Here is a 71,512-nt window from a genome sequence, read left to right on the forward strand (position 1 = left end):
GCACTCTATGGCCTTAAACAAGCCCCACGTGCGTGGTATGACCACCTTACTGAATTGTTACAAGATCGTGGATTTGAAGTTGGGCTAATCGACCCCACTCTTTTTACTAAGAAGGTCAAAGGGGAGTTGTTTGTGTGCCAACTATATGTTGATGATATTATCTTTGGTTCCCCTAACAAAGCTTTCAATGAGGAATTTGCCGCTCTCATGACCTCAAAGTTCAAGATGTCTTCCATGGGAGAGTTGAAGTTCTTCCTCGGGTTCGAAGTGAAGCAAAGAAGAGAAGGAACCTTCATCAACCAAGCCAAATACACTCAAGACATGCTTAAGAGATTCAAGCTAAGTGATGTCAAGCCGGCTTCCACTCCAATGCCCACCAAGTGCCAACTTGACATTGATCCCAATGGTAAAGCGGTGGATCAAAAGGTATATCGCTCCATGATTGGCTCCTTGCTTTACCTTTGTGCATCTAGACCGGATATCATGTTGAGTGTGGGGATCTGTGCACGGTTTCAAGCCGCGCCTAAGGAAAGCCACTTTGTGGCGGTCAAGCGAATCTTTCGATATTTGGCTCATACCCCAAAATTTGGCTTATGGTACCCAAGAGGAGCAAACTTCAAGCTTGTAGGATATTCGGACTCCGATTGGGCGGGAGAAAAAGTGGATAGGAAGTCCACTTCCGGAGGGTGCCAATTTCTTGGTTGCTCTTTGGTGAGTTGGTCTTCCAAGAAGCAAAGCTGTGTGTCTCTCTCGTCCACCGAAGCGGAGTATGTGGCGGCCGGTAGTTGTTCTGCACAACTCTTATGGATGAGGCAAACTTTAAAGGATTACGGTGTCATTTGTGACAAAGTGCCTCTTTGGTGTGACAATGAAAGTGCCATCAAGATTTCTCTCAACCCGGTGCAACACTTCAAGATGAAGCATATTGAGATTCGGTATCACTTCATCCGGGGTCATATTAGGCGAGGGGAGATCGAGCTCAACTATGTCAACACTCACGATAACCTTGCAGATATTTTCACGAAGCCTTTGGATGAAGCAAGATTTCGCGAGTTAAGGCATGAGCTAAATATCATTGATTCAAGCAATGTTGCTTGAACCCTTGCACACCCCACCTTACTCAACTTGTTGTCTTGTTTAGGTGTAGGCATGGACATAGGGGGAGTGTTGTTCTCTCAATGAATTCTCCCTCCCCCCATTATGCATAAATTGATCAAGTCTTTCACATTAGCCATTTTTTATGGTACTTGTGCGTCAAAGACAAGTTTTGGTCATGGGCCCAAGGTTAAAATCTTCGCGGCACCATACCTCTTGACTCAAACATAGGTGGCCTCGGCCACCGCCCTCTCTTGAAGAGGTGTGTGTTTCCTGTCCTTGCTGGTGTTCTCGTTGCTGAGTCTTAGTTTCCTCTTCTTGCCGTTTTTTTCTGTTTTTTTGAGCCGAGCCTTTTGGTGTCTAGTCGTTGAGTCTCGCTGGGCGGTACTACCGCTGGTGGTGCGCGGTACTACTGCTTATGTTGACAAGCGGTACTACCGCCCACCCGAGCGGTACTACCGTTGGGGGCGGGACCAGGGGGTTATGTCGGGGCAGGGGGAGGTTTCGTCTCCCCCATACCCATTCGCACCGCCCCCTCGTTCCTCTTCGTCTCTCCAGCGTCGATTCACCGCGGGAGGGCTCCGGCGGGCCGCCGTCTCCGGGCCGTCCCTCTCCATTTCCTTTGGTGGTGTCGATCCCCACCCCGTCCTCTTGCCATGGATGCCGGTATTGCCCCCGTTCCTCCTCTCTTTTTGTCTAGAATTCAGATCTAGTGCCTTGGGGCAATAGTGGTTGCATCTCTCGATTTTTGGCTAAATCTAGGCTTGAGTAGATTGGAGAAGGCGACTAGACTATTTGGATTGAGTTTTGGTAGGAGTATTTTTGAATTTGGCAGTCCGGTAGTGCCGGATTTGACCACAGCAGTAGGGAACCGCCGTTTCCCCGTCTTGAGCGGTACTGCCGCTTATGGATCGCGGTACTACCGCTTTTTGCCCCATTCCATCCTATTCCTGCCATTTTTGATCTCTTTTGCAGTGTTTGGTGGCTTATGCTCGTTCTTTCTGGTTGTTTCTTCTGCTCGTGTGTTTGGTTCCAGTTGATGAACATCCTGAGCAGCAAGTCCGCCGTGTCAACCCCGGACGTGCAACATCAAAGCGCTACCGCACCTCTGAGTCAGCGGGTGCTTCCTCAAGTGCGCCACCTCTGCCTCAACTCCAGAAGAAATCTGCCAACAGGCCGAAGCCGAGGGGCAAGACTGTGACTGAGTTGACTGGCAAGGAGTTCTGGGAAAGGCGTCGCCGCAACCCCTATGCGGAAGACCAAGAACCCAATTTGGTCAACCTCCCATTCTGGAACCGCTTTCAGTTTGCCATCTACTTTGATGTGATCAAGGCTAAGAAGAATCTCTATGTTGATGTACGCTCCATCGACACGGATGCTATGGAGAAGGACCCTGAGTACTTTGGCGAAGCCCTTCAGATGTGTTCTCAGCTGAACATTCTCAGAATCATGCAGTTCAACAAGGATTTTGATGCAGATTTGGTGGCTCAATTCTATGCTACTATCCATCTTGGAACTGATGCAGAAAGGACTCTGACTTGGATGACAAATGGCAAGTTGCTTTTTGTCAAGTGGAAGGCCTTCATGGAGTTACTTGGGGTGGAAGATCACGGGCTTGAGACTCCAGTCGGCTTCCGCCCTCACCGCAATGCTTCCTCCACTCACAAGCAAGCCCTCTGGCCCTACTGTTCTGTGAAGGTTCACCCTGTGACTAAGAAGGAAACCTATGAGCTGTCTACCTTTCTGGACATCCTTCATCGTGTCTTCCGAGAGACTCTCTTCCCTCGCATCGGGAATCTGGATATGGTCCACTCCTATCTCGTGGACATGCTTCTCTTCTGCCAGCATGAGAAGGAAGCAAACACTGGGGAGTCCCTGGACATTTCTCATGTTATGTGGTCTGAACTTCTTTCTGCCGTTTCTGAGCGCAAGTGCCCGATCTATGGTCCGTTCATCATGTTGCTCATTGAGAAGGCCTTGGCACGTGTCTATCCCAAGGTTATGCTGGAAACTGGAGAATTGGTTTCTCATGAGATCAAGCGTCTGAGGAAGAAGGACAATTGGGGCACCCCGGCTCCTAAATCCGGGGGTCCATCTACTACTGCTGACATGGAGATCGAGGGCGAGGCTGAGGCTGATGATGACGATGAGGACTATGAGCCTTCTGGAGCAGAGCCCTCTTGGGCAAAGAAGCTCAAGCGCAAGATGAAGAAGCTCTTCTGCATGGAGTCTCATGGTCAGTACATGACTCATGTGGCTGAGAAGCAGGCTAGGGCGCGTCACAAGGAGCTCATGCATCAGTTGGGTGCGACCGGTTGCCAGTGGTTCTGAGGGCCAGATCACTGAGGAGGAGGAGTGGATTAAGCAGCACAGTCCGTGGACCGATTCAGACACCGAGCAGTTTCCGACTGAGAATGGCAGTGTGGATGACCCCGCCAGGATGTGATGAGAAAGCTCCTCAGTTTGCTATCACCTAGAGCCGTAGCAACGCTCTTTGCCCTTTTGGTGTCTCGATGCCAAAGGGGGAGAGAGTTTATGGATTTGTGCTTTGTGGTGTCGTCGTTTCTTTGTGGTGTCCTTGTGTTTTCTCGCCATTTGCTTTGTTTGGTTTTGTGCCAGTGAGACCTAGGTTCCAGACATATGGTGTGAGACATATGCTACCTTATCTTTATCTATGTCTATCTAGTACTTTGGTATCTTATGAGTTGCTTGCTTATCCTGTTATATACCCCACTCTCATGTATCTTATGCTTAGGTTGTTGGACTATAAAATATAGGGGAGTGTTGATCCTAATGTGTGTGTCTTGCATTCCAAAGGCACTACTAACTAGGTGCACACATTCAGGGGGAGCCCGTCTATATTTTGTAGTTCTAAGTATCTTTACTTTCACGTCGTATCCTTGTGCAAATCCCTGGTTGTCATCAATCCACCAAAAAGGGGGAGATTGTTAAGGCATATCTCTCTAGATGTAGTTTTGGTGATTGATGACAACATGTTTGTGGACTAATCGTGTGCTTTGAGCATTTTAGAGATTCATCCTTTGGCACGAGACGATTTCTTTCCCCTCGGAGTGTTATTCAAGACGGTGTAGCTCTTTCTTTCTATTTTGGTGAACTAGTTCCGTAGGAGTCACCGTACTATCGAGAGGGGGTCCGCTTTGGTAAGGCTAGGGTGGAATCAACACGTACACATCCTTTTCACACCCTCTGAGCCTTTTCCGCTTCTATGGAGAGCTCATTCCCCTTCCTATGTGCATCGTTTGGTCCCAGCAGTAGTACCGCGGTGCCCAGCGGTAGTACCGCTCAAGAGCCACAGGCGGCAGTACCGCTCTACAGCGGTAGTACCGCCTGTGGGTCCTCAGCCGTAGTACCGCTGCGGTACCGGGCTCCTACTGCCTCGACTCGAGGGGGTCGCCTCTCGTGTCGGATTGTGCGGCACTAAGCAGCGGCAGTAGTTGTGGTAGTACCGCTCATGAGCGGTAGTACCGCCCTACCACCACGGCAGTACCGCACTGGGTCCGATCTCTGCACATGTTCTTGCCTTCCCAGACTGCACGGCAGTACCGCGTGGGGGAGCGGTAGTAACGCTGGGCCCAGCGGTAGTACCGTTGCCTCCTGCGGTAGTACCGCCCTCTGCGGGGCTGCTTTGGGGGGTATGTTGGGGAATGTAGTAATTTCAAAAAAAATCCTATGCACACGCAAGATCATGGTGATGCATAGCAACGAGAGGGGAGAGTGTTTTCCACGTACCCTCGTAGACCGATAGCGGAAGTGTTAACACAACGCGGTTGATGTAGTCGTACGTCTTCACGATCCGACCGATCAAGTACCGAACGTACGGCACCTCCGAGTTCAGCACACGTTCAGCTCGTTGACGTCCCTCGAACTCTGATCCAGCCGAGTGTTGAGGGAGAGTTTCGTCAGCACGACGGCGTGGTGACGATGATGATGTTCTACCGACGCAGGGCTTCGCCTAAGCCCCGCTACGATATTATCGAGGTGTAATATGGTGGAGGGGGGCACCGCACACGGCTAAGAGATCAATAGATCAATTGTTGTGTCTCTGGGGTGCCCCCCTGCCCCCGTATATAAAGGAGCAAGGGGGAGGCCGACCGGCCCTTGTTGGCGCGCCAGGAGGAGGAGTCCTCCTCCTAGTAGGAGTAGGACTCCCCTCTTTCATACTCCTACTAGGAGGGGGAAAGGAAGGGGGAGATGGAGAAGGAAAGGGGGGTGCCGCCCCCCTCTCCTAGTCCAATTCAGACCAGAGGGGGAGGGGGGCGCGGCCCCTCCTGGCTGCCCCTCTCTCTCTCCACTAAGGCCCATAAGGCCCATTACTTCTCCCGGGGGGTTCCGGTAACCCTCCGGCACTCCGGTTTTCTCTGAAATCACCCGGAACACTTCCGGTGTCCGAATATAGTCGTCCAATATATCAATCTTTATGTCTCGACCATTTCGAGACTCCTCGTCATGTCCGTGATCACATCCGAGACTCCGAACAACCTTCAGTACATCAAAACATATAAACTCATAATATAACTGTCATCGTAACGTTAAGCGTGCGAACCCTACGGGTTCGAGAACTATGTAGACATGACCGAGACACCTCTCCGGTCAATAACCAATAGCGGAACCTGGATGCTCATATTGGTTCCCACATATTCTACGAAGATCTTTATCGGTCAGACCGCATAACAACATACGTTGTTCCCTTTGTCATCGGTATGTTACTTGCCCGAGATTCGATCGTCGGTATCTCGATACCTAGTTCAATCTCGTTACCGGCAAGTCTCTTTACTCGTTTCATAATACATCATTCCGCAACTAACTCATTAGTCACAATGCTTGCAAGGCTTATAGTGATGTGTATTACTGAGTGGGCCCAGAGATACCTCTCCGACAATCGGAGTGACAAATCCTAATCTCGAAATACGCCAACCCAACAAGTACCTTTGGAGACACCTGTAGAGCACCTTTATAATCACCCAGTTACGTTGTGACGTTTGGTAGCACACAAAGTGTTCCTCTGGTAAACGGGAGTTGCATAATCTCATAGTCATAGGAACATGTATAAGTCATGAAGAAAGCAATAGCAGCATACTAAACGATCGAGTGCTAAGCTAACGGAATGGGTCAAGTCAATCACATCATTCTCCTAATGATGTCATCCCGTTAATCAAATGACAACTCATGTCTATGGCTAGGAAACACAACCATCTTTGATCAACGAGCTAGTCAAGTAGAGGCATACTAGTGACACTCTGTTTGTCTATGTATTCACACATGTATTATGTTTCCGGTTAATACAATTCTAGCATGAATAATAAACATTTATCATGATATAAGGAACTAAATAATAACTTTATTACTGCCTCTAGGGCATATTTCCTTCAGGGTAACGGTTGGATTGTTCCCCCCACTATATAAGGGGGTCTTCTTCCCCAAAGTTGACTTACCTCTTCCCCCAAAAGCTCCATTGTTGCTCCAAGCTCCATTTCCGCCCGATCTCTCTCCCTAGCCAATCAAACTTGTTGATTTGCTCGGGATTGGTTGAGAAGGCCCCGATCTACACTTCCACCAAGAGAAATTTGATTCCCCCCACTAATCCCTAGCGGATCTTGTTACTCTTGGGTGTTTGAGCATCCTAGACGGTTGAGGTCACCGCGGAGCCATAGTCCATTGTGGTGAAGCTTCGTGGTGTCGTTGGGAGCCTCCAATTAAGTTGTGGAGATTGCCCCAACCTTGTTTGTAAAGGTTCGGTCGCCGCCTCCAAGGGCACCAATAGTGGAATCACGGCATCTCGCATTGTGTGAGGGCGTGAGGAGAATACGGTGGCCCTAGTGGCTTCTTGGGGAGCATTGTGCCTCCACACCGCTCTAACGGAGACGTACTTCCCCTCAAAAGGAAGGAACTTCGGTAACACATCCTCGTCTCCACCGGCTCCACTCTTGGTTATCTCATCCCTTTACTTGTGCAAGTTTGTTTGTGTTGCATCCTTTGCTTGCTTGTGTGCTTGTGGTTGTTGCATCATATAGGTTGCTCACCTAGTTGCATATCTAGACAACCTACTTTGATGCAAAGTTTAATTTGGTAAAGAAAAGCTAAAAATTGTAGTTGCCTATTCACCCCCCTCCTAGTCAACTATACCGATCCTTTCAGATACCATGCAAAGTTATCCTTTTCATACCCACAACATAGTTTTATATCTCGTTTCTAGTTGAAAGCAAACGTTCGGTGTACGTAGAGTCGTATCAGTGGCAGATAGGACTTGAGAGAATATTGATCTTACCTTTAGCTTCTTGTGGGTTCGACACTCCATACTTATCACTTCCACCTTTGGGAATTGCTACGATGATTCCCTGCACTTGGGGATTATCATCTCTTCACCTTTACCACCTCTAAATATTGTGGTTCATCATAGTTAATTGCTATCTAATCCTGTAATTACTGAATATATTGTACTGACAATTTTATTTATGGATTCGTTGTTGAACCATTGTGCTGAGAATTTGAATTGCACGTTTCATATTTCAAAATTTCCAATTGAATAATAAATTACAGGGAAAAATAAAAATATACAGGAGCAAATATAATAATGTGCACACGGTTAGAAAGAAAACAGCGTGTGCGATGAAAAAAGTGAACAGGCGGTTCTTTGACGTGAAACGTCTGTGATGCCCGACGGACGCACACACGGTTTCGTCTCATATGCGTGTGCCATTCATGCTACGTTTCAAACCAGTGTGCGTGTGTGATAGGAATACCAATCGCACACAGTTATGAAAATGGACACATTGGCGTTAGTAGAGGCACTGCTCACATTTTACATTCTTGAACCGTGTGCGATAATGTACCTATCACAAACATATCGGTAGATTAAATGTTGATGTCCACCTTTTTCACACGACTATAGCGGTGTAATCCTTTGGGATGTCTCTCTGATCAGAAACGTAACGTCGAGATGTAACCTGTGGGACTAGGGCGGCTTCTCATACGTTTATTCTATGGCGATCGTCAGTAGCCGCTCGCCCATCCCCGACGGTTTCTGGGTCATGTGGGAAGGACCCCCCCTATCGCCCACACTCACTTGGCAACGGTTCCAAATGCCATCGCGGAAAGGGGTTAAAAACTGTTTGTATAGTACCTTACGGTACCAGTGCCAATTCCAAGATCCAATATCATTGCATAGCCTATACCATGCTAATGCTTTTCCCTTCAAAGATAAAGGGAAAACCTTCTTATTAGCTTCATCTCCAGGTAAACCTGCAAGCTTAAATAATCCACAAATTTCATTCACATATATCAAGTGCATATCAGGATGTTCGGTTCCATCTCCTGCATAAGGATTAGCTAGCAGTTGTTCTATCATACCCGAAGGAATTTCATAACCAATATTTTCAGTAGGTGCAGTAGGTTGAGGGGTAACCAATTGTGGTTCCAGTCGAGGTGAAGATACCTCGAACAAACCCCTCAAAGGATTGTTCTCCATAGTAACAAGTGACAATAAATTTCAGCACGTAGTAATAATTTTTCCTTACCGATTTCCACTTACCAAGAGCGCTTCACTCCCCGGCAACGGTGCCAGAAAAGAGCCTTGATGACCCACAAGTATATGGGATCAATCATAGTCCTTTCGATAAGTAAGAGTGTCGAACCCAACGAGGAGCAGAAGGAAATGACAAGCGGTTTTCAGCAAGGTAATGTCTGCAAGCACTGAAATTATAAGTGACGAGTAGTTTGATAGCAAGATAATTTGTAACGAGCAAGTAACGGTAATGGTAACAAAAGTGCAGAAAGGTAGCCCAATCCTTTTGAGGCAAAGGACAGGTCAAAACGGTCTCTTATGATAAGCATAGTGTTCTTGAGGGTACACGGGAATTTCATCTAGTCACTTTCATCATGTTGGTTTGATTTGTGTTCGCTACTTTGATAATTTGATATGTGGGTGGACCGGTGCTTAGGTGTTGTTCTTACTTGAACAAACCTCCTACTTATGATTAACCCCCTCGCAAGCATCCACAACTACGAGAAAAGTATTAAGATAAAATCTAACCATAGCATTAAACTTTTGGATCCAAATCAGTCCCTTACGGAATAGCGCATAAACTAGGGTTTAAGCTTCTGTCATTCTCGCAACCCATCATCTAATAACTACTTCACAATGCATTCCCTTAGGCCCAAATATAGTGAAGTGTCATGTAGTCGACGTTCACATGACACCACTAAGGGAATCACAACATACATACCATCAAAATATCAAACACATATCAAGTTCACATGATTACTTGCAACAAGATTTCTCCCGTGACCTCAGGAACAAAAGTAACTACTCACAAATGATAATCATGCTCAAGATCAGAGGGGTATTAAATAGCATAATGGATCTGAACATATAATCTTCCACCAAATAAACCATATAGTAATCAACTACAAGATGTAATCCACACTACTAGTCACCCACAAGCACCAATCTATAGTTCCGGTACAAAGATTGAACACAAGAGATGAAGTAGGGTTTGAGAGGAGATGGTTCTATTGAAGATGTTGATGGAGGTTGCCCTCCCCAAGATGGGAGAGTTGTTGGTGATGATGATGACGATGATTTCCCCCTCTGGGAGGGAAGTTCCCCCGGCGGAATCGCTCCGTCGGAGGGCAAAGCTACTCCTGCCCAAGTTCCGCCTCGAGACGGCGGCGCTTCATCCCGAAAGTCCTACCCTTATTTTTTCTAGGTCAAAATGACTTATATACCAGAAGAGGGGCACTGGAGGTGGTCCGAGGAGGGCACAACCCACCAGGGCGCTGTCGGTGCAACAAACCCTGGGTATGTTGACCAACTGTGCACAGGCATAAGATCAAGATTGAAGCACCAGCTCAAGCCAGAGATTGGAGAATCAAGAGATTTGAAGTACCAACATACAACCCCGAGAGACCAAGGACGAGCCAGGAGAACAAGATATCTACAGGGAAAGGGCCTCCCTCGCCGGGCAGGCGAGCCTGGCAAGGGGCCAGGCCACCACCAGAAGCAAGCAACCAAGACCCCCGGCAGGGTATGCCGGGGCTTGCGGGGGGCTGAACCACCCCGCCAACCGCGCAAGTACCACCCACGCTGTCAATCAGTGCGGTGTCAAGCCGCAAGATGATTAAGTGGCAGCATTTGCCACATGGAAGCTGCCTCCTACAGAAGAAGCCCACAGATGACACGCGTCCAGCGACGTGTCAAGAGCACAGATGCGGAGCTGGCAAGATAAGCCCGATAGGTCTTGCCGGGCAGCTAGCAATGTGACACTGAGCGGTGCATTTAATGCACCCTGTCAGCTCGCAGAGTTAGGTATGATAGCACTATTTGCTATCATATCATGGGTAATGACCATTTTGCCACTGTGGTGACCCCTTAATCTATAAAAGAAGGCCCATGGCGTTGGTAGGAGGGGTTAGAGGGTTGGAAACTTGACAAACCAGAGCCACCATATGCGTGTGTGTCACTATAGCCCTGAGGCAGGCCTTGTCGGGCAAGTGTACCATGCACTACCACATTCGTTTCCACCATCAATCCACCAAAGCAGGAGTAGGGTCTTACGCCTCGCGGTGGCCCGAACCTGGGTAAATTGCTTGTGTGCTCTCTGCCGTGCTGCCGTGTGTTGATCTGCTCTTTGTGTAACACGACGTCCCCCGCCGAACCAGCAAGGGGCCGCCCGGTCCCATAGGTGGTCGCGGATATCCCGCGACATCTTTGGCGCACCAGGTAGGGGGCTCGCTTGTGCGAACCTGAAAGCGTGCGCATCGCGTCATCTTCATCGCCATCTTCGACGACGCCGTCGACCATGGCACCCAAGAAGAGGCCCTTCGGCCCAGCCATCCATCTTGAAGGTTCCGCCGCCCGCGGCCTGAGACGCCGCGGGGGATGCGGGGACGGATGAGGACGTGAGCGCTGCTGGGGGTGGGGCAGGAGTAGGTGGCGCCATCACCACTCCCCCTGCAGTTGACATGGGGGCTGAAGGCGTCGGAGGAGAACAGCTTCAGCAACATTTCAACGGTCAAGCTCCGCAAGGTGCGGACGGGAGGGTGACTTTGCTTGCACCCCGGAGGATAGGCGGCGGGGAGATGCGCGAGTCGTCGTGGGACGGCCTCTTGGCGACCCCCGCCAGACCGACGGGTGCGGTGGCCCCAACGTTGACGAGTCTGCGTTCGGTGTTGGCGGGTGCCTACCTTTCGAGGTCGGCTGCCCTTCCTTTACACACGAGCTGCGGCAAGTCCGTTGGCCGTCTTTTCGCACGTTCAAGCCGGAGATCCCCGAGAAGTACGACGGGAGACTGAACCCGGCAGAGTTCCTGAGCATCTACACCATCATTGTTCAGGCTGCCGGGGGAAGAGACGAGAAGGTGTTCACCAACTACTTCCCGTTAGCTCTCAAGTCCAACGTGAGATCTTGGCTCATGCACCTGCCGGAGAACTCCATTTCGTCATGGGCAGACCTATGCCACGAGTTCATCGGTGCCTTCACCGGTGGCCACCAGGAGCCTGGCAGGCCCAGCGACCTACAACTTCTCCAGCAGAAGGAAGGAGAAACTCTCCGTAAGTATTTACAAAGATTCAGTAAAGTCCATAGGAATATTCCAAATATCCATCCAGCGACTGTTATAACAGCCTTCCAGTCCAATGTGCGCAACCATCGCATTCGTTCTAAGATGAATGTACGGTTGCCTAAGACTGTGAAGGAGCTGTACACCCTAGTGGATAAGTGTGCTCGGATAGAGGAAGGAAGGAAGTTGCCCGGGGAGGAGGATTGCATCAATGTTGATTCAGAGGATGAAGATGAGTCAACCGGTCAGAGAAAGGGCAAGAAGCGTAACAAGAAGACAAGAGATAAGGTAGTGATGACTATGGAAGGTTCTGGCATGCCTAGTACCGGCGAGAAGGCCAAGGCTGAGGCCCCCGGCAAGGAAGTTGCCGCGTGCACTGCCTGCCGGGACGCCACTGCTGAGGAAAAAGCCGGGAAAGGTGATGGGCCGTATTGCAAGATCCACCGGACCAAGCGCCACGACCTCCATGAATGTTATCAAGTTGAGCAGCTTGTCAAGAGATAGAGGGCAAAGTATGATAGGCGTGATAAGGAGAAAGGTCAGAATGCTGCTGGCGGAAAGGGTCGAGGCGGTGAAGCAAACCGCCTCGGCAAACCCTTTCGGAACCAAGGAAAACCCGCCAGGGGCCAAGAGAAGGAAATATGTGATGATTTGAGTAATGGAGGGAATGAAGAGGAAACCAGTGAGCAGGAATTTCAGAGGGCCACTGACGCCCTATGCATTGATGGGGGTGCGTCTTTGCACTCCTCCCATCGCCAGCTCGAGCAATGGGCACGAGAAGTCAATGATGTGGAGCCAGCGCCAGAGGCCCGGAAGCCGCTCAAATGGTCCCGCACGCCCATCATCTTTGATGAGGAGGACCACCCTTGCCGCACCACTGCGGTAGGGTGTTTGCCGTTGTTGGTCTCCCCAACAATTCGCAACCTCAAGGTCACAAAGATGTTAGTGGATGGTGGGGCCGGGTTGAACCTGATTTCCCCAGCAGTCATTAACAAGCTTCAGATAGGAGAGGAAGAGCTGGAGGTTACCGGCACGTTTCAAGGAGTCAATCCCAACAGGAGCCGTCCCAAGGGAAAGATTACGTTGCCGGTGACGTTCGAGGGAGAGCTGAACTATAGGACTAAGAAGATTGTGTTTGATGTGGTTGAGCTCCCCCTGCCATACAATGGGATTCTGGGACGTTCGGCCTTAGCCAAGTTCATGGCAGCATCCCACTACGCTTATAACACTTTGAAGATGCCTGGGCCGTTGGGACTCATCACCATCCCATCGGATGAGAAGGATGCGATTATCTGTGTGGACAGGATGTATCGTGATGTCGTCGCAGCAGAGGTCGCGGCGGCAACGGTCCCCGCCAAGGAAAGCAAAGGAAAGAAGAGGGACTGTAGGACCTCTGGCAAGGAGTCCGGGAAGCGTGCCCCCTCCGAGTGCACGGCACCCGTTGACGACGTGCTGGAGTGTTCCAGCAGCAAGAGATCCAAGGTTGCAACACCCCAAGTGAAGAAGGTCCCGGCAGGGTTGGCTGGTGTTGATGGTACTTTCACCATCAGCGCCACCCTCGATGACAAATAGGAAAGCGCGCCCATTGCCTTCCTACAGGCGAATATCGATGTGTTTGCCTGGCAACCATCCGATATCCCCAGTGTTCCTAGGAAGGTAATCGAGCACCACCTTGCTGTCTGCCCACATGCCCGACCCGTCAAGCAGAAAGTTAGGAAGCAAGCCTTGGAGCGACAGCAGTTCATTGCCGAGGAGATCAAGAAGTTAGAGGCAACTGGATTGGTCAGAGGAGTACTGCACCCTACATGGTTGGCGAACCCAGTGGTAGTTCGGAAGGCGAATGGGAAATGGAGGCTTTGCATTGATTTCACAGGTCTAAATAAGGCTTGCCCAAAGGACTCGTCCCCCTTGCCATGCATTGATCAGATTGTGGATTCCACTTCAGGTTGTGATCTGCTCTCCTTTTTGGATGCTTACTCCGGATATCACCAGATCTTCATGTCCAAAGAGGATGAGGAGAAAACATCATTCATCACTCCGTGTGGTACATACTGTTTTGTCCGCATGCCTTTCGGATTGAAAAGTGCCGGGTTGCTACCTCATGAGCACTGCGTTGGTTTTCCCTTGAAGAGGAAAGGGTGATGCAGTAAAGTAGCGTAAGTATTTCCCTCAGTTTTTGAGAACCAAGGTATCAATCCAGTAGGAGACCATGCACAAGTCCCTCGCACCTACACAAACAAACAAGAACCTCGCAACCAACGCGATAAAGGGGTTGTCAATCCCTCAATGGTCACTTACGAGAGTGAGATCTGATAGATATGATAAGATAATATTTTTGGTATTTTTATGATAAAGATGCAAAGTAAAATAAAAGGCAATAAAAATAGCTAAGTGTTGGAAGATTAATATGATGGAAAATAGACCCCGGGGCCATAGGTTTCACTAGTGGCTTCTCTCAAGGGCATAAGTATTACGGTGGGTGAACAAATTACTATTGAGCAATTGACAGAATTGAGCATAGTTATGAGAATATCTAGGTATGATCATGTATATAGGCATCACGTCCGAGACAAGTAGACCGACTCCTGCCTGCATCTACTACTATTACTCCACACATCGACCGCTATCTAGCATGCATCTAGAGCATTAAGTTCATAAGAACAGAGTAACGCTTTAAGTAAGATGACATGATGTAGAGGGATAAACTCATGCAATATGATATAAACCCCATCTTGTTATCCTCGATGGCAACAATACAATACGTGCCTTGCTGCCCCTACTGTCACTGGGAAAGGACACCGCAAGATTGAACCCAAAGCTAAGCACTTCTCCCATTGCAAGAAAGATCAATCTAGTAGGCCAAACCAAACTAATAATCAAAGAGACTTGCAAAGATAACCAATCATACATAAAAGAATTCAGAGAAGATTCAAATATTGTTCATAGATAAACTTGATCATAAACCCACAATTCATCGGTCTCAACACACACACCGCAAAAGAAGATTACATCGAATAGATCTCCACGAGAATCATGGAGAACTTTGTATTGAGATCCAAAGAGAGAGAAGAAGCCATCTAGCTAATAACTATGACCCGAAGGTCTAAGGTAAACTACTCACACATCATCGGAGAGGCTATGGTGTTGATGTAGAAGCCCTCCGCGATCGATGCCCCCCGGCGGAGCTCCGGAAAAGGCCCCAAGATGGGATCTCACGGGTACAGAAGGTTGCGGCGGTGGAATTAGGTTTTTGGCTCCGTATCTGGTAGTTTGGGGGTACGTAGGTATATATAGGAGGAAGAAGTACGTCGGTGGAGCAACGTGGGGCCCACGAGGGTGGAGGGCGCGCCGTATCTGGTAATTTGGGGGTACGTAGGTATATATAGGAGGAAGAAGTACGTCGGTGGAGCAACATGGGGCCCACGAGGGTGGAGGGCGCGCCCAGGGGGGTAGGCGCGCCCCCCTACCTCGTGCCTTCCTGGTAGCTTTCTTGGCGTAGGGTCCAAGTCCTCTGGATCACGTTCGTTCCGAAAATCACGTTCCCGAAGGTTTCATTCCGCTTGGACTCCGTTTTATATTCTTTTTCTGCGAAACTCTGAAATAGGCAAAAAACAGCAATTCTGGGCTGGGCCTCCGGTTAATAGGTTAGTCCCAAAAATAATATAAAAGTGTATAATAAAGCCCATTAATGTCCAAAACAGAATATAATATAGCATGGAACAATAAAAAATTATAGATATGTTGGAGACGTATCACGGGTCTACTTTTGTAGGAGCAGTCCAGATCGGTTTTGAACCACAGCTACACAGAAACATATAAGCCTATATGGATGACATTGTGGTCAAGACCAAGGATAAGGCCACCCTTAGCCAGGATTTGGAGGAGACATTTTCTAATTTGCACAAGATCAACTTGAAGCTCAACCCGGAGAAGTGCGTCTTCGGTGTTCCCTCCGGCAAGCTACTTGGATTCTTCGTGTCCCACTGGGGGATTGAGGCCAACCCCGACAAGATCAAGGCCATTGAGCAGATCCAAGCGCCAAGGACAGTCAAGGATGTAAGGCGCTTGACGGGATGCATTGCCGCGCTAAGTAGATTCATCTCCAAATCCGCCGAGCGTGCCCTGTCGTTCTTCAAAATTTTGAAGAAGGCAGGGCCAATGAAATGGACCCCGGAAGCAAAAATAGCCTTGCAAGAGTTGAAGGCCTACCTATCGTCTGTGCCCACCTTGGTTGCGCCCAAACCCCGAGAGCCGTTGTTGCTCTACTTGGCGGCAACCAACTAAGTGGTCAGCGCAGCCTTGGTAGCGCAGCAGGAAGCAGAAGATGTGGAAAGTGGCCAGATCATGGCAGAGTCAGCAGAGGAACATGACAGCAGTGAGCACGGCAACAAGGGCAGCCCCAAGGACACGGCAAGGAAGAAAGTGGTGAAGCACCCGGTTTACTTCTTCAGCTCCTTGTTACAAGGAGCTAGGTCGAGGTACTCTGGTGTGCAGAAGTTGATCTTTGGCCTCATCATGGCCTCAAGGAAACTGCGCCACTACTTCCAAGCCCATGAGATCACGGTTCTTACTCGTTTTCCGTTGCAGAGGATACTTCGAAACCCTGGGGCTACTGGCAGAATAGTGGAGTGGGCTTTGGAGTTATCCAGCTTTGGTTTGAAGTTTGAGAGCACTTCAACCATTCAGAGCAGGGCGCTGGCAGAGTTTATTGCAGAATGGACGCCAACCCCTGGTGAGGAGGCAACAGAAACAGCTCTCCCCGGCAAGGAATCATCCCAGGAATGGATTATGTATTTTGATGGTGCTTTTTCCCTACAAGGTGCAGGAGCTGGCATGCTTCTTGTTGCCCCCTCCGGGGAGCACCTGAAGTACGTTGTCCAAATGCACTTTGCCCGGGAAGAAGCCACCAACAATACAGTAGAGTATGAAGGGCTCCTTGCCGGGCTCAGGATTGCAGCAGAATTGGGAATCAAGAAATTGATCATTCGAGGAGATTCACAGTTAGTAGTGAGACAAGTCAACAAGGATTACCAAAGCCCATTGATGGAAGCATATGTTGAGGAAGTAAGGAGGTTAGAGGAGCGCTTTGATGGGTTGCAAACAGAGCACGTACTGCGTGCGGAAAACAACATAGTTGATCACCTGTCAAAGTGTGCTGCGCAGAAGCTTCCTGTGGAACCAGGAACTTTTGTTCTCCACCTCTCTCAACCCTCAGTATCACCAACCACAATGGCCCGGAAAAGGAGAAAGTTGGACTACGGTAAGCCTCTCCCGATCGAGCCATCCGCTCCCGGCAGAGACCCTGCCGGAAACGACTCCTTGCAGCCTGCCGGACCACCCCCTCCAGCCGGGCCTATGGACCCCGCGTACGAGGCTGGTGCTCTCGCAGCCGAGGAGGTGCCGCTAGTCCTTGTTGCCGAGCCTCAGGCTCCAACTTGGGGAAGGCACATCGTCTGCTTCCTCCAAACCGGAGAACTCCCCGGCGACCCGGATGAAGCTGAGAAAGTAGACCGGAGGGCCAGTATGTATTAGTTTGTCGATGACACTCTGTACAGAAGGAGGCCCAACGGTGTGAAATTGAAGTGTGTCTGCCGGGAGGACGGAAAGGAACTGCTGGCTAAGATTCACAGAGGAATGTGCGGCTCACATATTGGATCAAGGGCATTAGTTGGGAAAGCATTCCGGGAAGGATTCTATTGGCCCACAGCCCTCCAAGACGCAGTTGAGCTCGTCACGACATGTGAAGTCTGTCAGTTCCATTCCAAGAGAACACACCTGCCTGCCCAAGCTCTTCAGACAGTCCCTCTGTCATGGCCATTTTCGGTCTGGGGGCTCGATATCCTCGGCCCCTTCCCCCGAGCAATCGGGGGCTTTGAATTCTTGTTCGTCGCCATCGACAAGTTTACAAAGTGGCCGGAAGTGACTGCCGTGAGGAAGGTGACTGCTCAGTCAGCTATCAAGTTCTTGAAAGAATTGGTTTGTCGTTTCGGAGTTCGGCAAGGATCATCACTGACAACGGCACCCAATTCACGAGCCACACCTTCATGCAATATGTTCAAACCCTCGGATGCAAGATCTCATTTGCCTCAGTGGCACACTCCCAGAGCAATGGACAAGCTGAGAGGGCGAACGCTGAAGTGCTTCGTGGACTCAAGAAAAGGACTTTCGATACGCTGCAGAAGCACGGCAGGCGGTGGATTGAGGAGCTGCCGGTAGTTCTCTGGTCCCTCAGAACGACACCTAATCGAGCTACCGGGCAGACTCCCTTCTCCCTGGTCTACGGGGCAGAAGCACCTATCCCCACAGAACTCATTTACGGGTCTCCTCTGGTGCTTGCCTACGATGAAGTAGAGCAGGATCAGCACCGACGTGGCGACGCTGTGCTACACGAGGAGAACCGTCTCCGGGCCGCTATGCGTGCTGCACGCTATCAGCAAGCCCTGCGCCGCTATCACAGCCGCAGGGTTCGTGCCCGGTGTTTTGAGGAAGGTGACCTTGTCCTTAGGCGCGTTCAATCCGCCAAGGGTACACACAAGTTATCAACAAAGTGGGAAGGCCCTTACCGGGTAGTACGAGTCACCAGACCTGGCGCAGTCCGTCTGGAGACCGGAGATGGCACACCGTTGCCAAACTCATGGAACATTGAGCACGGCAGCCACCAATTGTACATGGCCTTGCCGAAGTTGCATGTAACCCCTTGTACAAGCCGGGGCGATGACCCCGTGCAAGAGAAAATAAAGAAGCGCTGTAGGGGGGGCCCAACTAAGATTGCATGCATGCACAAGCACACCCAGATCATAGCATAAGCATTTCATGAGCACTTGCATATGCATATAGATAGGATTGCATCCTGCGTTCATTCTCATCTACATGGAGTTGCAGATTCTTGCCGTGAACCTGGCTTCAACAAAGGATGAGAAGATTGCACGGCACGGCGATCCTCGACAAGCCAAACAGATGAGTTCACCTCTTGTCCATTAGTATTCTGTAAAGCTACAACTTTGCATGAGAAAACCTTGTCACTCTCTCTCTCTTTGAAACTTAGGTGCTCCCATCCATGACTCGAACGTTGCTTCGGTCAGGGTGGTCGCAGTGGCCTTTGGGAAAAAGGAGTTGGCGGGGGCTGGCCCCTCTGTCTGTTCCCCGGCAGACGTAGTTCTCTGGCAGACAAAGAGGGTGCCGGCAGGATATCCTGCCGGAGAAAACTCGTTTATTCTATTAAAGAGGCACTTTGCCTCTGCATGGACATACACATGCACGGGTTCCTGGTAGGATTCATCCTTTTCATTCATATGCAGTTACAAGCACAAGCATTACAGAATACAAAGATGGACTCGAGAAATTACATTATTTGAATTAAAATTTGGCGATTGCCTACAAGTTTAAGATTGAAAAAAGATAAGTGCCCCGTGATCCCCTCTTTTCTTTTTTCCTCCTTCAGGCAGCGCGGCGGAAGGAGGAAAAGATGAGAAAAGAGGCACCCAAGCAGGAGCCCACCCCGGTCTCGTCGAGGCCCATCGGGCATGGCCTGACAAGACAGGGAGTGGCGAGGCTGCGAAGGAGGAGTGCAGGGGGCGGGGCTGCGCCTTCTGTTCGCCACCTCCAGAACCAGCAAGAAGCCCCAGCTCGAGCACCGGTGGAGTCATCCACCAAAGCTCAGCCGAAAGACTGCTGGAGGCAAGGAGAAGGCACCAAGAGAACATCCATCCCCGGCTACCGCCCGAAGAGGCTGGTGATGACGACGCCGGGGAGGGAGGGGAAGAGCGGAAAGACGAGGCGGCAGGGCGATGGTCGGAGGCGAAGGCATCCACGCCATCGTACTCTGACCTGACCCCCAGCCACCCGCCTTCTCCGTCTTCCCTTGCTTTCTCCTCACCACCGCTGCTCCCAGGAAGCGCCAAGACACCGGTCCGACGCCTCCAGCGAAGAAACAACAAACAGTCAAGGCAGCCGAGAGGCTCGAGGAGTGCCGCACCCCACCTTGGCGGGCAGGAAGGCACACCTCTCGTCGACAACGGCCCCAATATCTCCGGGAGTGACAATGCTGGGATTACTAGTGGTCCCCAGCGCTGCCTCCTGGCCAAGCCTCAAGGAGACCAAGAGATTCATCGCACCAAGGACCAAGCTCACTCCCCGAGCGTCAGCACCAACATGGGGCAGCAATTGCGCCAAGCAGAAGCCCAGAGGCTGGCCCCAGGCCCTTCTCTCCAACATCACCAAAAGAAGTAGAGGACCAGAAAAGAGGAGAGGAATGCATAGGTGGATGACACCGCCTTCCTCCGCCCCTCCTTTTATAGGCATGCCGGGGAAGCGGACTGCTCCATCAACGGGCGACCATCACCCTCCTCCGCCAATTCAAGACAGGCGGGCCCTCTTCAAGATGCTCGCCCACGACACAAGCCTCCGTTACCTACCCCCCGCGATGCATGCAGCATACGTGGCCAAGGATAAGAGCGCGCCGTGGGAAGAGTAATTTGGCAGTTTCTACCCCGTGCGTTAAAGTCATTCACGGGCCATCACTGTCGCGGTCCCACCACTATTGGCTTTGCATCTCGCATGAAGAAATTGGAAACCGCCCCGGAATCAAGACTACTGAAGCAGCAATAGAAAACTTCAAGGGGCCAACTCCTTCAGCAGCCTTGCCTGTGCACTTATTAGGCCTTACCCGACGACGCTCCGCAGCACGTTCGGGGCAGGCCCGGGGGCTTCTGTCGGTGCAACAGACCCTGGGTATGTTGACCAACTGTGCACATGCATAAGATCAAGATTGAAGTACCAGCTCAAGCCAGAGATTGGAGAATCAAGAGATTTGAAGTACCAACATACAACCCAGAGAGACCAAGGACAAGCCAGGAGAACAAGATATCTACAGGGAAAGGGCCTCCCTCGCTGTGCAGGCGAGCCCGGCAAGGGGCCAGGCCACCACTAGAAGCATGCAACCAAGACCCCCGGCAGGGCCTGCCGGGGCTTGTGGGGGGCCGAACAACCCCGCCAACCGCGCAAGTATGACCCACGTCGTCAATCAATGCGGTGTCAAGCCGCAAGATGATTAAGTGGCAGCATTTGCCACATGGCAGCCACCTCCTACAGAAGAAGCCCATAGATGACACCCGTCCAGCGACGTGTCAAGAGCATAGATGCGGAGCTGGCAAGATAAGCCCGGCAAGTCTTGCCGGGCAGCTAGCGATGTGACACTGAGCGGTGCATTTAATGCACCCTGTCAGCCCGCAGAGTTAGGTATGATAGCACTATTTGCTATCATATCAGTGGGTAATGACCATTTTGCCACTGTGGTGACCCCTTAATCTATAAAAGGAGGCCCATGGCGTTGGTAGGAGGGGGTTAGAGGGTTGGAAACTTGACAAACCCGAGCCACCATACACGTGTGTGTCACCGTAGCCTTGAGGCAGGCCTTGCCGGGCAAGTGTACCACGCACCACCACATTCGTTTCCACCATCAATCCACCAAAGCAGGAGTAGGGTCTTATGCCTCGCGGCGGCCCGAACCTGGGTAAATTGCTTGTGTGCTCTCTGCCGTGCTGCCGTGCGCTGATCTGCTCTTTGTGCAACGCGATGTCCCCCGCCGAACCAGCAAGGGGCCGCCCGGTCCCATAGTTGGCCGCGGATATCCCACGACAGGCGCACCTGGACTCCCTGGCGCGCCCAGGTGGGTTGTGCTGACCTGGTGGGGCCCCTCTGGTAGTTATTTGCTCCAATAATTTTTATTTATTGCATAAAAATTCCTCGTGAAGTTTCAGCTCATTTGGAGTTGTGCAGAATACGTAGCCTGGTGTAGCTTTTTCAGTTCCAGATTTCTAGCTGCCGGAATTCTCCCTCTTTGTGTGAACCTGGCATATTATGAGAGAAAAGGCATTAGAATTATTCCAAAAGGCATTATTATACATAAAAACATCATAAATAACAGTAGGAAAACATTATGCAAAATGGACGCATCATCTGCGTGTCTCAATCAGGTCCAGATCAAGGTGGATCTCTCCTGTGACACGTTGGGGCAGGTGAAGCAGACTCAGTTCCATGCTGTTCAGATGGGGAAGACGCCTGGTGGGAGCGGGAGTTCGTCACCAACAACGTTTGAGGTGTCAGACGGCATCCTGGGGGCTGGCCCCAGCCGGGCTGCTCCTGCGCCGCCGCCGCGCCCACTTTTGGTGCCGCCCAATCCTTTGGTAATTTCACAGTCTGTGCTACCTGTAGAGGACGAACACACAGAAAAACACCAGTGGTTGCCGAAGATGGATTTTCCCGGGTTTGATGGCTCTGCGGTGCGGATATGGTTGGATAAGTGTGAGGCATTTTTTAAATTGTACCACATACCTGGCAGTTTCAAAGTCACGTCCGCTTCTTTGTATCTGTCAGATAATGGTGCTCACTGGTACCAAGCTTTTAAGCAAACAGGGGTGATACACACTTGGGAGCAGTTTTGTGTTGCTGTTCTGCAGGAATTTGATGTCAACGTGTATAGACAAAAGATGAAGGAGTTGATGTTGTTGAGACAATCGGATACATTAGAAGAGTACAAGCAGCAGTTCTTACAGTTAGTGTACACTGTCAAACTGTATGAACCCACTATCAGTGACACCTTTTTTGTCACTAGATTTATCATGGGACTGAAGGAGGAGCTCCGAGCAGCAGTGGAAATGCAGATCCCTACCTCAGTGCAGTTAGCTGCTCTGTATGCCTCAGTTCAGGAAGGTCTTTTGCTCCAACAAAAAACAAGCAAACCCACTTATGCAAAACCAGCATACACAAAAACTGACAACCGTTCTGGACTGTCCACGGGTGAGCTCTGGAAAGCCAAACAACTCAAGGAATATCGTCGTGCTAATGGATTGTGTTACAAATGTGGAGAGAAATATCTCCCTGACAGTTGTGCAATCCACCGGGAGCACAACTTAAGGCTGCTGAAATGGTAAATCCTCATGAGATCATTTCGGATGCCGTGCTCGATGCTCTGGTACAGGGTGCTCATGAAGAGTGTGCTACTATCTCAGTTACTGCTCTTTCTGGGGCATCTCACCCTAAGACAATTCAGCTGAGAGCTCTAGTGCAGAACAAAGTAGTGCTGATGTTGGTGGACTCAGGAAGCACTCACACATTTGTGGATAAAGCATTATTGGACAGGATTTCTGTCACTGCTGAACCTCTAACTGTTCCTATGCAAGTTAAGGTAGCAAATGGGAATATGATCACTTGTACTGAGGTGGTTCAACATTTAACTTGGTGGATGCAAGGACACAGTTTCACTAATCCCATGCAAGTGTTACCATTGGGAGGTCATGATATTATACTTGGCATGGATTGGTTGGAGCAGTGGGGAGTGATGAAATGACACTGGGCTGACAAGTGGATTGAGTTCTAACATGAAGGCCAAGAGGTCAGATTACAAGGTGTGCTACCTGTCAAGCAAGACCAATTGGAGGAAGTATCTGCTGAAAAATTGCTAAAGTGGGAGAAGGGAAATGATGTGTGGGCTACTGCTCTGCTGAACAGAATAGTAATGACACCTGCAACTGAGATTCCTCAAGAAGTGCAACAAATACTGGACAAAAACAAGCAAGTATTCCAGGAACCTAACACTTTACCTCCTCATAGAGCTTTTGATCACACAATCACTCTCTTGCCAGATGTTGTGCCTGTTAATTGCAAACCTTACAGATATTCTCCTCTGCAAAAAGATGAGATTGAAAGGCAAGTGAAAGAGATGCTGGAGGCAGGTTTAATCACACCTAGCATGAGTCCCTTTGCTACCCCAGTGTTGTTAGTTAAGAAGAAAGATGGGACTTGGAGGTTATGTGTGGACTACAGGAGATTGAATGCAATAACAATGAAAAACAAATTTCCTATGCCAGTAATTGATGAAATACTTTATGAGTTAGGAGGGGCAAAGTGGTTTTCCAATTTAGATTTAATGGTTGGGTACCATCAGATAAGAATGAAAGAAGAAGATGAATTCAAAACTGCATTCGAAACACACCATGGCCAGTTTCAGTTCAGAGTAATGCCTTTTGGTTTGGCCATTGCCCCAGACACATTCCAATGTGTTATGAATTTTGCTTTTGTTGGGCCAAATAGAAAGTTTGTGTTGGTGTTTATGGATGATATCCTGGTTTTTACTTTCACTTTAGAGGACAATATAAATCATTTGCAAGCAGTCTTTGACATATTAAAATAAAATCAACTGTTTTGTGAAGGAGAGCAAATGTGTTTTTGCATAGAAGTCCTTGGAATATCTGGGGCACGTTATCTCAGAAAAAAGGTGTGGCTACTGACCCTGTTAAAACTGAAGTGATGTTGCAGTGGCCGGTTCCAACAACTTTGACAGATTTAAGAGGGTTTTTGGGCCTGACTGGCTATTACAGGAAATTTGTGCAAAATTATGGTATTTTGGCAAAACCTCTTACTGCTCTTCTGAAGAAACAAGCCTTTGAGTGGTCTGAGACAGCTCAGAAAGCATTTCAACTACTTAAGGAGGCTATGATTAACACTCCTGTCTTAGCTCTGCCAAATTTTGACATGACATTCACAGTGGAAACAGATGCTTGTGACACTGGAGTTGGGGCTATCTTATCTCAGGAAGGACATCCTATAGCATATTACAGCAAAGCTCTGGGTGTGATCAGTCAAAAGAAATCTATATATGAGAAAGAATTCCTAGCAATAATGATGGCAATAGACAGATGAAGATCTTATCTAAGTAGAGCACCTTTTGTGATCAAGACAGACCATCAAAGCTTGTGTCACTTGGGAGATCAGAACCTGACATCTGATTTGCAGAGGAAAGCAATGACTAAATTAGTGGGCCTCTAGATTTCAATACAATACAAGAAAGGGGTGGAAAACACAACAGCCGATGCTCTGCCCAGGGTAGCCCATTTGTTCTCTGTTCAAAGTGTCTCTGCTAGCAAGCCATTTTGGATACAAGAAATCCTTAACTCCTACTCAGTTGACCCATAGGCTCTTGCCATGTTGCAACAACTAGCTGTGGATCCAGCTGCTTGTCCTGGTTTTCAGCTACAGGAAGGTCTGATCGAGCAGGATAATAAGGTTTGGGTAGGAGCAAACACTGGACTTCAAACCAAGCTAATACAAGCTTTTCACTCTACTCCCGTAGGGGGTCATTCTGGGATTTTGCCCACTTATTACAGAGTTAAACAACTTTTCAGTTGGAAAGGAATGAAAACTGATGTGGGAAATTTTGTTAAGCAATGTGGTACTTGTCAACAGGGTAAACATGAGCTATGTAAAGTGCATGGACTGCTGCATCCTCTACGTGTTCCTGACAGTCCTTGGCAAGCTATCAGTATGGATTTCATCGAAGGGCTCCCTAAATCATAAGGATATTCAGCTATTCTAGTGGTGGTCGATCGTTTCACCAAAGTGAGTCACTTCCTTCCTTTGAAACATCCTTTCTCTGCAGCTTCAGTGGCCAAAGTGTTCCTCAACAACATTGTGAAACTGCATGGACTACCTCTGATCATCGTGTCAGACAGGGACAAAATTTTCACCAGTTCTTTTTGGAAAGAGTTGTTCAGGATGTGGGGCACAGAACTGCAAATGAGCACATCCTACCATCCTCAAACGGATGGTCAGACAGAACGAGTAAACCAATGTCTGGAGATGTACCTGAGATGTGCAGTACATGAATTTCCAACAAAATGGGCCACCTGGCTTCCTCAAGCAGAGTTTGGGTATAACTCAACTTATCACTCTTCACTGGGGTGTACTCCATACAAGGCACTTTATGGTTATGCTCCTAACATCGGCCAGATGCTTGGGCATCCTACCTCTCTGAACCCTGATGTCGATTCCTGGCTGTCGGCTCACACTCAGCACACAGCAACTCTGAAGGATCATTTGGCACATGCTCAGTGCAAATACAAGCATTTTGCGGATAAGAAACGCTCTGACAGAGTGTTCTCTGCTGGGGAAATGGTGTATCTGAGACTGCAACCATATGTGCAATCGACAGTGGTTAATCGCCCTTGCCGCAAGCTTGCACTCAAGTACTTTGGACCCTACAAGATTCTAGAAAAGATTGGAGGTGCTGCCTATCGTTTGGAGCTACCTAAGGGGAGTCAAGTGCATCCGTTTTTTCACATCTCGCAGCTCAAGAATCATGTGCCTGAGCATATGCCAGTGTTTAACACCTTACCTGTGCCAATAGACCTGTCGGCTCCTGGAGTTTGTCCTGAGGAAATTCTGGATCGTCGACTGGTCAAGAAGGAAATGCAAGCCATCTTCAAATCTTGGTGAAATGGACTAAACTTCTAGCAGCATCGGCGACCTGGGAGGACTATGAGGTGCTCAAAGCACGGTTTCCGTCTGCACCAACATGAGGACACGCTGGTTCTTCAGGGGCGGGTACTGTAAGTGCCTAGGTGAGGCAGTGCGAGGTGATCGCTGGTCGAGTCAAGGCGGGAATGTTTTAAACAAGTCAAGTAGTGTCGAGTGGGCCGTGTAGCAGGCGTGGGCCGGTGGGCCGTGTAATCTCTCGTGGGCTGGCGTGTGTAAGAGGACTGTAGCATTGAATTTGAAATGAAATCACTCTGAGCCTTCATTCCCCTCTTCTTATCCTGTCTCTACCTCACGCTCCTCTCTTCTCCCTTGAGTTGCCCTCACCCTCTCTGATCTCCCCAGCTACCTCACCGCCGGCGACCCCCTGGCTCCGTGGTCGTGACACACTTATACAATAAATTGCCGATCATGTGTGTCCTGATATCTGGCAGGCTCCGCCTAAAATTTGACCTCTGAAATCATCTTTCGTTTTCGTTTGACTCGCCCAAGTTCTGACTTCGCTTTCTAACATTTTTTTGATATCGTTAAAGACACTGACTGGTGGGCCCCAGATCGTGCACGGCGCGTAGGCCTGCCCGCGCGGAGACGGGGGCCGGTCTGAACCACGTGCGAATCGCGAGGCACTCTCCTTTTGTTTTGTTTATATGAAGTCCACCACCGTCGCAAAACCGCAAAACGGCTCGAGACGCACACGCCCCGACCGACGGCGAGACAGATTCTCCGTCTCCATTCCCCCACAGCAGCCAGCCATGGAGAGAAATGGCGGGAAGCAGCAGCAGCAGCAGCAGCTGGAGACGGCGGCGCCGGCGCCGGCGCCGAGGAAGGGTGCGTGGCGGGACGGCGCCGTCACCTACTTCCACCTCCTCTTCTACATCGCCATCTCCGGCGGCCAGATCTTCTTCAACAAGGCAAGCCCCTCTCATCCTCCTCCTCGCCCCGCGTCTCCGGCCCACCGCCCCGCGATCCTGCCAGCCGCGGCAAGTTTCGTCGCTGCGGTTGCTCATTCCTGGTTGCGCGACACGGATGCGGTCTCTCTCGCGTCTGGCCTGGCCGCGTCACGCGACTCCGCGCCGTCCTGGGTTTCTAGGGTTTTAGCGTGCAGTCCACCGCGAATTCGTTGGCTGATCCGATTGCTGCTCTCCCCGTGCGGAGGAGACGAGACGGATGTGTTTCCAGCTTCTGGCGCTGGATTCGAATGCGTGCGAGTCAGGGGGGCTTTTGTGATGGATCGGATCTCTGTCTCGTTGTCTCTGCCGCAGCGTAAGCGTTTTCAGTTTAAAGAGGGTGTGATTGTAAACACCCAGGGAGGCGATTTTGAGCTTCGGCTGTTCTCATACTTGCGATATCAAGCGTTGATCCCATAATTCATCAAAATGAGTTTCATTGGTGACTATCAGTTTTCTAAAGCCGATCACCCACCTGAATAACCAGATTATGTCCAAAATTGGTGGCTGTTTGGGTCCTTTTTTTTTGCCTCTGAGTCCAGTAGCTTGAGATCTGGGAATAGTTCGTTGCTTGCTTGGGCTGTCCACTCAACTTGGACCCCTTTTTCATGCGAAGGGTTGACCCAGGTTCTCTTGTCACAACTCATATCGCTTCCATAACAAGTAACTGGACTCCCTTTTGCTATTATATTGTTAGTTTAGTTTGGTACACCGATACGTAAGGCTCATGGAGGTCTTTTGCACCGAGTTCCATTAGCTTTAAGTGGAGCTGCAAAAAAAAAAAATCCAATCTGCAGGCCATGCCAAGTGCTACATATAAATTAATTCATTGACACTTCTCAAGATGCCTATCTTTTTGGACCGACTGGATAGCATCTGCTTCCACTATGATGATTCATGGAAATTGAGCAATAAGCACTATCTTTTGTTCTATTATCTCTCCTTATTTCTTTGGCCCAACTCAATACTAAAAAGATTAACAACACTCCAAGAGAGATTGTGGTACAAATAGAAATAGTGATGCTGACATTTCTGTATGTACAAATTCAAGTGTAAACATCGATAACCCTTGCTTCAGAAGATTGAAAACCCGCTTTGTAACACACTTCTATTTGGGATGATTAGTTCTGGAGTGCTTTCATAATTTCATTCATGTGCTTAAAAGTACTGATGGATTCTTTTTCTGTGGCAAATATCCATTTCATATTTTTTGTAACATTGTTGAATGCTTTGTTTGTCCTGATTTGCAGTGGGTGCTATCCTCAAAAGAGATCAACTTCCCCTATCCAGTGGCACTAACTTTGCTGCATATGCTCTTCTCATCTGTAGTATGCTTTGCAGCTACAAAGATTTTCAAGGTACCTAGCATCAAATTTTTACATGGTTGCCGTATCTATCTCTAATCTGTGTAATAACTAAGACTTCATACTGTTTGGAATTCAAGTTACTAGAAGTTCAAGAAATCCGTAATCTTACTTTTTTTTTTACTTTGATAATATTTTATAGGTCATAAAGATTGATGAAGGAATGACTACAGATGTGTGAGTCTTGGATAATACAAAATTCATAAGGCTGTATTGTAGTTTCTTACTCTCTCAATTGTTCTCTGTCAGTATATTATGTTCCATGACGTATCACCTCATGATTAAGACATCCATAATGCCTGCCTCTCCATGTATGAACCGATAAGAATAATTTGTGGATTTTCCATAACATTAGCATATTCTAGCATGTCTACGTAAGATGCTGCACAAACACCACCCCTTCATTTTAAATAGCGAGGTTGGTTTTCATCAGGCTATATGTGGATAGCAAGTACAGTAACAGGGGGCTCTGCTCTTTGTTGTGTAAGTACATTAGCCTGCTTTAGCTGTCAGGATTAGTGAGCGAGTTTTACCATATTGTTAAGACTGTGACTTAGGAGGAAACCGATAAGAAAATGCCAAGTCAGAGGCTTAAAAGTCTAGCATGATGGTCATCAGTAGATATTTTCGTTAATTAAATTTGCATCTAGCACACACTAAGAAGCTCTGCACTATTCCTGTCATAAGTCATACTCGATACCACTCTTCGTGAGAAGAAATATGCTGGTCTTTTTCTGAAGCACGGACCTGCAGCCGTTATTGCTTTCCCATCCTGTATTAGATTCTTTGTTCAATTCATAATAAAGTACTGGGATTGTATTATTTTTCCAACTAGCTCACCTGAAATTTCAGATATGTGAGTTCAGTCATTCCAATTGGAGCAATGTTTGCAATGACACTTTGGCTAGGGAACAGTGCATACCTCTACATATCTGTTGCATTTGCACAGATGTTGAAGGCAATAAGTATGTGCACTCTCTGGTTTTAGATTGAGAAGGTAAAGCGTAGGTTGTAATCAGTTTTGGAACTGATGTTAATATACTCTTTGCTTGAGCATTACAGTGCCTGTAGCCGTGTTTCTCCTTGGAACAGCATTTGGCCTTGAAGAAATGAACTGTAAAATGCTTGCTATCATGTCTATCATCAGCGTGGGAGTTATTGTGGCCTCTGTTGGTGAAATTACAATCAGCTGGGTCGGAGTGGTGTATCAGATGGGTGGAGTTGTAGCGGAGGCCCTTAGACTTATCTTTATCGAGATATTTTTGAAGAAGAAGGGTGTTAGACTGAACTTGATATCCATGATGTACTATGTTAGCCCTTGCAGGTATCTTGTCCACCAGCTCCCCAGATTAATTCTTGAAACTACTGTTTGTTCTCATAATTTAATCTGTGACTTTCCTGCAGTGCCTTTTGCCTGTTCATTCCCTGGTTGTTCTTAGAGAAGCCAAAGATGGATGCAAGTATTTCATGGAACTTCCCACCAGTTACATTGTTCTTAAACTGCATGTGCACATTCGTACTTAATCTGTCAGTTTTCCTTGTCATTTCCCGGACAAGTGCACTGACAGCTCGTGTTACTGGAGTTGTGAGAGATTGGAGTGTGGTGCTGCTGTCAGCTGCTATTTTTGCTGATACAAAGCTTACCTTCATAAACATAGTTGGCTATGCCATAGGTATTCTACTGATTAATCTCGTAATCTGACTTATTTAACTTCATAATTTCTGTGACATCTTTGGGCACATTTTTGGCTAAAAAATTACCTGCACCTGATATTTTCTGGGTTATTCTTTTTTTTGTGTGAATACTTTAGGTTTGAGCCATCTTTTTGAATTTTTTTTCAAAGAACTGCATTTAGAAGTGGATTAGATGGTGACTCCATTTTTCTGCAATGTACAGCCATAGTAGGTGTTGTTGCATATAACAATCATAAGCTTAAACCCCAAGTGAACCAGCAGCAGGGTGCTGACAGCAAAGTCAGCCCAGGAAGCCCTCGACATGTCGAGATACCATTGAACTCTACAAAAGAATCTTCATAACATCGAAGGTAGTGGGATCTTGGACAGAATTTTTTGGGGGAAGGTAATATAAGTTCGAAAACTTTCAATTCATGCACCTGTCATGCACGGAACATACTGACGGTTGGTGCATTTACTGTTGATCCAGGAGAATTGAGCTCTTGATTGTGCTAAGAGTTGTCCAGCTCTCCATGGATACATTCTTCCTACAAATCAACAGGAAGACCGGAAATTTTGTACAATGATATGGAAGATACGGTAGCATACTGATTTGTACTATTGTTGCCCGGAACAGGGCGGGCACATCATAAAGGTCAATTAGGTTATGTAGATGTGTTTGTTGTCTTAGAAATCCATCAGGTGCTCCCAAAGATGCAACCTGATTCTGTTGGTATACTTCGTTACTTTGGAGGGTCCTGCCAACAAGATGGACCTTGTATATGAAGTATGTCTGTATGCACATTGTACTTCTTCAAATATGAAAGAATACCATATGTGAACTTTTTTTTTAGCTTGCACGTTTTCCATGTCCATTTATTGTCTCCGGAAGCTATTCCGTTTTAAAAAGTAAAGATCCATATGATATGTGGAATGTTCTTTCTGCGAATGAAGTTGTTAAGATCCTGTTTGGAAGGCGGATATACTTTTTGATTTTTTTTTCGAAAAGGGGACTCCCCGGCCTCTGCATCAGAACAATGCATATGGCCACATTTATAGATAAATAAAGAGGTTCAACAATGCATATGGCCACATTTATAGATAAATAAAGAGGTTCAACAAGGTCTTATAGTATGAAAACAAAATAACGGCAAGCTCACAAAGAGCCACAACGCCAAAAATAATAGGCCCAAAAGCCACAACCGGCTGGCATAACAAAGATAGGTAAACTAATCACCCATCCTATTACATGACCGCCATCCAAACCAGTTGAAGATATCCTGCGCTAACATCTCCCACCGGACAGATCCAGTAACCAAACGCTCCCTGGCCTCCGCCGGAGTGACTAACGACCACGTACGGATCAGCGCAGTAGCCCGGAATAAAACCTGCAAAAAATGAATATTTGTTGTTCTGTTAAAAGCCAAATCATTTCTGCAGTTCCAAATTGCCCACAACAAAGCACATACTCCTACGCGAATGTGTCTAGCTGTTTCGGACTCTATCCCAACAAGCCACGTTCCAAATAACGTACTGACCGAATTCGGAGGAGTAATGTTAAAGGCAATATGCACCGTGTGCCACAAAACTCTCGCCAACGGGCAGTCAAAGAAGAGGTGCTTGATAGTTTCGTCCCGATCACAAAAACTACACCTAGTAGATCCTATCCAGTTGCGCTTAACCAAATTATCCTTTGTTAAAATGACTTGTTTATGTACAAACCACATAAACACTTTAATTTTCAAAGGAACTTTGACTTTTCAAACATCTTTGGAACTAGGAATAGCAATAGAGTTAATGACATCGATATACATCGACTTGACTGTGAACTCTCCAGACCTAGTAAGCATCCAACACAACTGATCGGACTGATGAGATAGCTGAACCTCCATCAGTCTACTCACCAAATGAAGCCATGCTTCCCACCGGTCGCCAACAAGCGCCCTCCTAAACTGAATATTAAGGGGAATGGACTGCATAATCGTTGCAACAAGAGCATCACGTCGTTGAACAATACGATACAGGGACGGATACTGAAGTGCCAACGACGTTTCACCAAGCCAAGTATCCTCCCAGAAGCGAGTGGTGTTGCCATACCCTATAAACTTTGTTCTATTAAAGAAGGCAGCTTTGACTCTCATAAGCCCCTTCCAAAATGGCGAGTCAGTCGGTCTCACTGTCGCCTGGGACAAAGTCTTGGACTGCAGATACTTACTACAGAGAATCTGCGCCCACGTGGCCCCAGTCTCAACTGATAACTTATAAAGCCACTTACTGAGAATACATCTGTTCTTGACTTCAAGATTCTCAACACCAAGGCCCCCCTGGTCCTTTGGTCGACAGATGATATCCCATTTGGCGAGTCGGTATTTTCTCTTTAGTTCATCACTCTGCCAGAAGAATCGGGATCGATAGAAGTCCAACCTTTTCCTAACATCAACTGGGATTTCGAAGAAAGATAAGAGAAACATAGGCATACTCGTGAGCACCGAATTAATAAGAATCAATCGGCCTCCATATGACATGAGTTTGCCCTTCCAGCAACTCAGTTTCTTCTCAAACCGATCCTCGATGCACTTCCATTCTCTGTTTGTCAGCTTACGATGGTGAATGAGTATACCTAAGTACGTGAAAGGTAATGTCCTCAATTCGCATCCGAACAATTGCCTATATGCCTCTTATTCCTCATTGGCTCTACCAAAACAGAACAACTCGCTTTTATTAAAGTTAATCTTCAATCCGGTCAATTGTTCAAATAAGCATAACACCAGCTTCATATTTCTCGCTTTTGCCAAGTCGTGCTCCATAAAGATGATTGTATCATCAGCGTACTCCAGGATGGACACACCACCATCAACTAGATGAGGCACCAAGCCACCCACCTGACCGCCCTCCTTTGCCCTGCCTATCAGAATTGCCAACATGTCAACCACAATGTTGAACATAATAGGAGACATTGGATCACCTTGTCTCAGGCCCTTGTGTGTCTGGAAATAATGACCTATGTCGTCATTCACTTTAATTCCAACACTCCCTTTTTGCGTGAAAGATTCTACCTGGAGTCGCCAAGCTTCATCAAAACCCTTCATGCGTAAGGCCTGTTGAAGGAAAGGCCATTTGACTTTATCGCACGCTTTCTCGAAATCCACCTTGAAAACAACTTCATTTAGTTTTTTCGTGTGAATCTCATGGAGCGTTTCATGAAGGACCACAACCCCTTCGAGGATGTTCCTGTCCGGCATGAAAGTAGTTTGGGTAGGCTGCACCACAGCATGCGCAATCTGTGTGAGCCTATTAGTCCCGACCTTGGTAAATTTTTTGAAACTAACATTAAGAAGACATATGGGCCTGAATTGCTCAATTCTCACAGCCTCTGTTTTCTTAGAAAGCAGGGTTATCGTTCCAAAATTCAGTTGAAAAAGCTGAAGCTGTCCAGAGAATAAATCATGGAACAACGGCAACAGATCCCCTTTAATAATATGCCAGCACTTTTTATAAAACTCAGCCGGGAATCCATTCGGGCCGGGAGCCTTATTATTTTTCATCTGCGATATGGCCTCAAACACCTCTTTCTCAGAAAAAGGAGCAGCTAAAATATCATTCTCAACAGCAGTAAGTTGAGGAACATCCTCAATCCTAGACTCATCTAGAGAAACACAGTTATCCTCTGGAGGCCCAAACAACTGCTTGTAATACTCAGTAATGTATAATTTTAGGTTCTCCTGACCTAGAATCGTTCGTTCATCTTGTTCAAGCTGAAAGATCCTCTTCTTTCTGTGTTTGCCATTAGCGATCATGTGGAAGAACTGAGTGTTCGCGTCCCCTGGACAACTCGTCGGACCTTGGCCCACAGCGCCCACTTTAATTCTTCTTCACGAAGAAGCTCTTTCAGCCTCATCTCCGCGTCAAGCTTGGCATGAAGCTCTGAGGCTGGCAGAACCGTGGTTTTTGCATTTAACCGTGACTTCTTGATTCATGAGGAAATTGAATTGTTCCTTGTAAAATTCCGGCGAAATTCTTGCCTCCAGACAGGGCCTCGGTGTGGTGAGGTTGTTACTTGTGCCGGGAAGTTGATGGAAATGTACTTGCCGCCAGGCATATATGATGTATTCATGCAGAAATTTTGGCCATATGTTTCTTCTCACCTTTGCAGTAATTATTTGCGTTGCCTCTGTTGTGTGCTGCTCAAGATAATTCGAGAAATATCGCGCCTTATTGATCAAGAGACTGCGACATTCGACAAACAAATTACAGAATTACTAGTACTGTACATGACTAAAGCGAACCGACTCTCTGGTTTGGTCGAGTCCAGTGTGCTTTTGCGAGCGTCAGATCTGAAACTTAGGGCCCAGATCAACCAAGTTCCACACCGTGCGTTGCGCCCCGAGTCCAGTCCTCCCGGCGGCGCCGCCTCTGCGCGCTTTGGGCAGGAGGCCGACGCCACCATTGCCGGAGACCTCGCACCCCTTCGGACCCAAGTAGGAGTCCAGTGTCTTTACTCTGGAGAGCGATGGATTCTCCAGAAATTCCGCCCTCTGACCGCAGAGAAGAGCGGCCGCCAGCGTCGCTGCCGCTGCCGGCGGCCTTTCTCGAGTTCCTCGGCGAGAATGGCCTGGACCCCGCGCTCTACTCCAAGGCGGACACCATCCCGCGCTACATCAGGTGAGGCAAGCCTTCACACTCGCCAAGATTGCCATCCACTAGCAATTCGTCACATGAAGGGTACAAAGGAGAGGAGAGTAGCCTGACTTGTTTCTCAAATCCCTAGGTTAAAACCAGGCATGGAGTCCAGTGTGGTGACAGAGATCGAAAGCGAGCTCAAGTGTGATCTCATGAGGGTGTCGTGGCTGCCGGACTTCTATGCGATCCCGCCTGAAATTCAGATTGCTGGATCCAAGGCTTATCAGCAAGGGAAGGTGAGGAGAAACTTTTGTCACGATTGTTTTGAAGCTGACCCATGTTGCTCAGCCTAGTCTAATTGTATGCGGCTATATGATGTTAATGTGCTTGTTATTAGATTTTTGTCAAGTGTTCTCTGAGGCAATTTATCCTCGATAGCAATCGAATAACATTATGTTTTATTGTTTATTAGTATAAGAGACCAAATGCTCGAACCGCTAACAGTTTGGTGATGCCATCATGCTACAAATTAAGCTGAAGCTGTTAAATCTCATGGCACTTTTGTGGTTGCCACCTGATTTGTAACGGATTCTCTCATAAAGCCAAAGTGACACACTTGTTGTTAATTGTAGGAGAAGCTGAAATTTCCCAGTAAAAAATCTACCGTGTTGTCATGTTCTTATCATGCACTCTTCTGTGCGTGACATTTTGCTTCATCTAAACATCTTTAAAAACATTTCAGATCTATGGGATTGATGCAGCTTCTGGAGCTGCCATCTTAGCACTCGATGTTCAATCAGGAGACCATGTTCTTGACCTCTGTGCTGCACCAGGTAACTGTTTTTAATATACTTCAAGTACACACTAGACCAATGTTTTCTTAGAGCCAATGTCTACCCTACAATCATAAACGAGCACCCCTGCCAAATATTTGTGTGGGCGACATGTATCACCAATATGTCAGGACCTAGTTTTCTCAAGGGCATAAAAACATGGAAAGCCTTTCCTGATTGTTGATCTTTAGATATATCATACAAAAATACAGTTTCAAGTATGACAGGTATGTTGCATCTAGGAGAGTGGGGTTTTACATTCCTGTTGTTTGATGGACCGGTTCGGTGTCTAGTTTGGTTCATATGTTGAATTTTATTCTCCAACATGTCCAATATAGTAGTGTTAGTTCAACACATATTTCCCCGTCCTTGTGATGATGTTGTTTGGTTTGTTATAAGGGATTTGTTTGCTATGGATCCTGTAGCTTGTGTTAGACCTCTGCTATCTGTTGGATTTTTATTCAGCGATATACTAACCTTTCATCTATATGACATGCAAGGTGCAAAGCTTTGCATGCTTGCAGATATGCTTGGTAGCTCAGGTTCTTTGACTGGTGTTGATGTTGCAAAGCACCGTCTTGCAGCCTGTCGTACGATGTTGCAGAAGTATTCTCTTGGAGATCGTAGTCGACTCTTTGTTGCTGATGGGACTTCGTTTTCCATATTGCCTGTGAACTCCAACCTGGGGAGCATGGAAGGTATTTTCAGCAGAAGAATCCAGTCCCGCTTTTGTTTTACTTCTTCTGCACGTATGAATGATTTAGCTTGTTTTGAGTTCATGCTCTTTGTCACAGCTTTTGTTGGAATTGAGGATAATGGAAGCATATTCTCAGAATGGACTTCAAAGAGATCATGGAAAGACAGACAGAAGTCTAAAAAGGCAAAAGCAGCCGGTTCACCTCATCTACCATCAACTTCCGAACCTGAACTGATATACTATGGCAAAGATTCAGGATTAGTTGGATTGCAAAAACGTTATGTTCTTCACCCATCAACTGATGCTGCTGCCTGTACATCTGGGTATGATAAGGTATTCCTTTGCTTGTGTTATTTTGTAAACTGCTAGTGTTATCGTTACTGAACTACACAAGTACTCTGTGACTTTGATTAGTAAAAAGAAGTGGAAATATGCATGATCTACGTTGTGCCATTGATTTTTTTAAGCCTTCATAGCCAACTCCACATGTAGTTGCAAATCAGACTGTCAATTAGCTCTAAAAAGTGTACCTTTCACTCATTCTGTTGAGGACGAGGGAACACTTTTCACCTTCTGAAAGAGTACTGAAGCACTTTATAGAACTCTATCAGATGCAGCTTATGTTTGAGGTTGGAATATTCTACTGCAACTTATTCGGCAACTTGTATCATCTCATTTGTCCCTTTGGATGGAATGCATGCAGGTCCTAGTGGATGCAGAATGTACTCATGATGGATCGATAAAACACATTCAGAAGTTTGAGTTCTGGGGATGGAAAACATTAGACCGCCGTGTACTCAACGTAGAAAGAACTGGCAACCTACTTCATCTTCAGGTACTACTTCGTTCTTGATGTTTGCTTGAATGGCTCTTGACCGAGCAATCTGTATCCAACAATTAGCTACTCCCTCCGTCCCAAAATAAGTGTTGCTGATTTAGTACAAAGTTAGTTGTACTAGATCAGCAACACTTATTTACTTAATCAGCGACACATATTTTGGGACACGGGGAGTAGATGAGAAGCTTATGTTTGATATTTACTGAACTTTGATGATCTTATGCAGTTAGGGCTTCTCACAAATGGTTTTAAATTATTGAAAACAGGCGGATCACTTGTCTATAGTACTTGCAGGTGCGTATCTCTTCACATGCAAATCTAGTCCTCAATTGCGTCTCAGTAGTCTAGCCTTTACCGTGCATAGAATTTCGGTACAGTTTATAGTTCATACTGTCGCATGACTAACAGTTTGTCTTCGAATAGCTTGACTGTTGCACAAAACGAGAATGTGGTTCAGCAATTCCTCTCAAAACATCCTTCAGCAGGTACAGACGTCCTGCTACATGCCTTCATCTAATATATATGTTGATTATCACTTCTATAATGGATGTTTCATGTTGGGTTTGCAACCTGCAGAGCTGCTAAAGATCAATCCAGCCGATAGCTGGCCCTGCAGAAGCGGCGGCATCCAGAAAACCTTGCGGTTCGATCCCGCGACGTCACAAACTAGTGGACTTTTCGTTGCCAAGTTCGTCAAGTTGTGATGTTCTTTATGAGATGCTCGCAACTTCGTATAAGTTAATTTCATATGAAACCAGGATGTCGTGAGTAAATTTTGCTAGGTTTTACTCTAGTTCTTTAAACAACAGGTTGTCGAAGTCTGCTTGTTGTTTATTTATTTTACTCTAATTTGAAATAAGCTTCTTGGTAAAATTAGCCTCGTTGGCTTTAGGTGTGTAGAAAGAGTTGTTGGGAAATACTCTCTCTGTTCTCAAAAAGAAAAAGAAAAATCCCTCTGTTTACAAATACAACCTCCGCAAAAACGTCTTGTATTATGGGACGAAGGGAGTATAAAGATGTTCTAACCATTTTGTGAGTCGGATGTATATACATGTTTTAGTGTGTTTTGTTCGCTCATTTCAGCCCGTATGTAGTCTACGTTGAAATATACAAAACATTTTATATTTGTGAACTGAGGGAGTAGTCTTGTTTGTGGCATGCACAAAAATATGTTTGCACTGCCACAGAATACAGCAATTACTACGCGTCCGCAGCTGTAGGCTGCCACCATACAAAAATAGGTGCCTCACGCCGCCACCACAGCCGCTGCACTTCAACTTTCTATAGCCACCGCTTGCTCGTGATTTCTCCTTCTCGCTAGACTGGGAGCTCGTGATCATGGAGCTCTAGTGGTTTGTGCATTTTATGGCGTGTGAGTACATAGCGATCGATGCGAAGCTCGTTAAATGCCATTTGTACTTGTGTGCCAAGTGTTAGACTATTTTTTGGATCACAAGTTTCCTAGTCCAAATTGGTTTGTAATACCTACTTTTATTCATCTATCACCAAGAATGGACGAGATGGTTACAGCGATATGGCAATGGTTCGGTACATCAGTAAGATAAGTGCATACATCTACTACAAAGCTACTATCTCTGTTCATGCATGAACAAGATCTAATTAGTTACACATATGAACGCAAGATCCAGAGAGGAGACAGTGAATAATCTGGAAATGATTCAATTCATCGTGTTCTGCGTTGATATATCTCAGATTACATATATGTATCAATGTATGTATGTATGTATGTATGTATGATGTATTCTTTCACCATTCTTGTGATAAACATCCCTGCATGTTTTGCTCGAGCTTACTGCATCTGCATGCCGTGGCTAGGACAGGAGCCGTACATCTGCGGCGGCAGGCGCGGGTGAGCGGCGGCGATGAGCGGCTTGGCCTTGGGCATGGTCATCCCGTAGACCTCGTCGGTGTCGATGTCCTCGGGGCGGAGGCCGTCGGGCGGGGACCAGTTGAAGCAGTGGAAGAGCCTGGCGAGCGCCATGAGCACCAGGATCACGCCCAGGGGCGCCCCTGGGCACTTGCGCTTCCCGGCGCTGAAGGGCAGGATCTTGAAGTCCGGCAGGTGGCTGATCTCCACGCGCCCGCCGTCGGCCGGGAGGTGCCTCTCGGGGCGGAACTCGTCGACGTCGTCCCAGATGCGCGGGTTCCGGCCCAGCGCGTGGGTGTTGATGAAGATCCTCGTCTGCGCCGGGATGTCGTAGCCCATGATCGTCGTCGCCTTGAGTGACTCGTGCGGGATCAGGAACGGCCCGGCCGGGTGCATCCGGAAGGACTCCCGGACGACGCAGCGGAGGTACGTCAGGTGGGGGAGGTCCGACTCCACCACCATGCGGCTGGTGCCGACGACGGTGTCAAGCTCCTCCTGGATCTTGCGGAGGACGCGGGGGTTCTTGATCACCTCGGCCATCACCCACTCGTTGGTCACTGATGAAGTATCGGTAGCAGCAGCGATCATGTCCTACGTATACACACATTCAGAATGATCATGTATGCATGTTCATATGCACTTTCTCTTTTAACAGCAGCAGCAGTGTTCATTTGTAATACCAAACATCTACAAACCTAAATGAAGATGATCTACAAACAAAATAACATGGTGGTTTATTTAGTACTACAAGCGAGAACAGCTACTCGTATTACTTATTATAACAAAACCCAAACTTCTGGGGAAAAGAGGAAATTACAAACTCTGCTGTGAAATCAAACAGTGAACTCCCTACTCTCTTTTTACCATCTACTCTATTTATCAAATTCTCAACGGGGGGAGTGTTGCAAAATAACTTTTTGGTGATCAGCTCTTTAATAAAAATATAACTGCACAACAACTATGAAGCCTAGTCATTTTCAAGAATAACACACGCAATGGTACAGAGCACAAACATAGTTGGTTAAAAGACCAAGCTAGCTTAAAGAAAATGAACTTGAGGGTCTGTAACAGTAAGGATACCTGCATTAAGGCTTTGATCTCCACATCATCCATGTGCTCATTCCCATTCTCACCAGGCAAGGAAAGCAGCACATCAACAAAGTCCATGTCTTCTTTGCTATCATCATCACCATCATCATCAAGGGACGCACCACTCTTCCTGACATCCCTTGCCTTCCTGTGCTCATCAATTATCTTCTGGTGAAAATCATCCACCTTCTTCTCAACCTCTCTCATCTTCTTCTCACACCCATATGGATCAAGCCACCTCCAGGCAGGCAAGTAATCCCCAAGATAGATCAGGCCCAGCAGAAAGAACAGCTCATGGGTGATGTGCATGAACTCCATCGCTTCACCAGGGCCTGCTGACTGCAGCCCAAAGTACTGCTTTCCAAGTAACATTCTCGTCACATTGTTCATCGAGAATGCCCCGAGAACCTCTCTGAGATTCACAGGCTTCCCTGACTGGGATTTAGCCCATACAAACTCACAGAGGTGCTCAGTTTCCTCAGCTCGGTGAGCAGCGAAAGATTCAAGCCGCCTGGTGGTAAGCAGGTGCTCCATGCAAACCCTCCTCATCCTCTTCCAGTTTGGCCCCAGTGGAGCAAGAGCCACATCGCCACAGCCATAGGCAAGGTGGACAGCAGCCAATGTCCGAGGCCGAGAAGCGAAGACCTCGTCTTGCCGGATAAGTATTTCACGGATGACTTCAGGGTCATCAGTGGTGATGGCATCAATGGTTCCAAGACGAAGATAGACAAGGGGGCCATACTTGGTGCAAAATCGAGCAAAGTCCTTGTGGGGAAGAGGACTCAACTGGAGAAGGTTCCCAAAGATTGGCCATCTTGGAGGTCCCGGTGGAAGCCTTAGCCTCATCCCATTGAGTTTTTTCCAAGACACTGCAGCAAAGATGCATGAGCATAAGATCATGGAAAGAAGAAATGGATCCATAGGTCACAAGCTAATGGCAATTATAGTCGAATTGCAAATGTTGTTCTATTTATGGGATCCCGTCAAGCTTGCTTATGAAAGAAACTCAAGTGATGAAGTTGAAGCGAATTGGTTAGAGTATTAGACTGGTCATGATTCTTGTGCTGTTCTGTATGGTTAAACATCTCACCTAACATCTTATAACAAATGTCATGATCTTGACATGACTAAGGGAGTGATGCAAAAACTGAAAAATGCCTGGGGATATATAGAAAAGAACCAGGATAAAATAAAGGCCATCAAACCTGACCACAGATCATGTATTCACAAAATATATAGCTCTTCCCCACTGCTATCCAGCAACTCACTCGGCACAAATTCTATTTCTACAAAACCATTTTTTTTATTGAATCAGGCACAAACGGTGGACCGCCATCTAGGAGTTAGGTTATAGTTTTGATAACAGGTGTTCTACATCTGCCTATGATTATGAAGGCATAATATATTTAGCATGCAAATCTTACTCCAACATCTACCAGTTGATAATATACAAAGAGAGAAAAATCCTAAATCTGTTGTAGATAACATGGAGAAATACATCCTTATTCCTTCTCAAATACCACATCTAACTCCCTGCTGTACAGCAATGTTCCATGTGTGCTTGTTGCCCCTTCTCCCCGTAAGTCTATCTTAAGAGTAAGAAACTTATATTGCTGAAAGAAAAGATTAATAAGAAACAAACCACTAAACTTACCTTGGCCATGGTTGTCTCCTTAGAATCAGCCTTATGCTTCACTCAGTGCAGAACATACTCCTGTATCAATTGAGAACATGGCCAAGAGTTCCTTGTTCTTTGGCTCTTCTCTGTAGCAGAGGAGTTGTGTGCATAGAATCCTCAACTTTTTCATTGCATTAAAACAGGGACTGCACATGATCATGCGAGCTCTTTCTGAAATCATCTATCAATTTTCTTGTCTCAACATGATCAATAAAATCAACATCAACTCTCGGCATTACAACAGTTGTGGTACGAAATTATTATTTTGGGTTTTGGCTTGCCAATTATCTAGAACTACAAGTCTATAAGTGTTCACTATGTATTCTGTTTTCTGCAGCCTTATCCTGTATAATAAGGCTATAGCCAGGGGTTTTACTGGCCATGTTGGACAACTGTAGAACTTTTAGCATGTCTCCGTCATCCTTCATCCCCGCAGATGAGAGCATATTTAACAGGACGGTATAAGCTGCTGCGTCATAAGGATCCAACTCAAGAAGCTTCTGTGCTGCTATTTTTGCATAAGCAAGATTAGAATGGAGACTACTAGCACTGAGCAAAGCTGCCCATGCATCAGAATGATCATTCTGGGGCATCGAGTTAATCATTTCCAGTGCTTCCGCAAGGAGGCCAGCACGACCTAAAAGATCAACCATACATGTATAATGGTGAGGGTTTGGTTCAATGCCATAGACTGATCTCATTGACTCAAAGTAGTTGTAACCTTCTTGAACCAGACCAGCACGTGCACAGCCAGTCAGAATTCCCACGAATGTCGCATGGTTAGGCTTGTGGCCATCAATTTGCATTTCGGTAAAAAGCTTGAATGCATCTTCAGCAAAATTATGTTGCGCAAATGCTGTAATCATAGAATTAGTAGCGATAAGACTTGGACTGCTAATGGCTGAGAAAACGCGATAAGCCTCAGCCAACCTTCCGCATTTTGCGTACATTGATACCAGAGAAGTGTGAACAGAAGAGTCAAATACCCATCCCATGTTGATTGCATACGCATGAGCTTGCATTCCCTGATTCAATGTTGTCAAGCTAGCCAAAGCACTGAGTAGACAACTAAAAGCTACTGTATTAGGTTTGCACCCTTCTCGTGCCATGCGACAAAACCACCGCACTGCACTTACATAGTCTCCATTTGTAGCAAGACTAGAAATGACTGCAGTCCAAGCAACCTCATCTTTTCCTGGCATTTGCTCGAACAGGTCAACAGACCCCCTCATCCAACCCCTGTTAGCGAACCCAACAACCATCGATGTCCAAGAAACAGCATCCTTCTCAGGCATTAACTTGAACAGGACATGTGCTTCTTCAACCAAGTTATGCTGAACATAGCCTGTGATCAATGAGTTCCATGATACTATGTCTTTCCACTTCATGCAAGCAAACACCCTTCTAGCATCAACCATCCAACCAAACCGGGAATACAGGATGATTATTGAATCGCCCAAGAAAACATCCATTTCAAAACCCATTGCTACAATCAAACTGTGAATCTGAACTCCTTCTCTGACAAGGCAAGCCTCAGCACAAGCATCCAGCACAACTGAGAGTGTCGTTGTATTAACCTGAACACCTGCCCTTCTCATGTCCAGGAACAGCAACAGAGCATCTCTGTACATCCTAAGTTTCACATATCCACGAATCATCGAGGTCCACGACACCACATTCCGCTCTGGCATGGTCTCAAACACCTTCCTCGCCTCCGACACGCTTCCGTGTTTGCAGAGCCCATCGACGACCGCGCTCCAGGATATGACATCCCTCACCGCCATTCCGTCAAACACCCTCAACGCCATGCCAAGCTTCCCAGCCCTCAAGTACCCGGCCATCAGCGCATTTGACCCTACTGGGTCACGCCACTGCTGTGGCATCTCCGCATACACAGCCTCAGCCTCACGAAGCATCCCTGCCCTGGCGAGCCCCGTGATCATGGCGCCATAGGACACCGCGTTCCTGACCGGCATCTTGGAGAAGAGCGCGTGAGCGGCGGCTGGTTGCCCCGCGCGGAGGTAGACCGAGAGCAGGGCGTTCCAGGAGGGGGCGTTGCGGCGGGGCATGTCGTCGAAGACGAGGCGCGCGGAGGCGAGGTCGCCGTTGTCGGCGTAGGCGGTGAGGAGAGCGGTCCAGGAGATGACGTCCCGGCGGGGCATTTGGTCGAACAGCTGCTGGGCGTCAGGGAGGCGGCCGCGGCGGCCGTACGACGTGAGCAGCGCATTGAGGTGGGCCGTGTTGGGGCGGCGCGGCGGGGGCTCCTCCTCCGAGAGTGCGTACTGACCGGGCACCACGGTGAGAGTGGCGGTGGCCGGAGCTCTTGGCAGTCGCAGTCGCAACGCGGCCGTTGTCATTGAATGAAACCACTGTATGGACCAGTGGGGGCATGAACGCCGGCTACGGCAGGGGAAGGGATAAGCGCACATCTGATCGAAGAGTTAACAAATCTACTGTCCACATTTTTCACACGTTTTCAAACACAAAACACATTTTCTTAAGATTTTGGTAAAAGAACACCACGTCTACTCTTTGCATAAACCACTAATCGGTAAATTAGTGCGTGAGGATGTTTCCAACATGTAGGACCCGCTATTTACTGACGTGAAGACGCCTTTAGACGCAGTCGTGTAAAACTGAATCGGTGCACGCGGGAGACGTCGCTCGTTCCCCTCTCTCGCTCACTTACTCGGTTCTCCATGTGTGTGTTCCTTATAGCCTGCGTCACGCTTGCCGCCCCACGCACTATGGTTTCTTGTAATGACTGTGAGACTAATAAGGATTCCATCCACTATGTCTCTTAAACTCCGACTTTGGCATTTTTATGAGTGGATTTTTGTGTGTAGAATTAGTGTTTTGATTTGGGGATTCTTCATCTGAGCCGATCTCAACTCTTTCTTGCAAACCACGTGCTTTTCTTTGCTCGTCCAGCTCCCAACTACAATGCATGACCCGATTTTAGCGGCATTGACCTAGATTTGAGTATCTCGTGTGACCACGATAAGACGGCAGAGATGTGTGTTGCTTTGGAAGGGATGCACATGGGCAAGAGGTTCCTTGCATGTGTTGAGCTGCAAGTTATAAATTTCTATAAATCGTGTGCTCGTTTTTCTGTTTATTTTATGAAATATGCGCAAATTGTTCTAGGGTTTACTATTCATAGGCTTTGTAAGTTTTGCTGAGCATGGATATGATGATCTTGTGGTGGTCATTGTTTAGTTGGCAGTGAATGGAGGGTGTTTGGTCGGGCTCTAAAAAAACTTAACTACGGGTCCCACGCAGAGTGGCAAGGGAGCAAGCTGGCGACACAAGGATGGCTCCATACTAGGTGAACACTCTGCCTTCCAACGGTATGGCGTCCTTCGAGTCAGGGCGAGAGGATTATAGTCTTCTTCAGAGGTCGGATTGGGTGGCTTGTTGGCAAATGCTGCGGGAGTAGGCGATGAGGATGTTGGCTACTGATGCTGGTGTCGCTTGCTGTTTTTCACCCCGGTTGTGTGGTTGTTGTTCTAGGCGTTTGGTCTCGGTGATTTAGGTTGGGCACAGTGTAAGTGCATCTAGTGCCACCCTACTTGGTTTTGGAGTATTGACGACAAACTTGGTTGAGGGATTAATGTGTTTGTGAGAATTGCAGGATAACACAAGTAGTAGTCCCTTATTGATTCGGTTTACCTACCAGAGATGACCCCTAAAAATGTGTGAAGACATTGAAGACAATGGTGGTTCGTGAAGACATTCACGGTAAAGATTATGACATGAGAAGACATTCATGTGAAGACTATGGAGTGCGAAGACATAGTTGTTTCGTAGTTTCCTTTTCTTCTTTGTTGAGTCATAGGAACCACTGTACTGTTAAGTGGGGTCCAAGTGAACAAAGTCAGAGTGGCTGATGTGATGCTCAACCAAAATCCTATGTCTTTGAGCGAAGACAATGAGAGCAAATCTTATCCAGAGCTGGATGAGTCAGCTTTACTTGTAGCCCAAGTCAAGCCGCCGCGTGTGTTTGAAATCCGACCGTTGGACACGTGTCGGTTCCTTAGTGACCCAGGGTCATTTCGGAAAAATCAAGTCGGGTTGCCTCCTGGCTATAAATAGCCCACCCCTACATCATAAATTGGCGGCTGCTCAGGGTTAGTGCACGGCTTTTGTCGTTTGAGAGAAACCCACCTCCGAAGCATTTGAGAGAGAGATCCTTGCGAGGACAAAGCCCAAAACACCCAAAGCCAAAGAGTGTTAGGCATCACTGAAGTCTTTTTGTCCGCGTGACCTGAAAACTTGTTACACTTGAGGATTGTGAATCCTCCAGCCGGTTAGGCGTCGTGTTCTGAGCATCCAAGAGCCATTGTGGATCGCCAGTGAACGAAGTCTGTGAAGGTTTGGAAGTCTACCTTGAAGACTTACCAAAGTGACTGGGCGAGGACTGGGTGTCCTTAGCTCAAGGGGAATAAGGTGAAGACGCGGTCTTCTGAGTTAGATCTCAGTCTCCCTAACCAGGCGTACAGTTGTCACAGCAACTGGAATTGGTCTACCAAATCCTTGTCTTCACCAAGCAGCTGGTTCTATCCTTCACTTCCCTTTACTTTACAGTTTATCTTCGTGAAGTCATTGCCTGCTTGTCTAATCTGATTGACTTCACTGAGTGAAGACTATTTACTGTTGGCTTCATACTGTCTTCCATCCTGATCCATACTACCTAGCTGCTGATAGTCTTCGTGCTTTCACTTCATTGATTACTTGACTATGGTTTGTCTAGTGTAGTCTACCTTCCGCTGCATATCAATAGGTTCATTTCTACTGTTTGTCTTCAAAGACCTCTTGTTTTGAAGACTCTCATAAAAATTGCCTATTCATCCCCCTCTAGTCTATAACTAGCACTTTCAATTGATATCAGAGCAAGGTGCTCCCTTGTTCTGTGTGGTTCGGTTTAACCACCTGGAGTTTTAGCTATGTCGACTGCAGGGATAATCAAGGTCTCCGCGGCGTGCCCAGTCTTCGATGGCACTGATTACCCCTACTGGAAGAATAAGATGCGCATGCATCTTGAAGCCATTGATGTCGACCTCTGGTATGTCGTCAAGAATGGCGTTCCCAAGGTCGGTGAAGGTGTCACCACTGCTGATGTCAAGAGGTTCATTCAACTGGATTCGACTGCCAAGAACATCATCTGTGGTCATCTGGCCAAAGGACAGTATAGCCGTGTGAGTGCGCTGGAAACTGCGAAGCTGGTCTAGGACTGGCTCTCCAAGGTCAACGAAGGCGTTTCAACTGAGAGAGATTCAAGAATTGATGTTCTTCGCAACCTCTTCAACCGCTTCAAGAGAAACGACAATGAGAATGTCCAACTCACATTTGATCGCCTCACTGATATCACAAATGAGCTTCGCACGCTTGGCGCCACTGAGATCACCAAGCACGAAATCGTCAAGAAGCTCCTGAGATCACTTGACAGCTCATTTGACACCCTGGCCCTAATGATTCAAGAACGTCCTGACTTCAAAGATCTCAATCCGTCTGACATACTTGAGAGGCTCAACACACATGAGTTTCAGTTATCTGAGAAGAGAGACATCTATGGCCCCAACTATGTGTTGGGGAACGCAATATTTCAACAAATTTCCTATGATCACGCAAGATCTATCTAAGAGATGCATAGCAATGAGCGGGAGAGTGTGTCCACGTACCCTCGTAGACCGAAAGCGTAAGCGTTAAGTAACGTGGTTGATGTAGTCGGACGTCTTCGCGATCCAACCGATCAAGTGCCGAATGCACGGCACCTCCGCGATCTGCACACGTTCAGCTCGGTGACGTCCCTCGAACTTCTAGATCCAACTGAGGTCGAGGGAGAGTTTTATCAGCACGACGGCGTGTTGACGGTGATGATGAAGTTACCGACGCAGGGCTTCGCCTAAGCTCTACAATGATATGACCGAGGTGGAAATATGTGGAGGGGGCACCGCACATGGCTAAGATCAACTTGTGTGTCTATGGGGTGCCCCCCTCCCCGTATATAAAGGAGTGGAGGGGGGAGGGCCGGCCCTCTCTATGGCGCACCCCAAGGGGGATTCCTACTCCTAGTAGGAGTAGGTTTCCCCCCTTCCCTAGTTGGAGTAGGAGAAGAAGGAAGAGGGAGAAGGAGAGAAGGAAAGGGGGGCCGGCCCCCTCCCAATTCAGATTGGGCTTGGGGGGGGGCGCCCTCACTTGGCCGCCTCCTCCTCTCTCCCACCATGGCCCATTAAGGCCCATTAACTCCCCGGGGGATTCCGGCAACCCCCGGTACTCCGATATATGCCCAAACTCATCCGAAACCATTCCGCTGTCCAAACATAACCTTCCAATATACCAATCTTCATGTCTCGACCATTTCGAGACTCCTCATCATGTTTGTGATCACACCCGGGACTCCAAATTACCTTCGATACATCAAAACACATAAACTCATAATACTGATCGTCATCGAACGTTAAGCGTGCGGACCCTACGGGTTCAAGAACTATGTAGACATGACCGAGACTCATCTCCGGTCAATAACCAATAGCGGAACCTGGATGCTCATATTGGTTCCTACATATTCTACGAAGATCTTTATCGGTCAAACCGCATAACAACATACGTTGTTCCCTTTGTCATTGGTATGTTACTTGCCCGAGATTCCATCGTCGATATCATCATACCTAGTTCAATCTCGTTACCGGCAAGTCTCTTTACTCGTTCCGTAGTGCATCATCCCGCAACTAACTCATTAGTCACATTGCTTGCAAGGCTTATAGTGATGTGCATTACCGAGAGGGCCCAGAGATACCTCTCCGACAATCGGAGTGACAAATCCTAATCTCGATCTATGCAACTCAACAAACACCATCGGAGACACCTGTAGAGCATCTTTATAATCACCCAGTTACGTTGTGATGTTTGATAGCACACTAAGTGTTCCTCTAGTATTCGGGAGTTGCATAATCTCATAGTCATAGGAACATGTATAAGTCATGAAGAAAGCAATAGCAATAAACTAAACGATCATAGTGATAAGCTAACGGATGGGTCAAGTCAATCACATCATTCTCTAATGATGTGATCCCGTTCATCAAATGACAACTCATGTCTATGGCTAGGAAACTTAACCATCTTTGATTAACGAGCTAGTCAAGTAGAGGCATACTAGTGACACTCTGTTTGTCTATGTATTCACACATGTACTAAGTTTCCGGTTAATACAATTCTAGCATGAATAATAAACATTTCATGATATAAGGAAATATAAATAACAACTTTATTATTGCCTCTAGGGCATATTTCCTTCAGTCTCCCACTTGCACTAGAGTCAATAATCTAGTTCACATCGTCATGTGATTTAACACCAATAGTTTACATCTTTATGTGATTAGTTCACATCTCCATGCGACTAATACCCAAAGCGTTTACTAAAGTCAATAATCTAGTTCACATTGCTATGTGATTAACACCCAAAGAGTGATCATGTTTTGCTTGTGAGAGAAGTTTAGTCAACGGGTCTACCACATTCAGAGCCGTATGTATTTTGCAAACTTTTTATGTCTACAATGCTCTGCACGGACCTACTCTAGCTAATCGCTCCCACTTTCAATATGTATCTAGATCGAGACTTAGAGTCATCCAGATTGGTGCCAAAGCTTGTATCGACGTAACTCTTTACGACAAACACTTTGTCACCTCCATAACCGAGAAACATTTCCTTATTCCACTAAGGATAAATTTTGACCGCTGTTCAGTGATCCACTCCTGGATCACTATTGTACCGTCTTGCAAAACTCATGGTGAGATACACAATAGGTCTGGTACACAACATAGCATACTTTATAGAACCTGTGACTGAGGCATAGGGAATGACTTTTCATTCTCTTTCTATTTTCTGCCGTGGTCGGGTTTTTGAGTCTTTACTCAACTGCCCACCTTGCAACACAGGCAAGAACTCCTTCTTTGACTGTTCCATTTTGAACTACTTCAAAAACTTGTCAAGGTATGTACTTATTGAAAAAACTTATCAAGCGTCTCGATCTATCTCTATAGATCTTGATGCCCAATATGTAAGCAGCTTCACTGAGGTCTTTCTTTGAAAAACTCCTTTCAAACACTCCTTTATGCTTTCTAGAAAATTCTACATCATTTCCGATCAACAATATGTCATTCACATATACTTATCAGAAAGGTTGTAGTGCTCCCACTCACTTTCTTGTAAATACAGGCTTCACCGCAAGTCTGTATAAAACTAGATGCTTTGATCAACTCATCAAAGCGTATATTCCAACTTCGAGATGCTTGCACCAGTCCATAGATGGATCGCTGGAGCTTGCACACTTTGTTAGCACCTTTAGGATTGACAAAACCTTCTTGTTGTATCATATACAACTCTTCTTTAAGAAATCCATTAAGGAATGCAGTTTTGACATCCATTTGCCAGATTTCATAAAATGTGGCAATTGCTAACATGATTCGGACAGACTTAAGCATTGCTACGAGTGAGAAAATCTCATCGTAGTCAACACCTTGAACTTGTCGAAAACTTTTTGTGACAATTCAAGCTTTGTAGATAGTAACACTACTATCAACGTCCGTCTTCCTCTTGAAGATCCATTTATTCTCAATGGCTTGCCGATCATCGGGCATGTCAACCAAAGTCCATACTTTGTTCTCATACATGGATCCCATCTCAGATTTCATGGCTTTAAGCCATTTCGTGGAATCTGGGCTCATCATCTCTTCCTCATAGTTCGTAGGTTCGTCATGGTCTAGTAATATGATTTCCAGAAAGGATTCTGTACCACTCTGGTTGACCTACGAGGTTCGGTAGTAACTTGATCTGAAGTTTCATGATCATCATCATTAGCTTCCTCACTAATTGGTGTAGGAATCACTGGAACTGATTTCTGTGATGAACTACTTTCCAATTCGGGAGAAGGTACAATTACCTCATCAAGTTCTACATTCCTCCCACTCACTTCTTTCGAGAGAAACTCCTTCTCTAGAAAGGATCCATTCTAAGCAACGAATATCTTGCTTTCGGATCTGTGATAGAAGGTGTACCCAACAGTCTCCTTTGGGTATCCTATGAAGATGCATTTCTCTGATTTAGGTTCGAGCTTATCAGGTTGAAACTTTTTCACATAAGCATCACAACCCCAAACTTTAAGGAACGACATCTTAGTGTTTCTTGCTAAACCACAGTTCATATGGTGTCGTCTCAATGGATTTAGATGGTGTCCCATTTAACGTGAATGCAGCTGTCTCTAATGCATAACCCCAAAATGATAGTGATAAATCGGTAAGAGACGTCATAGATCGCACTATATCTAATAAAGTACGGTTATAACGTTCGGACACACCATTACGCTGTGGTGTTCTAGGTGGCGTGAGTTGCGAAACTATTCCACATTGTTTTAAATTAAGACCAAACTCGTAACTCAAATATTCGTCTCCGCGATCAGATCGTAGAAACTTTATTTTCTTGTTACGATGATTTTCTACTTCACTCTAAATTCTTCGAACTTTTCAAATGTTTCAGATTTATGTTTCATCAAGTAGATATACCCATATTGATACGTCTCCAACGTATCTATAATTTTTATTGTTCCATGCTATTATATTATCCATCTAGGATGTTTTATATGCATTTATATGCTATTTTATATGATTTTTGGGACTAACCTATTAACCTAGAGCCTAGTGCCAGTTTCTGTTTTTTCCTTGTTTTTGAGTATCGCAGAAAAGGAAAACCAAACGGAGTCCAATTGACCTGAAATTTCACGGAGATCATTTTTGGACCAGAAGAAGCCCACGGAGCACCGGAGATGGGCCAGAAGAGTCCTGAGGCACCCACGAGGGTGGGGGCGCGCCCAACCCCCCTGGGCGCGCCCCCTACCTCGTGGCTGCCTCGGAGACCCCCCAGACTTGTTCCCGACGCCAAAACCTCTTATATATACAGAAACCTCCAGAACATAACCTAGATCGGGAGTTCCGCCGCCGCAAGCCTCTATAGCCACCAAAAACCAATCGGGACCCTATTCCGGCACCCTGCCGGAGGGGGGAATCCTTCTCCGGTGGCCATCTTCATCATCCCGGCGCTCTCCATGACGAGGAGGGAGTAGTTCACCCTTGGGGCTGAGGGTATGTACCGGTAGCTATGTGTTTGATCTCTCTCTCTCATGTTCTTGAGGTGGTATGATCTTGATGTATCGCGAGCTTTGCTGTTATAGTTGGATCTTATGATGTTTCTCCCCCTCTACTCTCTTGTAATGGATTGAGTTTTCCCTTTGAAGTTATCTTATCAGATTGAGTCTTTAAGGATTTGAGAACACTTGATGTATGTCTTGCATGTGCTTATCTGTGGTGACAATGGGATATCACATGATCTACTTGATGTATGTTTTGGTGATCAACTTGCAGGTTCCGTGACCTCATGAACTTATGCATAGGGGTTGGCACACGTTTTCATCTTGACTCTCCGGTAGAAACTTTGGGGCACTCTTTGAAGTTCTTTGTGTTGGTTGAATAGATGAATCTGAGATTGTGTGATGCATATCATATAATCATACCCACAGATACTTGAGGTGACATTGGAGTATCTAGGTGACATTAGGGTTTTGGTTGATTTGTATCTTAAGGTGTTATTCTAGTACGAACTCTAGGATAGATTGAACGGAAAGAATAGCTTCGTGTTATTTTACTACGGACTCTTGAATAGATCGATCAGAAAGGATAACTTTGAGGTGGTTTCGTACCCTACCATAATCTCTTCGTTCGTTCTCCGCTATTAGTGACTTTGGAGTGACTCTTTGTTGCATGTTGAGGGATAGTTATATGATCCAATTATGTTATTATTGTTGAGAGAACTTGCACTAGTGAAAGTATGAACCCTAGGCCTTGTTTCCTAGCATTGCAGTACCGTTTACGCTCAGTTTTATCGCTTGTTACCTTGCTGTTTTTATATTTTCAGATTACAAATACCCATATCTACCATCCATATTGCACTTGTATCACCATCTCTTCGCCGAACTAGTGCACCTATACAATTTACCATTGTATTGGGTGTGTTGAGGACACAAGAGACTCTTTGTTATTTGGTTGCAGGGTTGCTTGAGAGAGACCATCTTCATCCTACGCCTCCCACGGATTGATAAACCTTAGGTCATCCACTTGAGGGAAATTTGCTACTGTCCTACAAACCTCTGCACTTGGAGGCCCAACAACGTCTACAAGAAGAAGGTTGTGTAGTAGACATCAAGCAGCTTCTGGCGCTGTTGCCTGGGAGGTGAGTGCTTGAAGGTATATCTTTAAATCTTGCAATCGAATCTTTTTGTTTCTTGTTTTATCACTAGTTTACTCTATAAAAGAAAACTACAAAAAAATGAAATTAAGGGTGCCTCATATGCTTCATCTTTTTAATGTCTTTCATGAAAATGATGGGAAGGAAAATTGTGCTCAAGTACTAGAAGAAGAATTACATAGAGTGCTTGGCATAAGATATGTGAATGATGAGCATGATTGCAATGTTGTTAGTGTGAATTCTTTGAATACCCATGATGCTTATGATAGGAAAAGGCCCAAGCTTGGGGATGCTATGTTTGATGAGAATGACATGTTTGAGAATATATTTGCTGTAATTAATGTTTGTCCCAAGCTTGGGGATGCTATGTTTAATGAAGATGATATTTTTAACCTCCCAAGTTTTGATATGCAAATTTATTATGATGATAGCATGCCTCCTATTTATGATGATTATATTGATGAAAGTGGGTTTGGAAGAGTGTCAACTTTAGGAAGTAATGATCCCACTATTTTGGAGGGTGTTGAATCTTATTGTGATAATTATGAAAGTGGATTTGGAGAGGTCATGACTTTATTTAGTGATGAATCCACTATTTCGGAAGAGGTTCTAATTGATTATGAGAACAAAATTGCTATCTATGATGATTATTGTGATGACTTGTATGCTATTAAGAATAATGATAACCATGAAACTTGTCATCATGATTTTAGTTTTCAATTGGATTATGCCTCACATGAGAATTATTTTCTTGAGTTTGCTCCCTCTATTATTCATGAGAAGAAATTTGCTTATGTGGTGAGTAATAAAAATTATATGCTTGTAGATCATGAAAAGAATGCTTTATGTGATGGTTATATTTTTGAATTCATTCATGATGCTACTGAAAATTATTATGAGGGAGGAATATATGCTTGTAGGAATTGCAATAATATCAAGTTTCCTCTCTATGTGCTTAAAATCTTGAAGTTATGCTTGTTTTGCTTTCCTATGCTAGTTGATTCTTACTCCCATAAGTTGTTTGCTCACAAAATCCCTATGCATAGGAAGTGGGTTAGACTTAAATGTGCTAGTCATATTCTTCATGATGCTCTCTTTATGTTTCAATTCTTATCTTTTATGTGAGCATCATTGAAATCATCATGCCTAGCTAGGGGCGTTAAACGTTAGCGCTTGTTGGGAGGCAACCCAATTTTATTTTTTATTTGCTTTTTGCTCCTGTTTAGTAATAAATAATTCATCTAGCCTCTGTTTAGATGTGGTTTTATGTCTTAATTAATATTTGTGCCAAGTAGAACCTTTGGGAAGACTTGGGTGAAGTCTTTGCGATCTTGCTGTAAAAAACAGAAACTTTAGCGCTCACGATATTAGCTGCCATTTTTTACTGGAGAGTGCTATTAGGTTGATTCTTTTTGCAGAAAATTAATAGACAAATTCCTCACGTCAAACAATTTATTTCAGAATTTTTGGAGTTACATAAGTATTCGAATGATACAGATTACTACAGACTGTTCTATTTTTGACAGATTCTGTTTTCTATGTGTTGTTTGCTTATTTTGATGAATCTATGAGTAGTACCGGAAAGGTATGAACCATAGAGAAGTTGGAATACAGTAGGTTTAACACCAATATGAATTTATAATGAGTTCACAACAGTACCTAAGTGGTGATTTATTTTCTTATACTAACGGAGCTTACGAGTTTTCTGTTGAGTTTTGTGTTGTGAAGTTTTCAAGTTTTTGGGTAAAGATTCGATGTACTACGGAATAAGGGCTTGGGGATGCCCAAGGCACCCCAAGGTAATATTCAAGGACAACCAAGAGCCTAAGCTTGGGGATGCCCCGGAAGGCATCCCCTCTTTCGTCTTCGTTCATCGGTAACTTTACTTGGAGCTATATTTTTATTCACCACATGATATGTGTTTTGCTTGGAGCGTCATTTTATTTTCTTTTATTTTTCTTGCTGTTTGAATAAAATACCAAGATCTGAAATTATTAAATGTTAGAGAGTCTTCACATAGTTACATAATTATTAAACTACTCATTGATCTTCACTTATATCGTTCAGAGTAGTTTGTCATTTGCTCTAGTGCTTCACTTATATCTTTTTAGAGCACGACGGTGGTTTTATTTTGAAGAAATAGATGAACTCTCATGCTTCACTTATATTATTTTGAGAGTCTTAAACAGCATGGTAATTTGCTTTGGTTATAAAATTAGTCCTAATATGATAGGCATCCAAGATGGGTATAATAAAAACTTCCATATAGAGTGTATTGAATACTATGAGAAGTTTGATACTTGATGATTGTTTTGAGATATGAAGATGGTAATATTAGAGTCGTGCTAGTTGATTAATTGTGAATTTGAGAAATACTTGTGTTGAAGTTTGCAAGTCCCGTAGCATGCACGTATGGTAACCGTTGTGTAACAAATTTGAAGCATGAGGTGTTTCTTTGATTGTCCTCCTTATGAGTGGCGGTCGGGGACGAGCGATTGTCTTTTCCTACCAATCTATCCCCCTAGGAGCATGCGCGTAGTGCTTGGTTTTTGATGACTTGTAGATTTTTGCAATAAGTATGTGAGTTCTTTATGACTAATGTTGAGTCCATGGATTATACGCACTCTCACCTTTCCATCATTGCTAGCCTCTTCGGTACTGTGCATTGCCCTTTCTCACCTTGAGAGTTGGTGCAAACTTCGCCGGTGCATCCAAACCCCGTGATACGATACGCTATATCACACATAAACCTCCTTATATCTTCCTCAAAACAACCACATACCTACCTATTATGGCATTTCCATAGCCATTTCGAGATATATTGCCATGCAACTTTCCACCGTTCCATTCATTATGACACGCTTCATCATTGTCATATTGCCTTGCAAGATCATGTAGTTGACATCATATTTGTGGCAAAGCCACCATGCATAGTTTTTCATACATGTCACTCTTGATTCATTGCCCATCCCGGTGCACCACCGGAGGCATGCATATAGAGTCATATTTTGTTCTAGTATTGAGTTGTAATCATTGAGTTGTAAATAAATAGAAGTGTGATGATCATCATTAATAGAGCATTGTCCCATGAAAAAATGAAAAAAAAGAGAAAGGCCAAATAAAAAAAGAAAAAAGAAAGGCCAAATAAAAAAGGAAGGCCCTAAAAAATATAAATAAATAAAAGAAGGGACAATGCTACTATCCTTTTACCACACTTGTGCTTCAAACTAGCACCATGATCTTCATAATAGAGAGTCTCCTATGTTGTCACTTTCATATACTAGTGGGAATTTTTCATTTTAGAACTTGGCTTGTATATTCCAACGATGGGCTTCCTCAAATGCCCTAGGTCTTCGTGAGCAAGCAAGTTGGATGCACACCCACTTAGTTTCTTTTGTTGAGTTTCATACATTTATAGCTCTAGTGCATCCGTTGCATGGTAATCCCTACTCCTCGCCTTGACATCAATTGATGGGCATCTCCATAGCCCGTTGATTAGCCGCGTCAATGTGAGACTTTCTTTTTTCGTCTTCTCCACACAACCCCCATCATTATATTCTATTCCACCCATAGTGCTATGTCCATGGCTCACGCTCATGTATTGCGTGAAAGTTGAAAAAGTTTGAGAATACTAAAGTATGAAACAATTGCTTGGCTTGTCATCGGGGTTGTGCATGATGAGAGCATTTTGTGTGACGAAAATGAAGCATAGACAAACTACATGATTTTGTAGGGATAAGCTTTCTTTGGCCATGTTATTTTGAGAAGACATAATTGCTTAGTTAGTATGCTTGAAGTATTATTATTTTTGTGGCAATATTAAACTTTTGTCTTGAATCTTATGGATCTGAATATTCTTGCCACAATAAAGAAGATTATATTGATAAATATGTTAGGTAGAATTCCACATCAAAAATTCTATTTTTATCATTTACCTACTCGAGGACGAGCAGGAATTAAGCTTGGGGATGCTTGATACGTCTCCAACGTATCTATAATTTTTGATTGTTCCATGCTATTATATTATCCATCTAGGATGTTTTATATGCTATTTTATATGATTTTTGGGACTAACCTATTAACCTAGAGCCCAGTGCCAGTTTCTGTTTTTTCCTTGTTTTTGAGTATCGCAGAAAAGGAAAACCAAACGGAGTCCAATTGACCTGAAATTTCACGGAGATCGTTTTTGGACCAGAAGAAGCCCACGGAGCACTGGAGATGGGCCAGAAGAGTCCCGAGGCACCCACAAGGGTGGGGGCGCGCCCAACCCCCCTGGGCGCGCCCCCTACCTCGTGGCCGCCTCGGAGACCCCCCTGACTTGTTCCCGACGCCAAAACCTCTTATATATACAGAAACCTCCAGAACATAACCTTGATCGGGAGTTCCGCCGCCGCAAGCCTCTGTAGCCACCAAAAACCAATCGGGACCCTATTCCGGCACCCTGCCGGAGGGGGGAATCCTTCTCCGGTGGCCATCTTCATCATCCCAGCGCTCTCCATGACGAGGAGGGAGTAGTTCACCCTTGGGGCTGAGGGTATGTACCAGTAGCTATGTGTTTGATCTCTCTCTCTCTCTCTCTCTCTCTCTCTCTCGTGTTCTTGAGGTGGTGCGATCTTGATGTATCGCGAGCTTTGCTGTTATAGTTGGATCTTATGATGTTTCTCCCCCTCTACTCTCTTGTAATGGATTGAGTTTTCCCTTTGAAGTTATCTTATCGGATTGAGTCTTTAAGGATTTGAGAACACTTGATGTATGTCTTGCATGTGCTTATCTGTGGTGACAATGGGATATCACATGATCTACTTGATGTATGATTTGGTGATCAACTTGCGGGTTCCGTGGCCTCGTGAACTTATGCATAGGGATTGGCACATGTTTTCGTCTTGACTCTCCGGTAGAAACTTTGGGGCACTCTTTGAAGTTCTTTGTGTTGGTTGAATAGATGAATTTGAGATTGTGTGATGCGTATCGTATAATCATACCCACGGATACTTGAGGTGACATTGGAGTATCTAGGTGACATTAGGGTTTTGATTGATTTGTGTCTTAAGGTGTTATTCTAGTACGAACTCTAGGATAGATTGAACGGAAGAATAGCTTCGTGTTATTTTACTATGGACTCTTGAATAGATCGATCAGAAAGGATAACTTTGAGGTGGTTTCGTACCCTACCATAATCTCTTCGTTCGTTCTCCGCTATTAGTGACTTTGGAGTGACTCTTTGTTGCATGTTGAGGGATAGTTATATGATCCGATTATGTTATTATTGTTGAGAGAACTTGCACTAGTGAAAGTATGAACCCTAGGCCTTGTTTCCTAGCATTGCAATACCGTTTACGCTCACTTTTATCGCTTGTTACCTTGTTGTTTTTATATTTTCAGATTACAAATACCCATATCTACCATCCATATTGCACCTGTATCATCATCTCTTCGCCGAACTAGTGCACCTATATAATTTACCATTGTATTGGGTGTGTTGGGGACACAAGAGACACTTTGTTACTTGGTTGCAGGGTTGCTTGAGAGAGACCATCTTCATCCTACGCCTCCCACGGATTGATAAACCTTAGGTCATCCACTTGAGGGAAATTTGCTACTGTCCTACAAACCTCTGCACTTGGAGGCCCAACAACGTCTACAAGAAGAAGGTTGTGTAGTAGACATCACATATCTGCTCAAATCATCTGTGAAGGTCAGAAATAATAATACCCGCCGCGAGCCTCAACACTCATTGGACCGCATACATCAGTATGTATTATTTCCAACAAGTTTGTTGCTCGCTCCATTGTTCCGGAGAACGGAGTCTTAGTCATCTTGCCCATGAGGCATGGTTCGCAAGCATCAAGTGATTCATAATCAAGTGATTCCAAAAGCCCATCAGCATGGAGTTTCTTCATGCGCTTTACACCAATATGACCTAAACGGCAGTGCCACAAATATGTTGCACTATCATTATCAACTTTGCATCTTTTGGCATCAATATTATGAATATGTGTATCATTACGATCGAGATTCAATAAACCATTTATATTAAGTGTATGACCATAGAAGGTTTTATTCATGTAAACAGAACAACAATTATTCTTTGACTTAAATGAATAACCGTATTGCAATAAACATGATCCAATCATATTCATGCTCAACGCAAACACCAAATAACATTTATTTTTGGTCCAACACTAATCTCGAAGGTAGAGGGCCTGTGCGATGGTGATCTTATCAACCTTGGAATCATTTCCAACACACATTGTCACTTCGCCCATAACTAGTCTGTGTTCATTCTGCAACTCCTGTTCTAGTTACTACTCTTAGCAACTAAACCAGTATCAAATACTGAGGGGTTGCTATGAACACTAGTAAAGTACACATCAATAACATGTATATTAAATATACTTTTGTTCACTTTGCCATCCTTCTTATCCGCCAAGTATCTAGGGCAGTTCCACTTTCAGTGACCATTTTATTTCCAGTAGAAGCACTCAGTTCTAGGCTTGGTTCTAGCTTTGGGCTTTTTCATGGGAGTGGCAACTTGCTTGTCATTATTCTTGAAGTTCCCTTTCTTCACCTTGCCATTTTACTTGAAACTAGTGGTCTTGTCAAACATCAACATTTGATGCTTTTCTTGATTTCTACCTTCGTCGATTTCAGCATCACGAAGAGCTCGGGAATCATTTTCGTCATCCCTTGCATATTATAGTTCATCACGAAGTTCTAGTAACTTGGTGATAGTGACTAGAGAGCTCTGTCAATCACTATTTTATCTGGAAGATTAACTCCCACTTGATTCAAGCAATTGTAGTACTCAGACAATCTGAGCACATGCTCACTGGTTGAGCTATTCTCCTCCATCTTGTAGGCAAAGTACTTGTCAGAGGTTGTTGGAAATATGCCCTAGAGGCAATAATAAATGGTTATTATTATATTTATTTGTTCATGGTAATTGTCTATTGTTCATGCTATAATTGTGTTATCCGGAAATCGTAATACATGTGTGAATACATAGACCACAACGTGTCCCTAGTAAGCCTCTAGTTGACTAGCTCGTTGATCAACAGATAGTCATGGTTTCCTGACTATGGACATTGGATGTCATTGATAACGGGATCACATCATTAGGAGAATGATGTGATGGACAAGACCCAATCCTAAGCATAGCTCAAAGATCGTGTAGTTCGTTTGCTAGAGCTTTTCCAATGTCAGTATCTTCTCCTTAGACCATGAGATCGTGCAACTCCCGGATACCGTAGGAGTGCTTTGGGTGTGCCAAACGTCACAACGTAACTGGGTGACTATAAAGGTACACTACGGGTATCTCCGAAAGTGTCTGTTGGGTTGGCACGGATCGAGACTGGGATTTGTCACTCCGTATGACGGAGAGGTATCTCTGGGCCCACTCGGTAATGCATCATCATAATGAGCTCAATGTGACTAAGGAGTTAGTCACGGGATCATGCATTGCGGTACGAGTAAAGAGACTTACCGGTAACGAGATTGAACAAGGTATTGGGATACCGACGATCGAATCTCGGGCAAGTAACATACCGATTGACAAAGGGAATTGTATACGGGATTGATTGAATCCTCGACATCGTGGTTCATTCGATGAGATCATCGTGGAACATGTGGGAGCCAACATGGGTATCCAGATCCCGCTGTTGGTTATTGACCGGAGAGGCGTCTCGGTCATGTCTGCATGTCTCCCGAACCCGTAGGGTCTACACACTTAAGGTTCGGTGACGCTAGGGTTGTAGAGATATGAGTATGCGGAAACCCGAAAGTTTTTCGGAGTCCCGGATGAGATCCCGGACGTCACGAGGAGTTCCGGAATAGTCCGGAGGTGAAGAATTATATATAGGAAGTCCAGTTTCGGCCACCGGGAAAGTTTCGGGGGTTATCGGTATTGTACCGGGACCACCGGAAGGGTCCCGGGGGTCCACCGGGTGGGTCCACCTATCCCGGAGGGCCCCATGGGCTGAAGTGGGAAGGGAACCAGCCCTTAGTGGGCTGGGGCGCCCCCCATGGGCCTCCCCCCTGCGCCTAGGGTTGGAAACCCTAGGGTGGGGGGCGCCCCACTTGACTTGGGGGGGGGGGAAGCCACCCCCCTTCCCCTTGGCCGGCGCCCCCCATGTAGATGGGTCTTGGCCGGCGCCCCCCCTCCCAGGGGGCCTATATAAAGGGGGGGAAGGGAGGGCAGCAACATTACAGCCTTGGGCGCCTCCCTCCTCCTCTGCTACACCTCTCCCTCTCGCAGAAGCTCGGCGAAGCCCTGCCGAGATCCCGCTACATCCACCACCACGCCGTCGTGCTGCTGGATCTCCATCAACCTCTCCTTCCCCCTTGCTGGATCAAGAAGGAGGAGACGTCGCTGCACCGTACGTGTGTTGAACGCGGAGGTGCCGTCCGTTCGGCACTCGGTCATCGGTGATTTGGATCACGGCGAGTACGACTCCATCAACCTCGTTCATTGGAACGCTTCCGCTCGCGATCTACAAGGGTATGTAGATGCACTCCTTTCCCCTCGTTGCTAGTATACTCCATAGATGCGTAGAAAATTTTAAAATTCTGCTACGATCCCCAACAGTGGTATCAGAGCCAGGCCTATGCGTAGTTACTATGCACGAGTAGAACACAAAGCAGTTGTGGGCGTTGATGTTGCCAATTCTTCTTGCCGCTACTAGTCTTATCTTGTTTCGGCGGTATTGTGGGATGAAGCGGCCCGGACCGACCTTACACGTACGCTTACGTGAGACAGGTTCCACCGACTGACATGCACTAGTTGCATAAGGTGGCTAGCGGGTGTCTGTCTCTCCTACTTTAGTCGGAACGGATTCGATGAAAAGGGTCCTTATGAAGGGTAAATAGGAATTGGCATATCACGTTGTGGTTTTACGTAGGTAAGAAACGTTCTTGCTAGAAACCTATACAAGCCACGTAAAACTTGCAACAACAATTAGAGGACGTCTAACTTGTTTTTGCAGCATGTGCTATGTGATGTGATATGGCCAGAAGATGTGATGAATGATATATGTGATGTATGAGATTGATCATATTCTTGTAATAGGAATCACGACTTGCACGTCGATGAGTATGACAACCGGCAGGAGCCATAGGAGTTGTCTTTATTATTTTGTATGACCTGCGTGTCATTGAATAACGCCATGTAAATTACTTTACTTTATTGCTAAACGCGTTAGCCATAGAAGTAGAAGTAATCGTTGGCGTGACAACTTCATGAAGACACAATGATAGAGATCATGGTGTCATGCCGGTGACGAAGATGATCATGGTGCCCCGAAGATGGAGATCAAAGGAGCAAATGATATTGGCCATATCATGTCACTATTTGATTGCATGTGATGTTTATCATGTTTTGCATCTTATTTGCTTAAAACGACGGTAGTAAGTAAGATGATCCCTTGTAATAATTTCAAGAAAGTGTTCCCCCTAACTGTGCACCGTTGCGAAGGTTCGTTGTTTCGAAGCACCACGTGATGATCGGGTGTGATAGATTCTAACGTTCGCATACAACGGGTGTTGACGAGCCTAGCATGTACAGACATGGCCTCGGAACACACGCAATACACTTAGGTTGACTTGACGAGCCTAGCATGTACAGACATGGCCTCGGAACACGGAGGACCGAAAGGTCGAGCATGAGTCGTATAGAAGATACGATCAACATGGAGATGTTCACCGATCTTGAGTAGTCCGTCTCGCGTGATGATCGGACACGGCCTAGTTAACTCGGATCATGTTTCACTTAGATGACTAGAGGGATGTCTATCTGAGTGGGAGTTCATTGAATAATTTGATTATATGAACTTAATTATCATGAACTTAATTATCATGAACTTAGTCTAAAATCTTTACACTATGTCTTGTAGATCAAATGGCCCACGTTGTCCTCAACTTCAACGCGTTCCTAGAGAAAACCAAGTTGAAAGATGATGGCAGTAACTATACGGACTGGGTCCGGAACCTGAGGATCATCCTCATAGCTGCCAAGAAAGATTATGTCCTAGAAGCACCACTAGGTGAAGCACCAATCCCAGAGAACCAAGACGTTATGAACGCTTGGCAATCACGTGCTGATGATTACTCCCTCTTTCAGTGCGGCATGCTTTACAGCTTAGAACCGGGTCTCCAAAAGCGTTTTGAGAAATATGGAGCATATGAGATGTTCGAGGAGCTGAAAATGGTTTTCCAAGCTCATGCCCGGGTCGAGAGATATGAAGTCTCCGACAAGTTCTTCAGCTGTAAAATGGAGGAAAATAGTTCTGTTAGTGAGCACATACTCAGAATGTCTGGGTTACACAACCGCTTGTCTCAACTGGGAGTTAATCTCCCGGATGACGCGGTCATTGACAGAATCCTTCAGTCACTTCCACCGAGCTAAAAGAGCTTTGTGATGAACTTCAATATGCAGGGGATGGAAAAGACCATTCCTGAGGTATATTCAATGCTGAAATCAGCGGAGGTGGAGATCAGAAAGGAACATCAAGTGTTGATGGTGAATAAAACCACTAAGTTCAAGAAAGGCAAGGGTAAGAAGAACTTCAAGAAGGACGGCAAGGGAGTTGCCGCGCCCGGTAAGCCAGTTGCCGTGAAGAAGTCGAAGAATGGACCCAAGCCTGAGACTGAGTGCTTTTATTGCAAGGGAAGTGGTCACTGGAAGCGGAACTGCCCCAAATACTTAGCGGACAAGAAGGCCGGCAACACCAAAGGTATATGTGATATACATGTAATTGATGTGTACCTTACCAGCACTCGTAGTAGCTCCTGGGTATTTGATACCGGTGCGGTTGCTCATATTTGTAACTCAAAACAGGAACTACGGAATAAACGAAGACTGGCAAAGGACGAGGTGACGATGCGCGTCGGGAATGGTTCCAAGGTCGATGTGATCGCCGTCTGCACGCTACCTCTGCATCTACCTACGGGATTAGTTTTAAACCTCAATAATTGTTATTTAGTGCCAGCTTTGAGCATGAACATTGTATCTGGATCTCGTTTAATTCGAGATGGCTACTCATTTAAATCCGAGAATAATGGTTGTTCTATTTATATGAGAGATATGTGTTATGGTCATGCCCCGCTGGTCAATGGTTTATTCTTGATGAATCTCGAACGTGATGTTACACATATTCATAGTGTGAATACCAAAAGATGTAAAGTTGATAACGATAGTCCCACATACTTGTGGCACTGCCGCCTTGGTCACATTGGTGTCAAGCGCATGAAGAAGCTCCATGCAGATGGACTTTTGGAGTCTCTTGATTACGAATCATTTGACACGTGCGAACCATGCCTCATGGGTAAGATGACCAAGACTCCGTTCTCCGGAACAATGGAGCGAGCAACCAACTTATTGGAAATCATACATACCGATGTGTGCGGTCCAATGAGTGTTGAGGCTCGCGGAGGATATCGTTATGTTCTCACTCTCACTGATGACTTAAGTAGATATGGGTAGGTCTACCTAATGAAACACAAGTCTGAAACCTTTGAAAAGTTCAAGGAATTTCAGAGTGAGGTTGAGAATCAACGTGACAGGAAAATAAAATTCTTACGATCAGATCGTGGTGGAGAATATTTAAGTCACGAATTTGGTGCGCACTTAAGGAAATGTGGAATCGTTTCACAACTCACGCCGCCTGGAACACCTCAGAGAAATGGTGTGTCCGAACGTCGTAATCGCACTCTATTGGATATGGTGCGATCTATGATGTCTCTTACCGATTTACCGCTCTCATTTTGGGGCTATGCTTTAGAGACTGCCGCATTCACTTTAAATAGGGCACCGTCGAAATACGTTGAGACGACACTGTATGAATTATGGTTTGGGAAGAAACCTAAGCTGTCGTTTCTAAAAGTTTGGGGATGCGATGCTTATGTCAAGAAACTTCAACCTCAAAAGCTCGAACCCAAGTCGGAAAATGCGTCTTCGTAGGATACCCTAAGGAAACCATTGGGTATACCTTCTACCTCAGATCCGAAGGCAAGATCTTCGTTGCCAAGAACGGGTCCTTTCTGGAGAAAGAGTTTCTCTCGAAAGAATTGAGTGGGAGGAAAGTGGAACTTGATGAGGTGATAGTCACCCCTTCCGAACCGGAAAGTAGCGCAGCGCGGGAAGATGTTCCTGTGGTGCCTACACCGACTAGGGAGGAAGTTAATGATGATGATCATGAAGCTTCAGATCAAGTTACTACTGAACTTCATCGGTCCACAAGGACACGTTCCGCACCAGAGTGGTATGGCAACCCTGTCCTGGAAATCATGTTGTTAGACAACGGTGAACCTTCGAACTATGAAGAAGCGATGGTGGGCCCGGATTCGGACAAATGGCTAGAAGCCATGAAATTCGAGATAGGATCCATGTATAAAAACGAAGTATGGACTTTGACTGACTTGCCCGATGATCGGCGAGCCATAGAAAACAAATGGATCTTTAAGAAGAAGACGGACGCGGATGGTAATGTGACCATCTATAAGGCTCGACTTGTCGCTAAGGGTTATCGACAAGTTCAAGGGGTTGACTACGATGAGACTTTCTCACCCGTAGCGAAGCTGAAGTCCGTCTGAATCATGTTAGCAATTGCCGCATACTATGATTATGAGATATGGCAGATGGACGTCAAAACGGCATTCCTTAACGGCTTCCTTAAGGAAGAGTTGTATATGATGCAGACGGAAGGTTTTGTCGATCCTAAGAATGCTAACAAAGTATGCAAGCTCCAGCGCTCAATCTATGGGCTGGTGCAAGCATCTCGGAGTTGGAACATTCGCTTTGATGAGATGATCAAAGCGTTTGGGTTTACACAGACTTATGGAGAAGCCTGTGTTTACAAGAAAGTGAATGGGAGCTCTGTAGCATTTCTCATATTATATGTGGATGACATACTATTGATGGGAAATGATATAGAATTCTTGGAAAGTATAAAGGCCTATTTGAATAAGTGTTTTTCAATGAAGGACCTTGGAGAAGCTGCTTATATAGTAGGCATCAAGATCTATAGAGATAGATCAAGACGCCTCATTGGTCTTTCACAGAGTACATACCTTGACAAGATATTGAAGAAGTTCAATATGGATCAGTCCAAGAAGGGGTTCTTGCCTGTATTGCAAGGTGTGCAATTGAGCACGGCTCAATGCCCGACCACGGCAGAAGATAGAGAAAAGATGAGTGTCATCCCCTATGCCTCGGCCATAGGGTCTATTATGTATGCCATGTTGTGTACCAGACCTGATGTAAACCTTGCCGTGAGTTTGGTAGGAAGGTACCAAAGTAATCCCGGCATGGAACACTGGACAGCGGTCAAGAATATCCTGAAGTACCTGAAGAGGACTAAGGATATGTTTCTCGTTTATGGAGGTGAGGAAGAGCTCGTCGTAAAGGGTTACGTCGACGCTAGCTTCGACACAGATCTGGATGACTCGAAGTCACAAACCGGATACGTGTATATTTTGAATGGAGGAGCAGTAAGCTGGTGCAGTTGCAAGCAAAGCGTCGTGGCGGGATCTACATGTGAAGCGGAGTACATGGCAGCCTCGGAGGCAGCACATGAAGCAGTCTGGATGAAGGAGTTCATTACCGACCTAGGGGTGATTCCCAATGCGTCGGGCCCGATGACTCTCTTCTGTGACAACACTGGAGCTATTGCCCTTGCGAAGGAGCCCAGGTTTCATAGGAAGACCAGGCATATCAAGCGTTGCTTCAACTCCATTCGTGAAAGTGTTCAAAATGGAGACATAGATATTTGTAAAGTACATACGGACCTGAATGTAGCAGATCCATTGACTAAACCTCTCCCTAGAGCAAAACATGATCAACACCAGGACGCAATGGGTGTTCGATTCATCACAATGTAACTAGATTATTGACTCTAGTGCAAGTGGGAGACTGTTGGAAATATGCCCTAGAGGCAATAATAAATGGTTATTATATTTCTTTGTTCATGGTAATTGTCTATTGTTCATGCTATAATTGTGTTATCCGGAAATCGTAATACATGTGTGAATACATAGACCACAACGTGTCCCTAGTAAGCCTCTAGTTGACTAGCTCGTTGATCAACAGATAGTCATGGTTTCCTGACTATGGACATTGGATGTCATTGATAACGGGATCACATCATTAGGAGAATGATGTGATGGACAAGACCCAATCCTAAGCATAGCTCAAAGATCGTGTAGTTCGTTTGCTAGAGCTTTTCCAATGTCAGTATCTTCTCCTTAGACCATGAGATCGTGCAACTCCCGGATACCATAGGAGTGCTTTGGGTGTGCCAAACGTCACAACGTAACTGGGTGACTATAAAGGTACACTATGGGTATCTCCGAAAGTGTCTGTTGGGTTGGCACGGATCGAGACTGGGATTTGTCACTCCGTATGACGGAGAGGTATCTCTGGGCCCACTCGGTAATGCATCATCATAATGAGCTCAATGTGACTAAGGAGTTAGTCACGGGATCATGCATTGCGGTACGAGTAAAGAGACTTGCCGGTAACGAGATTGAACAAGGTATTGGGATACCGACGATCGAATCTCGGGCAAGTAACATACCGATTGACAAAGGGAATTGTATACGGGATTGATTGAATCCTCGACATCGTGGTTCATCCGATGAGATCATCGTGGAACATGTGGGAGCCAACATGGGTATCCAGATCCCGCTGTTGGTTATTGACCGGAGAGGCGTCTCGGTCATGTCTGCATGTCTCCCGAACCCGTAGGGTCTACACACTTAAGGTTCGGTGACGCTAGGGTTGTAGAGATATGAGTATGCGGAAACCCGAAAGTTGTTCGGAGTCCCGGATGAGATCCCGGACGTCACGAGGAGTTCCGGAATAGTCCGGAGGTGAAGAATTATATATAGGAAGTCCAGTTTCGGCCACCGGGAAAGTTTCGGGGGTTATCGGTATTGTACCGGGACCACCGGAAGGGTCCCGGGGGTCCACCGGGTGGGGCCACCTATCCCGGAGGGCCCCATGGGCTGAAGTGGGAAGGGAACCAGCCCTTAGTGGGCTGGGGCGCCCCCCATGGGCCTCCCCCTGCGCCTAGGGTTGGAAACCCTAGGGTGGGGGGCGCCCCACTTGACTTGGGGGGGGGGGGGGAAGCCACCCCCTTCCCCTTGGCCGGCGCCCCCCCATGTAGATGGGTCTTGGCCGGCGCCCCCCCTCCCAGGGGGCCTATATAAAGGGGGGGGGAAGGGAGGGCAGCAACATTACAGCCTTGGGCGCCTCCCTCCTCCTCTGCTACACCTCTCCCTCTCGCAGAAGCTCGGCGAAGCCCTGCCGAGATCCCGCTACATCCACCACCACGCCGTCGTGCTGCTGGATCTCCATCAACCTCTCCTTCCCCCTTGCTGGATCAAGAAGGAGGAGACGTCGCTGCACCGTACGTGTGTTGAATGCGGAGGTGCCGTCCGTTCGGCACTCGGTCATCGGTGATTTGGATCACGGCGAGTACGACTCCATCAACCTCGTTCATTGGAACGCTTCCGCTCGCGATCTACAAGGGTATGTAGATGCACTCCTTTCCTCTCGTTGCTAGTATACTCCATAGATGGATCTTGGTGATGCGTAGAAAATTTTAAAATTCTGCTACGATCCCCAACAGAGGTCTCATACCTCTTGACTTGGGCATGAGTCTAAAATACCAATTTCAGCTCTTGGAACATCTTATATGCTCTGTGGCGTTCAAAACATTTTTGAAATCCCGGTTCTAAGCCGTAAAGCATGGTGCACTAAACTATCAAGTAGTTATCATACCGAGCTTGCCAAACATTCATAACGTCTGTTATCTGCTCCTGCAATAGGTCTGTCACCTAGCGGTGCATCAAGGGCATAATTCTTCTATGCAGCAATGAGGATAATCCTCAGATCATGGACCTAGTCCGCATCATTGCTACTATCATCTTTCAACATAGTTTTTCTCTAGGAACATATCAAAAATAAACAGGGAGCTACATCGCGAGCTATTGATCTACAACATAGTTATGCAAATACTACCAGGACTAAGTTCATGATAAGTTAAAGTTCAATTAATCATATTACTTAAGAACTCCCACTTAGATAGACATCTCTCTAATCATCTAAGTGATCACGTGATCCATATCAACTAAACCATGTCCGATCATCACGTGAGATGGAGTAGTTTTCAATGGTGAACATCACTATGTTGATCATATCTACTATATGATTCACGCTCGACCTTTCGGTCTCAGTGTTCCGAGGCCATATCTGCATATGCTAGGCTCGTCAAGTTTAACCCGAGTATTCTGCGTGTGCAAAACTGGCTTGCACCCGTTGTATGTGAACGTAGAGCTTATCACACCCGATCATCACGTGGTGTCTCGGCACGACGAACTGTAGCAACGGTGCATACTCAGGGAGAACACTTATGCCTTGAAATTTAGTGAGAGATCATCTTATAATGCTACCGCCGAACTAAGCAAAATAAGATGCATAAAGGATACACATCACATGCAAACAATATAAGTGATATGATATGGCCATCATCATCTTGTGCCTTTGATCTCCATCTCCAAAGCACCGTCATGATCACCATCGTCACCGGCTTGACACCTTAATCTCCATCGAAGCATCGTTGTCGTCTCGCCAACTATTGCTTCTACGACTATTGCTACCGCTTAGTGATAAAGTAAAGCAATTACATGGCGATTGCATTTCATACAATAAAGCGACAACCATATGGCTCCTGCCAGTTGCCGATAACTGTGTTACAAAACATGATCATCTCATACAACAATTTATATAATCACGTCTTGACCATATCACATCACAACATGCCCTACAAAAACAAGTTAGACGTCCTCTACTTTGTTGTTGCAAGTTTTACGTGGCTACTACGGGCTTAGCAAGAACCGTTCTTACCTATGCATCAATACCACAACGATTTTTCAAGTTTGTTGTTTTAACCTTCAACAAGGACCGGGCGTAGTCACACTCGATTCAACTAAAGTTGGAGAAACAGACACCCACTAGCCACCTGTGTGCGAAGCCCGTTGGTAGAACCAGTCTCGCGTAAGCGTACGCGTAATGTCGGTCTGAGCCGCTTCATCCAACAATACCGCCGAATCAGAGTATGACATGCTGGTAAGCAGTATGACTATTATCGCCCACAAATCTTTGTGTTCTACTCATGCATATAACATCTACGCATAGACCTGGCTCGGATGCCACTGTTGGGGAATGCAGTATTTCAAAAAAATTCCTACGATCACGCAAGATCTATCTAGGAGATGCATAGCAACGATCGGGGAGAGTGTGTCCACGTACCCTCGTAGACCGAAAGTGGAAGCGTTAAGTAATGCAATTGATGTAGTCAAACATATTCGCGATCCAACCGATCAAGTACCGAACGCACGACACCTCCGTTATCTACACCCGTTCAGCTCGGTGACGTCCCTCGAACTTCTAGATCCAGCTGAGGTCGAGGGAGAGTTTTGTCAGCACGACGGCGTGTTGATGGTGATGATGAAGTTACTGACGCAGGGCTTCGCCTAAGCTCTACAACAATATGACCGAGGTGGAAATATGTGGACGGGGGCACCGCACACGGCTAAGATCAACTTGTGTGTCTATGGGGTGCCCCCTCCCCCGTATATAAAGGAGTGGAGGAGGGGAGAGTGTAAGTGCATCTAGTGCCCCTTAGTGATTTTGGTGTATTGAAGACTTATAGGTTAAGGGACTAATGTGTTTATGAGTGTACACAGGTCTATAAGTCTATGAGGAGTTTGATATTTATAGAGAAAGTCGACCCCTAAAAATGAAGTTCTTCGACTGAAGACTTTGGATTTCTGAAGACTCTGAAAGTGAAGAAATTGGTGTGACCTTGAAGACTTGGTATTCATTTGAGGAACATGAAGCGTGAAGACTTTTGTTTTCGTAGTTTCATTTTCTCTTTCTTGAGTCATAGGAAACACCGTACTGTTAAAGGGGTCGAGGAAATACTAAGGAAAAATTTCCATGTGATGCTCAACTCAAAATCCTACACCTACCAATCCCTTCGAGTGAAGCCATTGGAAATCTCATACAGTTCAGTCATATTCTTCAGTGATAGAGACGAAGTTCTTTTGGTCTCTGAGGAATTTGTTCTGACTGAGGAGTTAGGAATTCGCCAGTGCGGATTGCCTACACAGTGAGGAACATGATAGCCCTGAGGAATTTGATACTCAAATTTCCGACCGTTGCTGTGCTATGCGCCAGCTGTCCCAAAATATCTACCCACCTAACGGTCATATCATTAAAGGGCATTTATGTCTTATCATGACGGGCTGCTCCCTAGGCTATAAATAGCCGCCCCCTACAACCACTAGCTGGTTGGCTGCTCCGAGAGAAACTGACACTTGTCATTTGAGAGCATCCCATCCTCCGAGGACTTTGAGCGAAAATCATCAAGTGAGGAAAAACCCAAACCCAAACACCTACAAACCCAAAGTGATTGAGCATCACTGAAGAGATTGATCCTGCGTGGATCCGACGCTTGTTACCTTTGAAGACTGTGCTTCTTCCAGACGGTTAGGCGTCATGGTCTAGAGCATCCAAGAGGAAATTGTGGATCGCCGAGTGACCGAGTT

At 46.1% G+C, this 71,512-nt stretch overlaps 4 protein-coding genes across 5 annotated transcripts; 2 read left to right on the forward strand and 2 right to left on the reverse strand.

Moving 5' to 3' along the window:
* The first annotated feature begins 26,614 nt into the window (after positions 1-26,614).
* LOC109743245 (probable sugar phosphate/phosphate translocator At3g14410) lies at positions 26,615-30,820 on the forward strand. The gene is made up of 8 exons (XM_020302331.4): positions 26,615-26,893; positions 28,180-28,287; positions 28,436-28,470; positions 29,146-29,258; positions 29,356-29,617; positions 29,698-29,966; positions 30,191-30,373; positions 30,458-30,820. The coding sequence occupies exons 1-7, from the start codon at positions 26,630-26,632 to the stop codon at positions 30,328-30,330; spliced, it is 1,191 nt and encodes a 396-aa protein (XP_020157920.2). The 5' UTR covers positions 26,615-26,629; the 3' UTR covers positions 30,331-30,373; positions 30,458-30,820.
* Positions 30,821-34,316: 3,496 nt separating this feature from the next.
* Positions 34,317-39,587, forward strand: LOC109743244 (rRNA (cytosine-C(5))-methyltransferase NOP2C). Of its 2 annotated transcripts, none has more exons than XM_020302330.4 (10): positions 34,317-34,629; positions 34,736-34,883; positions 35,330-35,420; positions 35,921-36,118; positions 36,215-36,450; positions 36,821-36,952; positions 37,182-37,249; positions 37,379-37,440; positions 37,532-37,598; positions 38,792-39,587. In XM_020302330.4, the coding sequence occupies exons 1-10, from the start codon at positions 34,478-34,480 to the stop codon at positions 39,201-39,203; spliced, it is 1,566 nt and encodes a 521-aa protein (XP_020157919.3). In that variant the 5' UTR covers positions 34,317-34,477; the 3' UTR covers positions 39,204-39,587. The 2 variants fall into 2 exon arrangements, with proteins under 2 accessions (XP_020157919.3, XP_045087954.1); XM_045232019.2 differs by having other exon boundaries at positions 34,319-34,629; positions 38,797-39,047.
* Positions 39,588-39,801: 214 nt separating this feature from the next.
* LOC109743246 (cytochrome P450 703A2) lies at positions 39,802-40,778 on the reverse strand. The gene is made up of 2 exons (XM_045231447.1): positions 39,924-40,778; positions 39,802-39,810 (listed from the first exon to the last, which is right to left on the reverse strand). Exons 1-2 carry the CDS (start codon positions 40,776-40,778, stop codon positions 39,802-39,804), a joined length of 864 nt encoding a protein of 287 aa, XP_045087382.1.
* Positions 40,779-41,719: 941 nt separating this feature from the next.
* LOC109743243 (pentatricopeptide repeat-containing protein At1g53600, mitochondrial) lies at positions 41,720-44,032 on the reverse strand. Its single transcript, XM_020302329.2, has one exon. The coding sequence runs from the start codon at positions 43,965-43,967 to the stop codon at positions 41,913-41,915; it is 2,055 nt and encodes a 684-aa protein (XP_020157918.1). The 5' UTR covers positions 43,968-44,032; the 3' UTR covers positions 41,720-41,912.
* Positions 44,033-71,512: the final 27,480 nt, after the last annotated feature.

The sequence above is a fragment of the Aegilops tauschii genome, chromosome 7 (genome assembly GCF_002575655.3).
Source record: "Aegilops tauschii subsp. strangulata cultivar AL8/78 chromosome 7, Aet v6.0, whole genome shotgun sequence".
Lineage (NCBI taxonomy): Eukaryota > Viridiplantae > Streptophyta > Magnoliopsida > Poales > Poaceae > Aegilops > Aegilops tauschii.

Coding starts and splice junctions, on each gene's coding strand:
- LOC109743245 (XM_020302331.4), top strand. CDS start 26,630: ATGAAGTCCACCACCGTCGCAAAACCGCAAAACGGCTCGAGACGCACA. Junction 26,894..28,179: donor GCCAGATCTTCTTCAACAAG/GCAAGCCCCTCT, acceptor CCTGATTTGCAG/TGGGTGCTATCCTCAAAAGA. Junction 29,618..29,697: donor TACTATGTTAGCCCTTGCAG/GTATCTTGTCCA, acceptor ACTTTCCTGCAG/TGCCTTTTGCCTGTTCATTC.
- LOC109743244 (XM_020302330.4), top strand. CDS start 34,478: ATGGATTCTCCAGAAATTCCGCCCTCTGACCGCAGAGAAGAGCGGCCG. Junction 36,451..36,820: donor GTACATCTGGGTATGATAAG/GTATTCCTTTGC, acceptor GAATGCATGCAG/GTCCTAGTGGATGCAGAATG. Junction 37,250..37,378: donor CTTGTCTATAGTACTTGCAG/GTGCGTATCTCT, acceptor GTCTTCGAATAG/CTTGACTGTTGCACAAAACG.
- LOC109743246 (XM_045231447.1), bottom strand. CDS start 40,778: ATGAGGCTAAGGCTTCCACCGGGACCTCCAAGATGGCCAATCTTTGGG.
- LOC109743243 (XM_020302329.2), bottom strand. CDS start 43,967: ATGACAACGGCCGCGTTGCGACTGCGACTGCCAAGAGCTCCGGCCACC.